The sequence below is a fragment of the Corvus cornix genome, chromosome 1 (genome assembly GCF_000738735.6).
Source record: "Corvus cornix cornix isolate S_Up_H32 chromosome 1, ASM73873v5, whole genome shotgun sequence".
In the NCBI taxonomy this organism is placed as follows: Eukaryota; Metazoa; Chordata; class Aves; order Passeriformes; family Corvidae; genus Corvus; species Corvus cornix.
The window spans coordinates 41,109,705-41,180,889 of record NC_046332.1 but is presented as its reverse complement, the minus strand read 5'-3'; the positions used below and the strand labels follow the sequence as shown (position 1 = coordinate 41,180,889).

Sequence of the window (71,185 nt, the reverse complement as noted above, 5' to 3'; positions counted from 1 at the left end):
TGATAGAGAAATGAACTAATGATCCATTTTACACAGCATCCCAGTTCAGACAAACTAAAATTTGGATACTGCAAAAACAAATTCCCTATAGGGTAGGTCTTTTGAGAATTACAGTGTTATAAAGGATAATCCTGTGTCACCTTGGACAACTCTAACTCTGTATTTTTCAGTGCAAGTCCAAAGATCAGTAACCACTTCAAGAATCAGTAAATTATAAAAAAATTTTTTGTAAACTACATTAAAAAACTCACAGCCTATTCCCCTTGGTGTTTTGTTATTTGTAATACTAATTAAACTGAATCTGCTTAGTATTTTTAAATATTGTAGGTATCTATTTGCTAAATTGCATAGGTGAAGAAAACTCTTGTTAAATAGCAAAATGTTCATGCCAGTAAAAATATTTTTTTGGGGGTGTGAAAGAGAAGCAGATGACTTCAGAATCAAATGCAACATGAGGTTATTTATTCAGAGTTTAGCTACAGTTGTATCATTTAATCCCTGTCGGAAAAGATAGTTGCCATATGTGGAGCTGAAAAACTCTGTACTAAGAGACAGGTAAGGCTAACCAAAATTTCCCTGGGAAAATAAATAATATTATAGTTATCTCTGGAAAATAAAGAGATAGACAAGTTTTGACCTGTGGACAGTAGGCAGAGTAGTGACTGGGAGGGTGCTCATGATGTGCCCTAATCGTGTGTGTGTTGATGCTGAGGGTTTTGCTATTGAGCACAGCCATGTGATTTGGTGTCCAATGCATCTGTGAAAGACATTGTGTAAGTTTCCCCTAGTTTACCCCAGATAACTGCTGAGACAGTATGGGGCACACTGAATGGAGTGCCTTCTACCACAAGAAGTTCACGTGTGATCTGGAAATTATAATGGGTTTATGATGAAGTGTTTACAGTAAGAGCACAGGAGATGCACTGACAAGCCTTGTGTGTCTTGTAAATGCATGATCTAGGGAAAAATCAGTCATTCTGAATTACACAACTGACTATTATTTCATTCTTCAAACTCCATGACAACCCACAGCACTTCCTTCTGTTCTCATACACCTGAAGGACTTCTCTTAAATCTGGGAACAGTTTAGCAGGTCTTTAGCATGTGAAGTAATATCCTAAGGCATTTTGGAGAGAAGAGACTGTGATCAAGTCTTACAAAACCGTAGTGAAGCAACATCCTGATAAACCTTGTGGTTTTTAATTAGCTGGAGGCCACTGGATAATCATTTTCAACAAAGTTGTGCGAGTCCAATTCCTTGAGACCACTGTGAGCATGAAAAAGTAATTTAATTTAATATCTGAAACCTACTCCTTGATCATGTTCATGACTGCACATACAGGCTTGGCTCTTGTGCCATCTTCAGCAGTGACAGCTGGAGAAACTGCTGCCCAGAAGCCTCTTCCTCTGCTCTGCAGAAGAACCCATCCCTCCCTGACACACTTTGCTCAGATCACCTGGATTTGATTAGCAATTAAAGTTGCAAAGGTTTCATAGTTCAATTTATTTTGGGTGAGGTAACATGAGTTCATTTGAATACCTCAGCCACATGTTCAGTAATCCCAGTGCAGGCAGATAGTGGTGAGCTGGAGGAAGCCACTGATGGAAAGTGATGTATTAAGTAGTAATTTCATCTCTGCTTTGGGCTGAGTCTGCATGCTTGAGATCACAAGTCGTTCTCTGTTAACTACAAGAATCACATGTTCATATGAGTTTTTTCAGATTGTGAATTTAATATTTGCAATATTTATTAAAATGCACCTTCTTTTTTCATCAAAAAACATTTTGGAATTATGTTCCAGGGCAGTTTAATGTGTTAACTGTGATGTTTGATTACTTGAACTGGTATTCAAAATAAGAATAATCTTTGGAATTCAAGAGTGAAAAAGATGTTTACTTACTGATTACTTACTTTTAGCTTAGCATTTCCACAAATGCACAATGACAGCACCTTCACTAGTCAGCATCTTTAAAGAAGTGGTTTGAGATATTGACTAGCCTTCTTTTTTGCAGGAGTTTAGACTAAATAAGTATTTTTTATCTTTTAAACATACAAGAAATATTCAATTATTTTGGCTTCTTACATTTGGCAATTCCCCTCTGGTTTGTGGCTTCATCTACTAGAACGTCTCTAAAACATTTAATTGTCAGTTTTATTACAAAGCTGATGAACTGCACCCTTGTCTGCTATGGTAGCATCTGAAGATTTCCCTCTTCATCACATTGTTCAAAGACATCCTTCTGCTGAGTGAAACCTTTGTGGGTGCAGGTTTGCTTGGAGCAGACAGGGCTCTAAGGTGGCTATTGCCACTTTATTTCATTCATCAAAATAAAGAAAGGATTGATTGCACAAACGATGTTGGTCACCAGAAAAAGAAGCAATGAAGGTAAAGTTCACGTTTGGTACTCATGGTCCACTGGCAGCTATTTAAGGATCAGTGTAAGGATCAACCACTACATAAAATGACTGCCAGTAGTTGATTACATAATTTTCAAATTATGACCATGACATATGACAGCAGGATGGCAGACAGTTTCCTAGAGTGCTTCCCTGCTCTCCTTGCTTGGGTCTTGTTTTGGACAGAGAACTCAGGCTTCTCAAGGCAGTGTCTTTTTTTTTCATATATCAACAGTGTGTTGGCTAAATATCTTAGGGCTTCCAAGTCAAATTATAAAAGCTGTCAGCTTTTTCCAGCCCACATCAAAAGGAATTTCAGAAAAATTAGGAGGTTCTTTACATGGCAAAGTTTCCTATTTCTTCCTAATACTTAGTTGAAAGCATTGCAGTCAAGTTCACATAACTTTAGCATATAATATATTAAAAATATGGCTAATGGACATTAAAAAATCAACTGTTTAAGCAGTTTTGAAGAGATGGGATGACCAACTACATATTGGAAATTATCTTCTGTGGACTTGTCTTCTGCTCTACAAAACCAAGAAACTACAGTAAATCTTCTTGAGTCTAAAAAACCATCACCTTAACTAACAACCCGAGATCTGGCAGCTTGTTCATATCCTTTATAAGAGAATAAGAATCGCAGAGGTTTAGGTCCTTGACCATAAAAGACTGCGCATGGGAGGAGAGAGAAGTGCAACATTTCACTGGCCATTCCCTTTCAGAAGGAAAGGCAGGATCCTGCCCAGATTTCAATTACCTCAATGGTTTGGTGTGAGATAGTGACACTGAATCTCATAGGGACCAGGATGGTAAAGAGGAAACAGTGAATTAATTGTGTCTCATGACCACAGTGCTTCCTGTCACACCCAGCACTCTGGACACATCTAAATTCAGAGTATGACCCCAATATATTGCCACATACAAAATAAGGGTGCCATAATTTCCAACTTTCATATGCCAGTTTAGTTCCTGCAAACCTCGGAATTCTTGGGCATTGGATTCTGTCACACCTCTTGTTCACTGATGGATGATATAACACCAATGGACTGCAATCACTCTGTGACCCTGCCTTCTAAGCTACCAAGTCAGACATTGCTGAGAGGAAATGACATGTAACTTACGAAACTTGTTTATACACTAAATACAAGTACGGAAGTGATTTCAGCTTTGTTATTGCTGAGAATACTGGAGGATACAGACATCAAAAATATCTAAATTCCTGTTTGATTAAAATCTGCTATTGAGTCTACCTCTACGTGCCATCTCTCAGTTTGCAATGGAACCTGGACAAAATGCTTAGATGAAGTAGAAAAGTGACTGATATTATCACTACTAGCAGCTGTATATTATAAAAGCAGGATGAAGAGGTGCCACCAATAAATGGAAGTATATGGATATACAGGCAAAATCGTGGAATTCAAGACAATACCTGTTTCAGGCTCAGTTTCAATGCTCTCAAAATACTGTCTTGCAGAAAGAGATTGAAAGTGTTTCAGTTTCAGTAAATATTCTCTGGTTTTTCTGAGTCCTCTAATAGCAGACCTACTTGTTTCCATGTCACAAATTTATTGCTTGCTTACCTCCCCCAATCAATGTGCTATGATCTAGCTGTTATTTATTAAAGACTGGCTCACATAATGATGTAAAGGGCTTGTGTTTTTTCCTGTTCAGTTATTGTTCCTCAAGTCCCAGAATCTCTTTGTATAAATTTATCTCCCAATTCCGTTCAAGTGAAAGAAACCAGCAGCTTCTTCTATGTCCGGGCATGTCCAAGACCTTCATAACACACCCTGCTTCTTTGGCACAAGTCTGTTAAAGAGGGAGAGTTGAGAAACAGTGTGAGTGAAAGGGAGGTGGGAAAGAAGACATCTACAGATCCTTCTAAAAAGTTTAGGAGGTGAAATCATAGTGTGCATGTGTGTGTGTGTTCAATTATTTCAAGCTTCCTTTGACCTAATTTGTTGTTGTTTATGCAGTTAATGACAATTGTTTACATTACTATGTTAAGTATCCTTCCACTTCTTTCCATAAGTTAAAAGTGCCAAGCAGAACTGGAATGACATTTCTGGATGGAATCTCAATAGCACAAAAATAAGAAATGGCAAAATTCCCAGGTAGAATTTTGACAAATCCGCTAAAAACCCCTGGCACTTGGACTAGACCCACAGGATAATACAAATTGCACTGTCAGAGGACAAACAGTTCTGTGGTGGAGGAATATTAGCCTTAATGTTGGCAGGCTTTCGGTGAAATGCTCTGTTCAACTTCAAGGGTCTTCCTGGGAAAGCACCCACTCTTGTCCCTGAGTGCGTGGTTAACTGCTGGTGATGTGGGACAAATGAGTCTGAGTGACGATGAGCTGAGGGAAGACATGAGCAGTATTCCTGGACCATTCTGGCTGCTCTGCTGCTGCATTAGCTGGAAAGTCATCCCTGACATCTGTATGGTTTCCAACCCAGCTGGAGGGCAACAGTGACTTCAGGGCACAGAGGGGATCAACTTCCCAGGACAGATGGGAATAGCAGCATCTCTTTACCTATGGGGCCAAGGCATGAAACAGACATCTGACCTGTTCAGCCTTGTCAAGGATTAAATGTTTCTGGGCACCCCTGAAGCAGAACTCATCAACAAATCGACCTATAGGTAAGGCAAGAATGCCATTCAAGGTCATCCGTTCAGCTCAGCTCACCCCATTTTAATTCTAGCTCTGTCTTTGCCAATAAATCTTCACTCTGTCCCCTGGCAATGTAATATTTAAACACTTTTAAGTGTTTAAACCTCTGATTAAAGCCACAACACAGTTCCCAATTTCATCCTGCAATACTTAAACCCAGGACTGAATACCCACGTTAGTTTGAACGCTAAGACTGCTGTCTTAGGGTCCAGCATAAGAAGACAACTCATCTCTTGGATCCACATGCAAGTATCACACTTGCTCACACATCTCAGAGCCATGCAGACTGCTCAGCAGTGAATTTCCATCCCTCATGCTGCCAAACACAAGGCAAGATGCAGTTCTTCCTCCCCACACTCACCAGCCACACCATAAATGTCAGCTCAAGTATGCAGGCAACAGGCTCTGGAACGGCAAACCAGCAGCTGGAGCTGCAACATGCCTATTGGCAGCCATGCAAAAGTCACTAAGAAAAGCTTCCTAAATGTCCAAAAAGGCTCGTTAGAATGTTCTCCTACTGGGTGTGCTGCATCTCATGCTCTGTCTGCTTAGCCCCTGAACACAGCAAACAGGGTGTTTACAAAACATTTAGCTGAAAGCAAATGATAAGTGGCATATGCAAGCTGCTGTTGCCAGGTGCAGAGATACAAACACAGTATTTAAAATGTCCCTGCTTTGTGTCTGGATTTCTATGTGGAAATGCAAACATAATACTCTACAAATGCAGTTTGAGATACTCTTCCAATGACCAGCAGAGAGAAACCCCGCTGCTGCCAAAAGGAGAGGTCCTAGCTTCCCCTCTTTCCTGGCTGTCTTCCTGGATCCCTGTTCCCATCTGTGATATCCCACCTCTGCTTCATGGAGGCTCTTCTCACCCCTTAGGGTGCCAGTGCATTTACTAACTTCAGTAGCAAACTATTTTTAATGGGGTTCAGGTTATTTTTCTTGGCTGTTTCCCGTAGCTTCAGCCCTCTGAATCGGTTTATTGAGGAAACACTTGGTATCAGAAGGGCACAGAAAAACAGCAAGAGTACCGGCCAGGCTGGGAGGAGCAGGAGGACCCCATCACAGCAGCAGTGAGCTATTGGCAAAGCCACCCTCATCCTGCTGCAGCCTTAGACATAAACATTTGTACCACTTCACTCAGTGGTTCAGGGACCTGGGCTCTGACCTGGGTCACACACACAATGTGACCTGACTCCAGCCAGGCTGTTCAACACCAGTTTCCTTTGGAAGGAGGCCATGCCTTTCCCCAGGCCACCTTGCAGACTGCAGAGCTCAGCTGCTGTGGTGCTATGATTGTTTTTAAGAAGTCTCCAATATGTTTGTTCTCACTGGAAAAGCAGTTCCTTTTTCTTATTTTTCTCATGTTCAAAAAGAAGTGGATTATTTTTAGCTCATATTTCTCCTTTTGAACTTGCCTGTGGTTATTAAGTCAACACAGGAGAATTGTGCTTCCAAAGATGGATGTCTCGGAAATGACAGTGCATAGACATCCAAGTGACAGTGGTTCTGCAATCCATCCATAATGTGCAGTGCACCATGTTCAGAAAAGGACATAGGAACTAAAAGTAGGGCTTCTGGCAAATTGGGAAACTTGGAATCTATGGCACAAATCCTCATCACCTTCCATCTGATGTTGGAGGAGTTTATTAAAAGCTTTTGCTGAAGACCCTGGCATCCCAAAGATGTCTGTAGTTCCATAGGGCAATTTCTGCCATTTCTTCTTTAGTTGTGAAACCACTCTTGTCTAATAGACCATGCAGACTGGGATATATGATCCTGGGTGCTCTACTGAGACTTTTACATTGTGGTGTGGGGGAACAAGAGGATGAGGCCATAGTACAATGATTACATGGGCCAGGTAGCAGCACAAATGATGGTTTTTTAACAATGCTGGGATGTCAGGTTCAAGAAAAGATAAATGAGATTTTTGTATAATTGGCTATGACACTAAAATTATCCTGGATAAGACGGGCTAAAGGAAGGCATTCTTTCCTGACCTGCTGAGGTCCTGCATGCAAGCCACATTGAGAAAACTGAAGGCAGTTTCTGGAGGTCCCTTATCAAGTATTATGAAGAATTACAGATGGTTGTCCCTCAAAAAGAGCCACGTCGCTTCAGCACCTCTGAGAAATGGGGTGGGTTTTGTTCAGCCCACTTTAGGAATGAAGAAAAAAACAACATACTGTTCGATAATATGATTGCGAAATCAGGGGGGTTTGGGCAAGGTAAACTGTCATGTGTTTGCTTGCTTCTAAACCCAAATTTGTTTTCTGTGTTTCTGTGGAAAATCAGAGGATGTTATAAGCTGAGTCATGCCATTATTGACTTTAGCAAGCACAGCACTGATATAAATAGTGAAACTCTGGTGTGTCTTAGACAGAGGAAGAAGAGATTGAGAGGTCTTCTAGCAAGGGCTGGTAGGACAGAGAGAAAAAGATGAAGAAAAAGATCCTTCTTTTCCTTGAGTTATTATATGTTATATGCTCTTCTGCTTTTCCAGTGGCTCCAGAAAAAGAGAAAGAAGATATGCAATTTGCTAAGGTAAGAACTACAGACAGAACTGAAGAAATATTTTATTGAGAAAATCAACGTAGTATTAGCGATGTGGAATCTTTTATTACCAGCTCTCTGCATTTGAAAAGAAAGTTTCATGTTCTAAACCACTGCTTTTTTCTTCCCTATCAGAAATATCTGGAAAACTTCTATGATTTTAAAGAAGAAAAAGCTTTGTTTAAAGCAAAGGACCTCAACCACATGTCTGACAAAATACGAGAGATGCAGTCATTCTTTGGGCTAGAGGTGACTGGGGAGCTGAATCATAAGACACTGGACATGATGAAGCAGCCTAGATGTGGGATACCAGACGTCCGTTCATACAGCACCTTCCCACACAGCCCCACGTGGAAGAAGGAAGATGTGACATATCGGTAACATACATTAAAGTGTGCTTTTCTCCACACCACTGGCAAGCTCTGTGAATGCTAGGCAGAAGTAATGTCAACAGGCTCTTCACTATTTATTTCTGTATTTCTGCATGTAAAAGCTCTTTTCAGGATGAAAGGGACAGGAAAGTGGGAACTATTCAGGCTTCCAAATAGTGATGAGAATACCAAAACAGGAGTTTACATTAGTTAGCTAGCAGCTTACTAAATAATATACTCAGTGGATAAAAGGAATACAACTGAGAGTATATGTTAGGGTTTCTGAAAGACATGAAAGAAAACTGTAAAAATTTCATCTGTTATATAGGCAAATATTTTGAAAATAAACCACTTGAGATGCATAAATTATAATAGCTACTGATTAAAATATTTGACCTTGATACCATTTGTCCCAGTCAACATGTGATCTGGTTGCTTTTAATTCCTTTTGTCTTTATTTCACAGGATTTTGAACTACACTCCAGACATGCTGCAAGCTGATGTAGAGGAAGCAATTGCAAGAGCCTTCCAGCTCTGGAGCAGTGTCACCCCTTTGAGGTTCAGCAGGGTCTACGGCGGTCAAGCAGATATAATGATCTCCTTTGCAGCTGGATGTAAGGGGACTCTGTTGCCTGGGAATGATAGTACTTGACACTTTTTCTTCCCAAGATAATGAAAAGCATCTCTTTTTCCCCCCCTTATTTTTAGTTCACGGTGACTTCTATTCCTTTGATGGTCCAGGAGGAACTCTGGCTCATGCCTACCCCCCTGGTGGTGGGATAGGAGGAGATGCCCATTTTGATGAAGATGAAAACTGGACCAAATTTACTACCTATAGTGGTAGGTAACCTAAAATATTGTGTTGCCTGTTTTCTATTAGACAGTGTGGTCTTGAAGATGCTGTAAAGTCATATATTCCATGGCAGTAGTTCCAGTATTTACTGAGATGTAAAATGTCAGTGTAATTTAGTAAAATAATTCTGCATATTTGGATCTGGGCTGCAGTCACAACAGTCCCTTGAAGTTAATGCAGACTGCAGTTACAGCTCCAGTGAAGGAAATTAAGTTAGCATGGAATAGCAATGTCAGGTAATCATGAAATCAAAAGACAGGGAATCTTGACCCTCAGATAATGACCTTAAAAGTTGTAATATAATCTCTCCCTTTTGTTAGTTTGTTTGTTTGTTGCTTGGCATTGGGTTTTTTCTGATTTAAAGTGATGCTCATCTTTAACTTCTGGAAAGGAAAAAAAATCTTGAATTGATTGGCAAATATAATATAACAGTGAAGTGTTCTGGTTTCAACAGTGTCCAGAGATTATGTTGCACATTACTGGTTTTGTGAAGGCAAATTCCGTGTCAGTTACTATTCCCAAAATCTGATCAGGTGACTAAAACCTTCTCACCTGCTTTTCAATTGTTATTAGCATTAAAGTAACCTTGATTCTTTGTTGGAAAATTTCTGCAACATGGGCAGAAACTGTTCCCAGAGTGGTTTTCCAGTGAGAAATCAATACCTATAATTCAAAACTCATTTCTTCTCCAGGAGGCCAAAGAGCTCTTACTTGGGCATAGTTAGATTTTGCCATTTTTAAGACCATGAATTATATATCCCACATGAGAAAATGGTGGCTGTATCCTGGTGTCAAATGAAAAATGTATTTATTTTTTGTTCTTTGTGCTGGGTCTTTTTTAGGATACAACTTATTTCTCGTTGCTGCTCATGAGTTGGGCCATTCACTAGGTCTCAGTCATTCCAACGTTTTTGGTGCTTTGATGTATCCTATATATATGCCCACAGACACAAGGGACTACCAACTTCATCAGGATGACATTGATGGCATTCAAGCCCTCTATGGTAAGCAAGAAGCATCATTTTCTAGTGAAAAACGGATAACAATTTATAATGAATTTTTCCCAACAGCTAAAATGTACTGAACTTCCTACTACAAGAAAGATACTGAGGTTTAATTTACTTTTATTGTTTTTGGGCAAATCTCTTGGGTTTTTGTGGCTAACAGTCTACACTGCAAAATGGAATCTGTGGACTGATTCCATTCCAATTAGTACAGGTTAGTCAAAAGATCCAAGAGCCTTTCTCCAATGATACCAGAGGAACAGCCTGTGTCTGTAGCATTAAACCCTCTTATCTTCCACAAAAGGGTGGTTATGTGCACATTTGGCTTCACATCATACAACCTGAAATGCTGTGGCATGAACTGCTCTGATCCACCTTCTAATTCCACACTTACCTTATTTTCCAAAGGACCCCCCAAGGAATCATCTGCACTTCCACCAAAAACTTCTCCCCCACAAGAACCAACTGAAACGATACCTGCAGAAGCCCCAACTGAAATGTCTCCCAGGGAAGAACCAACAGAAATGACACCCTCCAAGCCACCCCAAAGACCAGACGACTGCGACCCTCTGAGTTTCGATGCTATCACTACTCTCCGTGGGGAAACACTGTTCTTCAAAGACAGGTAAGCACTTTAATTTCCAGCAACATCTTTTTGTGAGTCTCACAAAGGCAAAGCATAAAATTCAGTTCAAGGAATTTATCTTCCCTTGGTTACAAAGGAAAATATTTCTTTCTGCAAGTGTTAAGGCAACTTTGAAATATTTCACTAGCCCACCTGGGTTGGGTGAGCAACATGGTTTACTGACAAGTGAGTGTAATGTTTTAATCCATCAGACATCATCATCCATGTCTACTAAAATTGTGCAAGGCTGAGTAATTCCAGTGTCACTCCTCAGCCTGCAGCTGCTTCACATGTGGCACTGTCCTCATCACACCATGCCTTGTGTGGGCCAGGGAGCAGTGGAAAATGTCCCTGGTGACTTTTAGTGTCACTCTGACCTAGGATTCTACACTAGACCACTGCCCAGTAATGTCTACAGGGAGCCCCTGCTGTTGCAGGGTGACCTCATTTTGGGCATGCTCTGACACTGCACTGTCGTGGGTTGTTGGCTGAGCACATCCAGCCTGGTGAGAGCAAACAGCATGTCAGGCCCAGGGCTTCACCCCCTTCTTGGTTTGGTAGTTGTGTTTTGATTGAACAAGCTTCCTTTGATGGTGTGAGTCTGATTTCCCTTCTAAAACACATGAAGAATTGTAGCTTAAAAATTTAATAATTTTCAAGGAGGAGGGGGAAAGAGCAGTTCTTCCTTAAACCGAGTTTAACATGTTTTCAAGAATGATTATTTAACATTTGTAACCAAACTGAAATGAGCTGTGCCTACCAACATGGGTCATGGTTAAGTGAAAGCTGCAATTGTCAGCTTTACCACAGATATTCTATGTTGTCCTGGACAAACAGCCAGGCTGCAAATGCAGAAGTCTATGGGGCCACCAATGGTAGGTGACCCTGGCTGAGCCAAGGGGTTGGACAAGATAAACTTCAGAGGTCCCTTCCAACCTGAACTATTCTGTGACCTCAGAGCAACTTACAGTAAAGGGCACCTGTCTGTGAGGGAGCAGGGCAGAGGGAAAGACTGCATTCCAAAAGGGGTGGTATCTCTGCCTCATAGGGACCACTGGTTCCAGAACCCAGACATTAGGATTTAAAGTACATTAATGGGCCCCTGATCTCCTGATGAAGTAGAGACAATGAAACTCTGCTGGTTTTGCTTCTATCAGCTACGTCTGGCGCAAAAGCCCATATTTCACAGGAACTGAGCACGACACCATCTTCTCCTTCTGGCCATCACTGATAGCTGGCTTTGATGCTGCCTATGAGGTTGACAACAAGGATCGAGTGCTGTTTTTTAAAGGTACCCCTCTTACATTTCCATCAGTTTCTTATGACTACCTGAAGTTAAAGCAATACTGCTAACGTTATTTAATCATAATGGAATGATTATGCTAATATTCATATTAACTCTAACACTAATACTAGCGCTAATAGAGAATATTCTTAATATTTAAATCCATTTAAATTTTGAAAATTATATTGCTGCCGTTAACTAATGCTGCCTCACAACAGTCCTACATGCACTTTCTTTGGTCAGTGAGAGAGAAGACTATAGCTGAGACAAAATTGATTGCTACATTACAGTATCTAAATACATTTTTAAAGATGACAAACACACCTAAAAAATATATTGACTTTTAATTATTGAGTATATAATACTCTTAATGACTATAAAATGTGGAAAATCCAAGAGCTGTGAGATATTCAAACTTCTGTGTGCCCTAAGAGGGTAATGTTTTCAGCTGGACATCTGTGCTGTTTGGCGACATTAACTACACAGAAAGCTCTGGGGCTTTGACAAAAAGGAGATCAGACTCCTCAAGAATCCTTATAACTATTTGTTTCCTTGTAGACAACCAGTACTGGGCTGTCAGTGGCTACAGCATAGAGTCAGGCTTCCCCAAGCCCATTCAGAACCTGGGCTTCCCCACCAGTGTCAGGAAAATCGATGCAGCTGTTCATGACCAAAATACCAAGAGAACTTATTTCTTTGTTGGTAACAAGTACTGGAGGTAAGGTTCTTTTCTCTCCTGTACAAGAGATAATCAAAATGGTTTTTTAAATCAAGTGATATGATTATTTGTACAGGAAGTTCATGTCCTCTTTTTGTTAGCCTTCTCAGCCACGGAAAGTTGAAACTCAATTACTCAGGTCTTTTCATAGAACAAAGTCTGTAACACCTGAGTGTTCACTTACTCTTACCAGGCTGTGATTAAGGGGCAAATGAGCTTTGATTATTCATTAAGAAGCAATGTGAACTAGTGTAAAAATATTATGTAGTATAATTAGTATAAAAATATAAATTGAGTAGACTTTGTCACCATGTCATGTATTCATTCTGTAGTTACTAAGGAGAAAAGTGCTCTGTAAAATTTATAAATGACAAATAAATCAAGAAAATTATAGAAGGAGATTAAAGCATTTACTTCTTAAGAAACAGTTCAGCTAAGCAGTAATCTTAGCCTAATAATTAATCTGTAATACTATCTTAAAAGAGTGTTATTACACCTGAACTTGCATTTCTCTTACGGGGTCACTTCATGGATTGTGTGTTGCAAAATTAAAATAATTATGTTTGAATAATTATTTTTGTTACTCAGTATAAGCCCCATCTAGCCTTATTGTCAGTCTCAGGGAATGAAAGTGAATGTTTTAGTCTGATATTCTGAAAACAGGCTTACCTAGGCTACTAAAGATGTAAATATTCACACAGCCAGGATTTATACAGCTCTCTGAGATCACAATGCTTGCAGGTACTGGATTTTCAGCTGAGAGTAGGCATATTGTGTAAAAATCCATGTGGTTTCAACATTGAATATCCGATGCTTATTTTCTGTTTCCATGCAATTTCTTTATTTAGTTTCAATGAAAATACCCAATCAATGGAAAGAGGCTATCCAAGAAAAATAGCAGCTGACTTCCATGGGATCAGCTATCCAATTGATGCTGCCCTTCAGAAAAATGGTAAAAAAATCAAAATATAATATAAAAAACCTCAAAAAACAACTAACCAAAGCCAAAAAATTTATGTTTCCATAGATATACTAAATTTTTTGTTTAATTTTTTTAAAATCACCCAAGAAAATAGTGGGTGTGTAACAATAGGTATACAAAAATGAAATATTAATTTGTCAATATTTTGTCCTTCCAATTCTAGGATATTTCTACTTTTTCCATGGATCAAGCCAGTATGAGGTTGACATCAAGAAAAAGAAACTCATCCGTACAATGAAGAGCAACAGCTGGTTTAATTGCTAGAAATATTAAGTGATGATGCAGGGGTATATTTGTACCAGAAAGAGTTTTTCATGTTTCTTGATTCTAAACAGTGTTATTTAGCTGTTCCTGTGCATCTGAGTCTGAAATGCTGACCTTTGGCAATTCTAATTTAAAATCTTAAAATGTAAAACCTAATGTACAGTTTTAATTTATTTTGTTCTCCAACTATTTATTAATCAAGTTGTTTTTGAGTAATAAATATTTTGCTTGAGTTTAGCAGTTCTTGTGTTCTGATTCAGTCCACTGGGGACAAGGCATCTGCTATAACCACACAAAAGCCTGAATGACACCAGGACCCATCAGAATTTCTAGCAGGGCTCAGTGTCTGTGGGGGGAAAGTTAAAGAGAATAAGAAGTAGAGGGGCAGTTCTGACAGTCAATTAGAAATTACCCAGGGGACAGAGGTGTAAACAAAGACACTCAGGACCAATGTCGGGGAGGCATAAAAGGTAAGAGATCCTGCACAAGCATGTGCAAAGGGAGAGTGGAGTCTGTGGCCTCACCCACCATGACCCCCAGCATGGGGACAAAGACAAGGCAGGGGCTGCGACAGCTAGATGGGAACATGGCCATGGGCTGAGAGGACCGGTGCACCAGTGCCACTGAGGGTGGCTTTGATGGACAGAGTCATTGGTACAGCAGAACATGAGCAACCAGAGAGAAGGATAAATGTCCAGTCTGGGGATGGAGGTAGCATGCAGGCAGATAGGGAAGTGATGGAGATATGATCACAGGGTCACATGGAGTCAGTGGATTAGCCCTCCTGAGCTGTGACCATGTGCCATGGAAATGGAATCAGGACTGGCAGTCCACCTCACAATGCTGGACAAGAAGCCACAAACAAGAACCACTTCCCAGCAAACAAGCCAAAATTATAAGAAAAAGCCAAGGATTTTTATGTAACTACCACAGATGAATCCTCCAGAGGAGTGGTGCAACACAGAGAAATGCACATCTGATTCCTCCATGCTCCTTGTTTGGGTGCCCCTCACAGGGCAATAATAGCTCAGTGACTTTAAACACCCCTTGAGCTGTAAGACAGCTTGTCTGGAGTCCATCCTCTATTTGAAGGGATTTGATCCCATCTCTTACAACACTCCTCTGATTGTACAAGGAAGTGGACTTGCTATTACTCTTTCTCTAGCAGACTTGGCAAAGGCAGAAAGAGAGGATGGGAATGGCTGACAAGGAGAGTATTCCAGCTACCACAGCTCAAACCCATGAGGCAGAGGTAAAATTTGCTCCTGGTCTTCTGCACAGGGAAGTTCCCTCAGATTTGATCAAAGACATATTACCCCCTGTCCCCACATCCATCAGGGCCAGAGGAAGCCACATGTCTCTCGGTGCACTCACAGAGCCACTGTCCCACTGTGCTCACAGACAAGATCAAAGAGAGGCAGGAGAGATAATGCTAGCCTGAATGGGGCTTTGAGCAACCTGGTCTAGTGGAAGGTGTCCCAGACTATCACAGGTGAGTTGGAATGAGATTATCCTTAATGTCCTTTCTAGACCAACAACTCTATAGTTTTATGATCTTGGAATATCTCTTCTCTGCCATGTCCTCCTCATGCATGTTTTGTGCCATGCTAGATATGCTCTAATTACCACTAAAGCCAAGTCTAAAGCCAACCTATGTTACAAATCAAGCCATGTCTTAACAGCCAAGTAGGGACACAACAGCTCAGCGTTGCTGCAAGGGATGCACCATGGTGAAGTCATGGACTCAAAAGTGGGTGAGCTCACCTGGCAGCAGTCCAGGCAGGGCAGAAACACGGGAAAACTGGGGTTGCCCCAGCATTTTCCAGTGTCTTTTTCAATAGCTTTTGCTCTGTACATAGCCTATCCTGAAGAAACTTCACTCCAAGGACATTAGATGCCTGCAGGCTTAGGCAGGGTGCTTGTGAGTACTGTTTGTACATAACTAATGGGATTCATTCTCTTTGCTTTTAAAAATGCCTACATACTTTGATATCCTAACTAGACACCTTCTTGTATGTGAAGTCTACCTTCAGAAACCAGGCCTTTAGGCTCTGGTTGTTGGCTGAGACTTGAAAGTGATTGAGGAGGAAGCAAAAGGGACATCTCAGCAACAGCGAAGCAGAACACTGTTGTTGTTTACAATGACTCACATTAGATTAAAGTATTTCTCCTGCATAAGGTTAGTACTATTTTTTTAGTTATGACATCCAGGAAACAGCAAAATCAAAATACTCCCTCCACCTCTGGGTTTTAATTAGCTTAAACTCAAAGTACATCAAAAATGAGTGATATTTATTTAGCTGTGAAGAAAAATCTAGCAAGTGTAGCTTGGAGTAGAAACGGATGACAACATGCCATGGATTCCACATAGAAAAGGGGACTAGTGAGATGTGTAAACCATGGAGTTTTTATGTGTATTTCTGCTTTGTTAATGTCTTAAACTTTGAAATGAAAGAACATTACTTTCGGTTTGGGAAAAGCAATGAAATTCCTGGCAAATGAAAGACGTAGCTCAGATGACGTTGGAAACATTGGAAATAGGAATATTGGAGTTGCCTGTCTATACTTAGTGAAAAAGAGAAGATTTCCTGTAACCAGGATTTTGTTATAACTCATAAATGATTTCTGGAATTAAAGGCCTCTTGGGTACCAGCAGGGGAAATTTATCCATAAACATAATTTCAAGTACTTGTCCTGTATGAATAGGAGCTTTCCTTGGAATCCAGGAGCAGGCATGCAAATTAGAAACACAAAAAAGAACCTATTACATCTAAAATTCTTGACTGCACAACAGTTGACCTAGACCCAATCCCCTGCACATGAAATCTCAGGCAAAAACCCCTTAATGAGTTCACTGACAGAGAGCAAGGGTGACCCATGTGCAAGCTGACTGGAACATTGAGTGGTGTCAGTGAATCAGCATTACCATACTGGAGACTCACAACTTTTATATAAAAGCCAGAAGTAGGTCACACACTCACTTTGTCAGCAATAAGACATTTTTGAGGATAGGTTTGTGCTGCCAGGTCTGAGGGTTTGCAGCACAGCCGGGAAGGAGGTGCCAAAGGCACTGAGTTAAGAAATGTTCATGGCAGTACAGGCTGAAGCTGCCGTTTTACAGCTCAGAAGATTCCCATGCACAGACCTTCTCTTCCAGGTGTTATCCAAGGGTCCTACACTGCTACCAGAGTTCAGCCTGGCCAGGACACTGAGGATACATAAAGCAGCAGAGAGGTGCAGTTTCAAACTGAGTAATTAAACTAATCAATTTAGCTTGATCCTATTGAGGCTCTATGAGATGTTCTTTTTCTTTTCTCTATACTACATACTCACTAGTTTTAAAATAAATAACCTGTGAACTAGCAATAACCTTGCCAAAAGAAAGGAGCAAACTTTAACACTTCTTGTCAGTTATATGTCTTTCTCGGGTACAGCTAGCTTAGGGTGGGGCTATGGGAATGCATCCAAGGCAGAAGATTAATTCCAGAAGAGGTAGAGATAAGGGTAATCCTAGGAGTTTGCTCAGACACTTTTAAAGGTTGAAAAAAGGAGAACATAGCAATTTTCACACTGACTTCTTTAATCCAAAATGAGATTGACATTATATATTGTGCTACTTCTGGATAAAGTCACCTCAAAGAACAACATCAAAGAAGATCTCTGTGATTATGGAACTTTCTTCACAAAGCATATTCTAGATGATTGATCTCTAGGTGATTGATGTCCTCAGGGAAATGGGGAATAGTAACAAGAAAAGTGAGTAAGAGGTCGACAGAGTAGCAAAAGTATGTCCTTGAGGAGGCTGATAATTAGAAAACCGTAAAAATTTCATCAATACATTCTTAGATGGTTTTGACGGCTTCCAATACCCCTCTCATTAGAGACAAAGGTGAGCAATGAAAATTTAAGTCCTACAGGTTGGAAAGTTACTTTTTCCTTCTAGTACACACAGAGACACTGAGGGAAGAGAAAAAAAAAAGAGTTGGAAGGCTATAGGGGAGCTGTAAGTACCAGAAGCTGTTTCTTCAGAGAAGTATTTAAGCTGCACAGGAGAACTCTGCAGCCAATTTTTAGATTCATCTCACCCACCCAGGTACACCTCAAATAACTGTGTGAGTGGAGCCATTATCAAAATCTCCCTCAGGGAATTGCTTCCTGTCAGCTCAGCTGGCCCATTTCTAGGTTATTCCCAGAGCCTGTCCAAATCCTTCCAGGTCTAGGGAGGGGTTCTCTCCCCAGTGGAAATGCCACAGGTAGGTGTCTGCTCTTAGGGTAGGAATTCAGTCCTCAGTGACCAGATAACCTTTGTGGAGTCCCACCAGACTTGCTGGTGACAGTCCCTGTTTCAGCTGCCCAGATCCAGCAATCGCTGTCGTCCTGCCTATGGATGGCCACTGGCATGCTGTGCTCTGGGGATCCTTCTGGTACCAACAAAATGCTCTTCAGCAGGAAATTATTTCAGCAAATATCTCAAGTGCAAAATATATTTATAACCTCTCCTTTCACATGTCTATTATCCCACCAGCTCTGTGGAAGGGAGTTTATCTCTCTGCACATTCAAAGTCCCACCTGCACTGCAGGCTTACCCAAAATCCTCTGTCAGCCCCAAGCAGAAGTGGGCATGGAGGAAAAGTGGACCCAATCTAGAGTGAACCTGCTGTTGAGTGTCAGCAGTTCTTACCACCAGTGGCAGAAATGGAGAACAGAGGAACCTCTCTGTGACAAGAACAGCCATCAAAGAGTTTGATCCAGAAAACCTCAGTGCTTTTAAAAACCTTATAGTAAGTATCAAAGAAGGAGAGTGTGAAATACAAAGTCTTTGGGCAATTCTCTGAGAACAGTGGAAAAAACTGCTGAATAAAAGTAACATGAAAATGTCTTGGCTCAATTTTTATAATTTTTATGTATGCTGGAAACAGTATTTTCATTTATTTGTGTTAATTTCACATTTTCCTGCAGAAAAAAAAAAAGAACGTTTAATCCAGGTGCAAACTCTTTTAAAAAAACTGCATAAACAAAGCATTGCTTCATCAAGCAAGGAGTTAAAACACTGACAGGACTCTATCAAAGAGAAAGATGGTGGCACTATAATAGCCTCCAAAAAAAAGGTATAAATCCACCCACCCACCCCCTCCCCAAAAAAAAAAAAAAAGAAACCTAGAAAACTAATTTCTGTTTGTAGTCTACAGTCCTGTAACCTTCTGTGAATATTTGTCACTTTAGGTACTTCAACAACCCTTTTGAAATCAATATTATCTTCGAATGGAAAGCAGTAAAGAGATATGCTTTAAGTTTTGAAGCGTTAGACTACATTTTAACAATTAAAAGGTTAATAAGCTTATTAAAAAGATCTACAGGTCTATTATCTTCTCATTAATCATATTTCCATGTTGCAAAACCTGCACAAGGGTGGAACCGGATGAAAGACAGCACTGATCTGTTTTATGGCAAAACCCTTGTTTTCATGTTCTGTTGCTAGCTAGACATTGTGAGAATCAATGAGTCAGGGATTGGAAAGCTTTATAAAGCAAACAAATACTATATAAAGGTGAAGCAGGTGTGTGGAAGACTGCAAAAAAGACCTCTCTAAAGATTAGTGCAAATGAGAATGGAAAATCGCCCATTTCTCCTATTATTATGTGCAGCACTTTCCTGTGCTTTTCCTGCAGATACAAGGCAGACAAAGGAAGAAGGCCTGAAGCTTATCCAGGTGAGGAAGGCAGATCTCTGGGGAGATGTTTAGCTACTGTTGAGCATCCACGGCAGTCTGTGTAACCAGTATAGAGCAGCCAAAGAGCAAGTAGAATAAATAACTGATTGAATATTTCTCAGAATGGAGGGGGGTACTGTGATGACAAAGGCTACTTTAGCACCAACTCATCTTATTTTACTTTTTTTTAGAGATCAATTAAATCCAATGATGCATTCATTCACTCTGTTAATTCTACAAATAATTAAACTTCTGAGTCAGTCTAGGGTTGGTTTGTAGTTCACGTAGAAATGTGGTTATTTATGTGACGTGTAATATTATGAAACATAACTCTTCATGAAATAAGTATAGCATTTTTTTCTGAATTATTACTATCTAAAATGTAGGGAAATGGGATACAACTATTGAAATTTTATATTCAGTTGTGTATTTCCAATTACTTCCTCTAAAGGACTCTAGGTAACCCTAGGGCACAGGGTAAGTGGAGGGCACATTATCAAAAAATAATTTGTTAAACAAATACTAATTTTAAAAGTATTTTTGATAGCTACAAAATATTTATAGTGATAATACAATGTAAAAAAACTACTATTAAGAGAAAAATATTCATACAGGCTTTAACAAACTATTATCCATGCTGTCATAGAACAGAAAGAAAAGTACCAGAGGCATATGACTGACTGGTGTTTGTATAATACTTTATAAGCTACAAAAGCTAACACTATTGGTTGTTCTAAGTGTTGGGTTTGGTTTTTTCCATTAGAAGTACCTGGAAAATTACTATGGCTTTAAGAAGGATGGGGAATCTTTTGTTTGGAAAAGTGACAGTGCAATGTCCCAAAAATTAAAAGAAATGCAAGAATTTTTTGGGCTGGAGGTGACAGGGAAACTGGATTCTGGCACTTTGGACTTGGTACAGAAACGCCGCTGTGGATTCCCTGACATAGCTGGGTTCTCCACCTTTGCAGGAGAGCCAAAATGGACAAAACAAGTCCTGACATACAGGTAATCACAATGGAATTCTTCATGTCAAGACAGTGTGCAATAGAGGGTGAGTGGTAAGAACACAACTGGTTCTTTTTATATTTTGAAGGATAGTAAACTACACACCAGACCTGCGTCCAGCAGATGTCAATGCAGTGATCAAGAAGGCGTTAAGTGTTTGGAGCAGTGTGACCCCACTGAGATTCATCAAGAAGGACCGAGGTGATGCAGACATAATGATCTCCTTTGCAGCCAGAGGTAAATCTTTATGCAACTGAGTAATTGCCAAGTTGCTGCAGTATAAGGAGCAGTTGAACTGGAATGATTTCTCCCATACATAGCACATGTGAAGTTCAATGTCCAGTTGAACAAGCAGACAGAAACACACAGTTCTTGCTCTAGGTGCTATGGCCATAATTCTTGACAGACTTTGGGGGAGGGCATAGAGGCAGATGAAGAGAGAGAGGAAGAAAATATAGGGAGCTGCCAGTAGCTCACTGGATCTATACCTGCTATGTGCTGCTCAATGTGTGCAGGAACCCCCAGTCAGCTTGTATGGGATTTGTTCTTCAGCTCACAACGACTTCATCCCATTTGACGGCCCAGGAGGCTCCCTTGCTCATGCCTATGCACCTGGAAAGGACTTTGGTGGAGATGCTCACTTTGATGAGGATGAAACATGGACCAAAAGCACAGAGGGTAGGTAATTAAGATCTCCAAATCATTCCTGAAGAAAGTTGCACATGGAATCAAGAGCGCAGTGTCTGTCTCCTCTCTTCTTTAAGAAGTGTTTAAATTGCTGCTGACTTGAAGGAGCACTGGACAGCTGGTTTCATAGCTATATAAAACCTCTGAGCTTCTAGTTTAAGTCCCCAACTCAGCTTCTGCCATGCACTGGAGAGAGACTTATTTTTAAGGGGGCCCTCCCTCTCTCCACTCCTCCAACTTCTTCCCTCACAGCTACCTCACTTGCACTGGCCCAGGGTCCTTCTCCCACACTGAATTCTGCAGGATCTACAGACTATTTCCTCGTACTCTGCTATAACAATTCCATTATTTTTACTTCTGACCAGAATTTCATCTCCAACTGAATTTCCAACAAGAATTTCATTTGCTTAAGCAAGCAGTTCTGAAAGCCTCTGACCTACCTTATGCCCTCCATGTTTTTCAGGACAAATAAAAAGACACCAGTCTCCTATTATGTGTTTTGTTTGATGTTTTCAGGCACAAACCTGTTTTATGTTGCTGCCCATGAGTTTGGCCATTCACTGGGACTTTACCATTCCAAAGATCCCAATTCTCTGATGTATCCAGTTTACAGGAAGTTTGACCCTTCAGTACTCCTTCTTCATCAGGATGATATTACTGGCATACAGTACCTCTATGGTAATTCAGATTTTTTCATCAACTACTGCTTATAATTTCAAAGGCTTTGGATACCTTTCAGTGACATTTTTGTGTATTGGTATACCTCAATGAGTTCACACTAAAATTTCTTCCATAAACTGCTTCTTTTAGGACCATCTCCTAACACAAACAATGATCAAAGGGAATCTACTGAGATAAAAGACCCAACTGAGTCAAAAGATCCTGTATTGCCAAACAGCTGCAGCTCCAATTTAACTTTTGATGCTGTCACCACTTTCCGTGGAGAAATAATGTTCTTTAAAGGCAAGTAAGTCAGCTTCTGGAAGTAAAATAGCTGGGTGTCACTTTTTAAATTATGCCCCACAGCAGAGAAAAATAACTTTAATCAGAATATCAGCCATTTTAGACAGGAAGACAAGACAGGGAATCAGGAGAAGAGATGGAAAACAAAAACAAAGAGGGTGGTGGAGAAATAAAGAGAGAGGTTTAAGGAGGAGGATGACTTTTGGAACAGGGACTGCTGTGAATGGAGGGTGAAAAGATGGCTCCTCTGCAAACATGGGCTGTTTTCACTTTAGGCTGTAAACAAGTCCCAAGTGTTCAGCATCTGGGAGAGCAAAACATGTTTGGCAAAACACATCACCAGCTCTGGGACACTTCATACCCTCTTCGGTGTCTTTGCTTTGAGAGAGCTGAGACAGCCCTGACAAATACCTACTTGAAGAGCCCCTGTAGTGAGGATTTAGTATAATAATAAAAAGAAAGGAAAATTGCACTTTTGTTCCCAAAGTCTTACCCCATACCAGCCACGTGAGCCAGGTCCCTCTAAGTTCAATTTCTGCATTAGGGGAAATAAACGTTTTGACAAAAGGGTTCATCTGACCTATTTTAGATGTCTGCATCAAGAAGAGAACAATCCCACCATGCAAATAACTGTCTTCACATCAACTTTACAGGGAATGTAGTATAACTAACTCAGGGTACATGGTTGAGTTTAGTCTGATATATACTGCCCCTGTTCCCATGATGTGGTTTCATGCATTAATGTGTGTGAACATCTGATTTTGTTTAAAACCTGTTATGTATTTACACGAGGCATATTTGGCGCAAACATCCAGCAGTCAGAACAGCTGATTTTGATTTGATATCGTCATTCTGGCCACGGCTGCCACCTGGTGTTGATGCTGCATATGAAATTTCTGAAAAAGATGAAATGGTCATTTTTAAAGGTAAAATGTTGTCTTTTTATTTTCACATGTTATATTCCCAACTAGCCTTGACATTTTGTGTCTGGTTTCAAAATCACTTAAACTGTTTCTGTAGGATTCCACAATCTTTAATTTAGTCCAATAAATTTCTGTGTGTTCAATCACAGAGATAACAAAAGCATTATCCAAGTTAAAGAACATGTATCTTTTTTTTTAATATCCACATAGAAAAATTTCCCCCCAGAATAAGTGTAATTACTTTTCTTTTTTTCTGGGAAATTATCTATTGAGTTTAAGAATGATACCACCTGCTTCTTCTAAGCTTGTGGGAAACGAATATAAGTATGAAGAAGGAGTGAAATTTCAGTTTTCAAAAAAAGTTATGTGGATAATTATTGCATTTTTTTGGACTCTACAACTATTTTCAGTTATTTGCAAGTACAGTGGTCATTTTAAGGTAACCATTAGATTTCATGAAAAGGATTGTGTCATTTCCAGAAGAAGATTCTCATAACATGTTGTTATCAACTTTTCTTAATAGGGAATGAATTCTGGGTTGTGAGGGGAGATACCATACTTCCTGGATACCCCCAAAAACTCAAAACCCTGGGTTTTTCAAAGGATGTTACCAAAATTGATGCAGCTTTTCATAATGGAAATGAGGGCAAAACATATTACTTCATAGCGGACAAATTTTGGAGGTAATATTTCCTGTATTACTTTATAAATAGAAACAAACATAACCACATGATCAATATCCTGTCGTGATTTAGGATGCATTAGTCAGGCACTTCTGGTGATCTCTTTCAGTGTCACAACTGGTTGTTGAAAAATATTTGAAAGGAGGTGGAAGAGTACTTGTAAGCTCTCCTTTTAGTTGATTTAACTATTTAACAGTTTGTTTGTTTTTTTGTTTTCATTTAGCTGCCTTGGTTAAAAAGCCATCATACAGCTCCCCAGGTCATCTCAGGAAATCAGGCAGAAGCTCACTATTTATATCAAATATGTTTCTGTGGAGTAAGAAGGAGAATGTCACCCATTTTCCAGTTACTAACAGATAGTTTCATAAAGTTGCTGATAAATGCTGTGTACTGCAATGAATTATCTGCTGTGAATGGTTATCATTTTTTTTTTTTTTCCAATCCAGTCCCTACTGCTCAAGTTTGTCTTACAGGACATAGATTTCTAACAAAGAAAGTGCTCATGTTGTGGAAGCAGTAAATAACCTGAAGTATTGCAGATGAACAAAACTTCTTTTTCCTTCCACCACAATGCCCAAATGATTGTACATACAGAGATCACCACAGAGTAACTATTCAGCCACTTATTTGTAGTTTAGGCAGAAGATTAGACTTCAACATTTTAGGTCGAACTCTTGTAACTTGAATGATGAAGAGTTAGATCATTAAATCTCCTGTTAAGCAAATTATAGAAGGGAAAAGCTTTCACAAGCCCTCTTATTCCAGCACTGATAGATAAACTCCACTTCACCAATAATGTAATAGCTTGCTGTAAGTAACTTAAGTAAATTGACTTAAAATAGCTTATAACTTCAGAAAAAAACCCCTAGATTTTTCCTGATAAACTTTTCTTACAGAGATATAACATGAAAGCACTCTTTTTTTTTGATCTATTATCTATCACTCCCTGAGGCATGGTCTCTCATAAAAAACATAAAGCAGATTTATGGTGATGGTTCCAATATTAGGTATTCTTAGATGTATCTTAAGGTGGAGTAAATAGAAGAAATTCACCCAGTGCAGCTAACAGAGTAATAATGAATTTATGGCAAATTGTGTCTCTCTACCTAAATAATACTGAAAATCTTCAATGAACTTGGTTATCTGTTGATAGGTAGGAGATAATGTGCTGAGAGAATTAATCAAGAGTTGTTTACGGATTTCATTGACTCCTGTTTGTTTATCTCTTTTCTCAGTTATGATAAAAGAAGTCAGTCCATGGATAGAAAGCCATTACTGATAAGAGATATATTTCCAGGAATTAATGGGAAGATTGATGCTGTTTTTCAATATGAAAGTGAGTTGCTGTTCTTACTAAAATCTATACAAAATGCTCAGTGTGATAGGGCTGAGAGTGCTTGGGCAGAGAGAGGGATTTCTACATGCTGCTCAGAATCCCCAGGATGACCAGCAAGACCCTGAAGCAGTCACATAACACTCCCATGCTTCACTTCACCCCCTTGAAACATAATGATGGTGCACCTTTGGTGACAGCTGCACATCTGGAAAGGCCAGCTCTAAGGGACATATGTATCTGTATTCATGCTGATGTGCACATCATGCCACAAAAATCAAGACAGTGGCATCTCAACAATGTAAGGTGTACCTGCTGTGAGCGAGGCTATCACAGCCTGGCCCTCTGACACAAAACAATCAGCACCAGCTTCTCCTGCATGAGGGTGAATGGTACTTAGGGAGATGCTGGACTAGACTCAAGGGTACATTCACACTGCCACATGTCACAGCTTCCCAGTTGCCTGTTTGCTCCTCATCTGCTGCTCATCCAAACCCATGCATGCTAATTGTTTCATAGCAAATCTTACTTCTTCCTTCAAAACAAGTCTCACACATTGAGCTGAGAGATCTCTCTCCCAGAGAGCAGTGTGGAAGTGACTAGCCCAGGCTGGACCTCTCCTTCCCTGCATGGTATCTGGCAGCACCCATCAAGCAAGTACCTGCTCACACCTTGCTGTGCTCTGTGCCCCACTGGGGACTGTGCAATGCCTACCGACAGGTGGCTAGGAATGCATCCTTCTGGGGGTTTCAGCACAGCTGGTGTGTAAGAGCACATACTTTACACTGAACAAATGCACAGGATACATCTTCTGTAGTGTGACCTTGTGGGGTTCATTGAATACATGATGCAGCCTGTGCAGCATGTGCATGGCTGGTTTGCTGCAGAAGGTGCCCTCATGCTGCTGTGCCATGTTTTGCATGGTTACACCTGGGAGTAGATGCTCTTGGCAGCATAAATGTTTCCAAAGGTTGCTTTGAGCTCTTTGAGGATGATGTTAAAGTGTACATATCTTTATATCTGCAATATCATAATTCATCTGGGTTGGTTTTTGTTTGTTTTTTTTCCTAGGCTTCCTTTATTTCTTCAGTGGAAGAAAGCAGTTTGAGTTTGATCTTGATAAGAAGAGAGTTGCACGCTTCCTAAAGACAAACTTTTGGTTTCCATGTTAAGAACATGAAATCTGTAAGAAAGAATGTACTGTTACTGTGCCAGAAAAGCTTTTTCTTTTATAAATATATAGAATATGCAGGTACTTCAGCACTAGTCAGCAGATGTCAGTCCCCACACACAATCGGTGTTTCTTTAAATAGCAGAACAGTATTTAACATACTGATATGCACATAAGCATGTAGTTAACATCAGGCTGGCTAGCTTACCAAACAACAATGAAGTTTTTACTTTTGATACAAAATTGTGATTGATTTTATTATTTCCACCATCTTCTTTTCACTCTTCTTGCTGTACATCACCGTACACAGAGCCCTGCCATGGAGCCAGGAGTCCATGAGGAGGAGCATTTCTCTTCCTAAAGCTAGGATTGCTTTCAACTGCTTCTAGACATTTCAAAGTTAACCAAAAAGATTTACCTAGTGCTCATAGTTACAGTGAAACATACAGGAGTTCCAGAGAGCAATCCCTCCCAGCCTGAAGTGGGTGCTGAAAGGTCGAGGTGCTTCTTTTTTTCACTGAATGGAGAGGCAGTTTTTGTTGGACACCTGATAATAGCAGGCTAAATTTAAGTGTGACGAATTCTACCCTAAAGTATTTATTGATACATGTCATTTCCTGCGCAATGTGTTCTCAGGGAGGTTGGAGCAGATGACCCTACTGAGGTCCCTCCCAACCCTACCCATTCTGTGACCAAAGGTTCATCTCCACGGACATGGGAGCAGAGGGGCACACTGGCATGTTGGGAAAACCCAGACAGTCCTGCCCTGCCTCTTCTCCTCTCCAGTTTTCTCTGGGGACAGCCCATAAGTTGAGGGACATCCGTCACCATGTGTGAATGAGAGGGTCCCCATCACCTCACCTTGGGGGGGGGATAGGGATCCTGGCTAAGAGCATTTGGGGATTTTATAAAATTTATTCTGTCATGTTTGAAAGGGACTGTGGAAATGTTCAAAATTTATTTTGAGTTGATTACTGGAAAGACCAAAGGCAGGGAAATGGAAGGAACCAATCTACCAATGGTAGACTGGGGAGGAAAGGAAAAATAGAGAAGTAAGTGGATGAGAGGGGGTGGTTCCGTGGAAACAGGCTGCAGTCAGCTGCTTCTTCGGCCCTGCCCTGCACATTTGGTCCTGTCTTCTCAGTAAATCACGCCTTATGTGTGGACGAGCTCTTCCCATGTGTGTTTGGGTGAGCTTCAAGCTGGACTGGCTGCTGAGGAGGTTAAGAGGTATGAATGCCAGCAGCTGGGGCATGACTGCAAGCTCCGGGTACGTGAATGTTCCTGGGGATACGGGCGCAGGGCCAGCTGCTGTACTGGGAGGGCTGTGTGTCTAAGGGCAGCTCCTGAGGGCCTCCATACTGTTGGTCTTTCCATGTCGGTGCTTCACCATGGGACAGAAATTCTCATCAGAGGGAGGCGAGCAATGGGGTGGGCTCACCATTCCTTCTCATATTTGTCCAAGCGCTCCATGTTTTCTGTCTGTGATGGTCTCTGTGGCCAGCCTCACAACCCTCTGGACCCAGGGGGCACATGGGAACCACCTGCTAGTCCAATACTGTTGACAATAATATACCTAATCCTGAAGCAGGACATCACTTGGGGCCCACAGTATTCAGATAGACAGCCAGCAAGATCTAAGGTCTTAGAGAAGGTATCCTTTCTTTCATGCATGTAACAAAATCTCTCCTAGCACCAATGTCTCTCCCACATAAAACAACATCCCCACCAAAAAGGGAAAAAGCTGAGAAAAAATAGCTCTTCTATTTGATTCTGCTTCTGCACGAATCACAGAATCACCAAATGGCTGAGGTTGGTTGGGTCTCTGGAGGTTATCATGTTCAACCTCCTCTGCTCAAGTAGGGCACCTAGAGTGGGCTACTGAGTCTCTAGGTGGCTTTTGCACAAAGAAGGAGACTCCATCACCTCACTGGGCAACCTGTGCCAATGTTCTGTCACTCTCACAGTAAAAAAGGTGTTTCCTGATGTTGAGAGGGAACCTCCTGTGTTTCAGTTTGTGCCCATTGCCTCCAGTCCTGTCAGGACAAGGCAATTGTATTCTATTTTTGCATAAAATAGTACTGCAAAAATGCAATGAGATGTTGCAACACATTTTATGTAACCTTTTTTCTGATGCATTTTTAAAACCCCTGGAAGCAGGGCTGCTCAAATGGGGCACTCCAGTCACTGAGGAATCTTCATCAGAATTCTCAGGGTCAAAAATGTATCATGGCATTGTCAGTCTTGCAAATACTGCTGCCACACCTGCTGTAGAGGTGGCAAACAAGGTTTTGCTGCCCAAGCAGAACTAAAGTCAAAAAGATTAAGTTTAACCACAGGACCTCAAGAAAAGGAAATGGGTAGCTGTGGTCAGTGTCTGATATTGCCAAGGTCAGAGCAGCAGGTTCAAGACTTGTAATTTAAAAGTTTCTATTGAATTTAGCAGGAAATAATTCTGTACTGTTTATTTCATTCTTATTAGTCTCCTTGCACTGTTCTTGTTTTCTAATTCTGTATTTCCTTCATGTTTCTGGTATGGCTTTTTGATTGGTCTCAGCTAAAACAATGAAAGTTAAAAAGATGCATGAACAGCTTGGCTCACACTTTTTAGATTTCTTTTTTTGCTGTTGTTCCTTAAGGAAGTTTCTAACTGTTCTGGTTTGAATACTTTTCTTCTGTTGTTCCTACTGCTGATGCTCTTCTATGGTGTCTTTGCCTTGCACCTTGCACATCACATCCATTGTGGATAACAGCATGAGACCATATTATTTTAAATGGGATAAACTCTTCTATCTCTCTTCTATCCAACCTTCTTTGGAAATATTGTCTTTCAGATGAGATTATATCTCCCAGAACAAAGTTTGCTGGTACTAGACCTTTCGTGATTGTTTTGTAGTTTTCTGGCTGTCACATACTTATTCAACCAGTTCTTCCTTGGGTTTGGGGTTTTTTTTTGTTTTTTAATGATTTTGATTAGTTGGAGTTCTTTCTTTACCTATTTCTGTGCACACAGTCATACTAATTGTGAATATGAAGCCTTAGATCTGTGGCAGAAGTAGAACTTAGCTGACTCTAGTACTGTCTGGCTTAATATAGTTTAGCTGGTTTAGTGTTGGATGTTGGTATCATTTTTTGCTTCACGATTCTTATTTTAAAAATCTCTGGTACCACTAACAAGACAACCTTACCATTTGAGTGAAAACAGGCTTCTGAACTGAAGGTGATTGACTTGTATTCAACATCTTGTACTCTCCTAAGATACAGTTTGAGACCTGGGCTCTGAGTTAAATGCATTCATTGTCTGTGGTACACTCAGTCCAAGCATTTCAGTTATAGTTTTCTCAGTCTTCTAAACACATCAGATGTTCTAGCAAATTTCTATCTTATTTGCATAGAAACTTGAGTGAAGACAACAGTCTTTTCACAAGGAACCGGCTTATTATATGACTCTAGAATTCAGATCACAAGAATTTCTTTGTTATCTTCTGTGTTTTATATATAATAGTATCATTTATTTTGGTTTGTACCATCTTGTCTTGGAGGACATTTTGCCTGCATCTGGACATATAGATTTGCCTTTTCCTTTTCAAAGATTCCATAGCACAACCATCAGACACAATACAAGGAAGTCCCAACACTATCTAACCCGGGAAAAAAACTGTTTGGTTTTCAAGTTCTTTTTCTTACTATTTATTGGTTTTCTCGGTTTCACACACTCATCCTGCCTAGAAGGGAGGAATGACCTTTGATATTGTTCTTGTCAGGATTACAAATATTTTATCAAACAAGGTAGGTCTGAGGTGCTGACCTGAACTGAATGACATTGTGTAGTGATTTAAACACTCAGACTAAGAGCAGAGATTTTATCACCTCAGTAAACCAGACAAAAGTAACTGATAAGTCCTGGCAGAACAGAAAAAGATTAAAATGAGCCCATTTAAATATTGTTTGCAGGAATTTGTTCCTAGCGAGATGCTTGGTTTTGTTAATGGAAATGCTGTGGGGAAAAAACCCTTCCTTGGTGACAGAAACAGCAGATTTTTGGGTTCAGAAGTGTTTAAGACAACTCAGAACTCCAAAGATGCATGTCTTAGTTGCCGTTGATATTACAGAGAAAATACTTTAAAACTGCCAAGGAGCACACTTTGTTTCCAGATAATTCCCTGGCAGCCACTGAACTTCCATCTGGCTGCCAGGAGGAAAACTGCCTTTGCAGGTTCACAAGCAGCAGCTGCCTCACAGGATGTTTTGGCATTTGTGGTGGGTATCCAACTGCGGGACTGTGAACCCATAAGAGTTCCAGTATGTCCCAAATGGTGCAGATCCCCCGGAAATACGCAGATTTATTTTGTAGAGCAGTGTGGAGACATTGATCCCTTCTTGCTGCGTCTTTCAGGACAAGTTTTACATCTGCGTATCTTGTGTAATAACCACCAAGTTTAGAGGCAAAGGACTTCAAGTTGGTGAGGTTGGTTCTGCAGGGCATCCCAAGGCCTTATCTGCCATCAGGGAAATCAAGACCTGGACACTACACACCAAATTCCCATCCCAGAGAACAGCCCAACTGCAAAGATGAAGAACGTAATTTGATTTTCCTGTGTTCAGGAAACAGGTGCTTGGCATGGAAAGTGGCACTCCTTCCTTTCTTCTTTTACTGAAATCATTGATGATGCCACGTCTGAGACTGTGCAAGTCACTGAGGTGTAACACAGGCGCTGCCCCAGTGTGGGACTGGTCACATTGAACTGCTTTTCTACAATAGGATAATTACAACTGATTCACCACCTGTCATCCTGAGCCCTATCACAGTGGCCTTTGGACTTCTGAGTGGTTCGGACTATAGAATTGTGCTCCTAACACTGCCCAGCACAGCACTTTGGTTTGTAAACTGAGTGACTGATCATTCCCTTGGAGCAGTGCCAACAGCAGTTCTACAAAGGAAATGTTTAACACTGGGTGACATGAAGCCATGCACTCGTGCAAACTTCTAGACAGCTGATTTGGAGGCTTGTCTTTGGTGGTTTCATCTCAATATTAGAATGTAATTGGTTCATTAAGGGCAAACTCATAATGAACCCTCTAACTTCAAGCAAATATCTGGCAATCAGTAGAATATTGCTGCACAGTGACACGACTTACATCTTTGACACATTATACTTCACATGAAAAGTGACATCTTCCAAGGAAAACAGCTTGTTTCAGGATAATATTCTAGGTTTGCAGAAAGATTTTTATTTTGTTGTTTCAAAATAGATTGCAAAGACATTAGAAGATTAGGATATACATAAGAGCACGGAATGGAAAGAAAAGTACTTCCTGTGGGAATGCTGACTACTTTTTAATGTCACCTGCCATTGAGAAAGCAGTTGCAAACATCATTGTGACAAATAGCTAACAGTAAACAATTCTTTAGAATTATGAGGTACCACTTTTCATTTTTGTAACATAAAATTACAGAACTACCAATCAAAGTTCCCTTTTCCACAGTAATTTTGTGGTGAGAGACTTGATTTAGGGAATTTAGGGAAACCCCACTACGATTCACACTGTGAATTTATTTTTTCATAGTTCAGTCGGGGGTGTGGGTAGAAGTCATTAGAACACATTATCAGAGATAGTAGGGGAAAAGGGAAATAGCTTCAAGAGTCAAATCCAAGCCCTAGGTAAGTGAGATACAAAGTAAATCGAAGTCACTGAGGCAGAAAATTGTTCAAGGCTAGGAAATTCTTCTGGGGAAATATGTCTCCTCTTAACACCTCTGCCTAAGTGTCTTTTTCAGTTAATGCTGAAAAGGGAAACACTGCTGGGTAGACCTCTGGCAGTGCTTACATTCCTGTGCAGACCAAATGAATGAGGAACAGTAGAGAACCTAGAAAAGGGACATTTTGAGTAGTCTCTTGTCTCAACACAAGGAACAAGGGTGCAGTTTTGCCAAGGAAGAAGTGTGCTGATACAGGGAGACACAAATCTGGACTGCATGGGTGTACACTGGAAAAACCCTTGAAAGCGCTGTTGTAACAACTGTGTCACCTCCTCTTCCTTAGCAGTTGTTTAGCAGATGGGTACCAGACCTAGAAGGGTGATTCAGGGTGAGTGAGGCACTGATGCTTTTGTTCCAGACAAGAGCTGCCTCTGAAGAACGCTGGAGGTAGGTAAATGTAAAGTTCACCTCTCTGCTTTGGTTACATGGAGATTTTCCATGTAAGCAGCTCTGGAACATCTCTGCTGTGAAGACAGGCTGAGGGAGCTGGGAAGAGAAGGCTTCAGGGACACATCATGGTGGGCTTCCAGTACTTAAAAGGGACTTATAAGAAAGAGGGATAGGGATTTTTTACAGGGGCAGATAGTGATAGGACAAGGGCAAATGGTTTCAACTTAAAATACAAGAGATTTAGATTAAGTCTTGGGAAGAGGTTCTTTACTTGGAGGTTAGTGAGGCACTGGAACAGTTGCCAGAAAAGCTGTGGATGTCCCATCCCTGGAAGTGTTCAAGACTAGGTTGGAGGGGGCTTTGACTAACCTGGTCTAGTGGAAGGTGTCCCTACCCATGGTAAAGAGATTGGAACGAGATCACCTTTAAGGTTTCTTCCAATTCAAGCCATTCTATGATTCTAAATTTCTATGATTTTAAGCAAACTCCAGGCAGGGACAGTGTGTTTGGAGTTGTCCAGATCTGGTACCCTGATGGATCTGAGGCTGCTGCAGCTCCCTGACCCCAGGTCCAGCAGTGAGGCTGTGCTTGTATCCCAGTAGGTACATGCACATATACATATGTACCCAATGGACTTGTGTGCACCCTGGCGTCTTTCCAGTCACAGCACCACTGACACAGGGGCCTCCAGCCCCTGGCCCCACCTCAGAGGCTCTCCCTGAGATCCCCCAGATAGGATAGAGCCACTCACACAGGAAAATAACTAGAAATGGGGTTTAGTGAGAGACAAGGACAGTGCCAGTCAGATGCACGTGCAACACAGTGGTCCTGCAAGAAAAATGAGGAACTGTGCAGACACCAGTTGGTACTCAGTAACAATTCTCATGAGACCTGCTCCTCTGAGGAGGTCTCAGTTTAATTTTGGCATATTCATGTCTCATCCTGTTGGGATCTGAGCCTTTGTGTGTAGGCAAGTGCTTGTGAAGGAGAAGGTGGTGTTTTGCTGGCAGTCACACCATGGGAAAGCAGATGACTGGAACCTGTCCTTCCCTTGAGTGTGAGTTCAAGGGACTTGTGCCAAAGGACACGCAGTAGGAAGTCAATGCAGATGGTGAAATGGGACACAGCTTTGTAGCCCAACACCATGGAAATTCCCAAGACAGGGGGAAGCCACTGCTTCTGCTTCCTCTTCCTGATGCTGCTTGAGGTTTTTCACTTGATGACTCCTCAAATGCACACAGAGTTCCCCCAGCTGATTATGGATCCAGGACCTTCTAGTCCTTCCACTGACTGCTTTGGAAAGTAATTTATTTAAAGTTTCATAGAAAACAGCTACATGTCCTCTCTTACCCTCTGCCCAACTCACTATCCTCTTGATCACATTAAAATTTGGCCATAGACCCTTCACAGAAATCTGCAAGGCAGAAGAAACTCTCTGTTAAAGCCACAGCATATGACTTCCTTATCCTCCAGTCTCAGCCACTGAACACATCTGATTAATGTGCTTCTCTTCTTTGTGTGCATGTGTTTAAACATGTCTATGATGCCTTCAGCAAATAAAAGGGAAAAAAGAAGAAATAAGAGGTTAACTACATGCTATGGAAAAAAAATAAGAAATGAAGGTAGTGAATCAGGAACTGTATAAACCATCCTAAAGAAACACAGGAAGGAGAAAAAATTGCAGGGAAATAAGACTAGTTTAGAAACAGAGTTAGAGAAGTTAAGCAGCAGTTCATGAATTCCAGAATCTTTTGAGTTGTAGCCAAGTGTTTGGAGAAGTGTCCAACATACAAAATTCTCTTTGTACATGTCTGAATCAAGATGGATTAAGAACAACCAATAATTAAGTCTCATTGGACTATGAACCATGAAGTTGAATTTCTTTCGTCAACAACAGCTGTACCCTTTGAGGAATTCTTTTCCTAGTTATTTCAAATCACAGCTTCTGCATTTGAAGTGTCCTGTATTAGCTTCAGTCAATCACTCCAGGCAGGTTATGTGACTCAGATTGGAACGTATAAGGTAATTTACTTTCCCCAGGAGTGGTGTTAGCTTTGTTGAACCTAGCTGTAGCTGGGGGTGCTACACTACAGTGAGTGTAGAATCTCACACTGAGTACATTATTTTCCATGATGCTTGGGAAAGTAAGTGAAGAATTTCCCATCAATATTAAAATAATGCTATTTATTCGTATTTCTCCCGCTCACACTAACTTTTACTGTTTCTCTTTTAAGGTTTACAAGGAGGGTCTTTACTTTCAATAAGGACAGAAGACCATCCTGAAAGATGTCCAGCCTGTACCTGACAGCCTGCATAGTTAGCAGCACACATCCCCTTCAGGCCAATTACTCTGATGCTTGCAGTTAGAAATGTTTTCCTTAGTTTAGGAGTCTACACTGTCCAGGATATTTAAACTTCTCTTAACACTGTTAGGGACCCAGCCAATAGAGTCAGTGTAGTATAGAGAGCAGTTCATCTCATCTAGAGGTCCATGTCATGTGGTCAGTTGAATCACTCTCTAGAATTCATAGTCCAAAATGAGAGCTTGGAGACCTAAAAACCTTTCAGACATCTACACAACATAACAACGCACATTCCACCTCATTATTCATTTGCCTGTACTTGAGACTCCCACCCAGGGCTGGCTGCCATGACACATGGAGACCTGCATCCTTTCAGGGTAGCTGGAGATCAGGTGCTATGGAGACCTGCATCCTTTCAGGGCAGCTGGAGATCAGGTGTATTCCCTAGAGAATTTCAAATAACACTAATGTTCAGGCAGTTGAATCCCAAACCTCATGTCTAAACTTAATCACTGCTGTTTAAGACCTCTCTAGAGTCTTGGAGACTGGACACTGCTAAATTTTTATTAAAAAATACCAGCTTTTATCATGGCTCCACTCATCTTCCTTCCACGAGACAGTGAACATAGCATAAAAAATGGTTACTTTAATCTTCCTTTTCCACACTCATGAAAATTCCTGTTGTACTTAATGAAGTCTTTTCCTCCCAGAGCTCATCTTTCTCTGCTTGATTTCAAGCACACTATGGCAGCTGAGACCTTATCCATGCTGCCAAGAGTAGAAATGTTACCTACCACACATATGGGAACCCAGATTATGCATTCCAGTAGCATGACTGAATTTGTTAATATCAGTTTAAAAATATTGAATTATTTTAGCATTCATTTCTGCTAACATCATAAGGTTGTTTTAGATAGAACTGTTAGATAACTGATAACAGTCCACCTGGAGTTATGCTGCTGGTTATTCCTAAAAAAGATCAGGTTTTTTTACTGTCATTTGTACTTTGCTATTACATATTGCAACATAATATTCTACAGTCTGTTTAAGATTAAATCATATGTATCACACATAGCATAATTTGATTAATAATCATAAAATAGATTATGTTGCTCTTGTATGTTATTTCTTATTATTTCTCCAGTTTGTCAAAATCTTGTCTAAATGGTCTAAATGGTCTAAATTCATGATTCAAAATAAACATATGAAATTTAACTCCACATTTTTCCTGAAAAACATTTCCTTATTTGTTAAACATGCTATGAAATTGCCCAAACCAGAAGGCTTGGGCAAAATAAGGACAGTGATATTAGTTAAACACCTTGCGTCACTACCTGATGAGGAAACTGCTATGCATCATTTTTACTAATCAGAGGATATTATACAGCATGAGTCAGGCTGTCACTGATTTACTATCAGCTATATAAACACAGCTGAGAAATGTGCTCGGTAGCTCGAGAGTGAAACTGAGGCAGACAACCTCAGATGAGGATGAAGACCTTTGCAGTTCTCCTCTCGCTATATGTGGCCATCTCCTCCACATTTCCTGTGGCTCCAGAAGCAGAAGATGAAAGGAAAACCCTACAGTTTGTAGAGGTAAGCATTTTTTTCAGTGTATATCTAAGGGAAACCTAAGGAAGTCTGAGAGAGAACTATAATTGCAATTCACAGAGTATGGCTGGAAACTTAAGATGTACCATTTTGCAGAGGTTTCAAGAGAAAGCTTTTCCTATCAGCCTAGAAAATGTGGGAAAATTATGTGGAACTTATTTACCCAGAAGTCATCTGAATATTGTATACTTCCCTTTTGGTGTTGTCAGTAAAATAATAAAAAAACTACTGAGGCATGAGTTCTAGCAGCAACATTAAAACTCAGCAGCAATTTACATTTCAGAATGTGCTTTGAAACTTGTGATATGACTGGTCTTAATAACATAAGGAAGGAAATTTGCTTGAAGCAGGAACATTTGTCCATGTTTTGGCTGAATAGATCTTTTATAGAATATTTTGGAAAAAGGGAACTCACATAGACACAACATAATTTGTTGTAGACAAAATTGTTGAAATTTAGTAGCAAGGCCTGAGTTTCTAGTATCATATTCTGTAGCTAAAAATAAAAGGCAGGATTCACCAAGTCTGACCCTTTAGCAGTAATCACCGGCTTCAGTGGGAGTCCTGGCTGTGTGGAGTCTCACTGCCAGCCTCAATTTCCTTAGTTATAAGTTTTCTTGCTATAAAGTTATAAGCTTTCTTGTAAGCTTTGCTCTTAGAGTAATTGAGCACAGTAAATAATGTAGAATTAATTATTAATAGTACATATTAGATTTTCAAGACATTTCTTGATCTATTTCATCAGTGAAACAACAAAGTCAGAAAACTATAGGAAAGCTGTACTGAAGAAAAGAGGTTGGTTTTGGTCCTGGTAAACACAGGGCATGTCCATATGGGAATAGTTAAAGATTACTTAGAAAATTTAAGTGTGACCAAAGATAGTACTGATAAGTCACAATGCTCTCTTTTTTTTTTTAAACTCTGATTCAGAGTTATCTACAGAATTTCTATGACCTTCAAAAGGATCACCATCCCCATTTAAGAAGCCATGGTGAAAACCCCCTTACTGCAAAGCTCAAGGAAATGCAGTCATTCTTTGGACTACAAGTGACTGGAAAACCTGATCTTGACACACTGGAGGTGATGAAAAAACCCAGATGTGGTGTACCTGATGTAGAGCAATATGTGTTCACACCAGGGAATCCCAAATGGAAAAGAAATAATCTGACATACAGGTAATCTTTCCTAATCTGGTTCAAAAAGATATAAATCTAGCACACCAACTTTGGGATGGAGGGTCTGAAGGAATTATATTACGTGATGTATGGACATATGGAGTGATTTAGTGATTTCTGGAAGAAGACAGATGCTTTAGAAGGCAGTATCTAAAACAAAGCATTTATTAATTTTCATTCATGAATGATACGTCTAAGATTTTTGACTTTTTCGCAAGTAATTATATTTCACCTAAAATGCTGAAATTTCAACTGTTTTCTAAATAATATATTATGTGCTGGGTTTTCTTTGAAGGATTTTGAATTACACCCCAAAGATGAGACGAGCTGATGTAGATGAAGCAGTCAGAAAAGCTCTCAGTGTCTGGAGCAACGTGACACCACTGACATTCCAAAGGGTTGAGGACAAAGAAGCAGATATAATGATCTCTTTTGCTTATAGAGGTAAAAATGATAACGTGGGATATTAAATACCCATCTGAAGTCATAGAAGTAATTTAAGATTTTAACTTATTTTTTACCTCTTCACTTTAGACCACGGCGACAATTCTCCTTTTGATGGTCCCAATGGACAGCTGGCTCATGCATTCCAGCCTGGTGAAAATATTGGTGGAGATGTGCATATGGATGAGGAGGAAGCTTGGACAAAAGATGGAAGAGGTAAGCATTTCGTAGCTGAATCTCTATAGTTTTAACCTCGTACAGTCTTACCTCATGTGATGCTTTCTATTTAATGAGTCTTTCTACAGGCAGAAAAGTGAGCAAAAGTGACAGAGCCTTTAATTTATAATTGCTTGCCCTTTTTTGTTGTTTTTTACTGACTCTTTTAGGCATGAACTTGCAGAAAATAGATTTTTTAGATCATAGTGACATTTATAATGGCATATAAATATTTAGGTCATAAGAGTGTATAATGATTTTAAGGTCAGAACTTCAAAATACTTTTTCATTCAGAGGAAAGCTAAAACTTGGATACAAGAAAATCAGTTGGTAGACTTCTGAAGGCAAATTCTTTCTTTTTCTTAACCTAGCAGTTCAGTTTTGTGCTAACTAGGGTGTCCTAAGTATCACTCAAACTGTAATCTCCTTGCTTATTTTGAAGTTCTTTTTCTGTTGGTTTATTGCCAACAATCCCTCAGCATGGACATAGTCCTTGATCTGAGTAGTTAAAGTGATAGCAGGGGAAACAGCTCATGTTTCAGACATAAGGACACTAGAGAAATGACAGAGTCCACAATTAAGGCCAGACATTCTTTTTATACTCTTATAGCTCTTCTGTCATAATGGTTTGGAGTTGTTATGATAATAGAATTACTTACAGTCTCTCTTGTACCTCTAGTGTATTTTAGCATGAGTGTTTCCCCTTTAGTGAACTGTGTCAAGTATTGAAACAGATTTTATCTTGTTTCATATGGTTTTTATCCTACAGGCTACAATTTGTTCATTGTTCTTGCCCATGAGCTTGGCCATTCACTGGGTCTGTCTCATTCAAATGATCCTGGAGCACTGATGTATCCAACTTATTCCTACACCGACCCAAATGAATTCCTTCTTCCTCAGGATGATATTGATGGAATTCAGGCCATCTATGGTAAGAAATAATATATTTATTTAATATATCTATTTGGGAGGCTGGTAAATGGTAAGAAAATATGTATTTATTTAATATTTCTACTTGTGAATCTGGTAAATGGTAAAATGACGGTATTTAATATTCCACCAATGACAAGTTTAACAGTTTCTGAAAAATAGATAACAAAAGAGAGATAATTCCTGGAAGCAAACTTCAGCTGAAGTCCAGTTCCACAAAAATCTCATTTTGGAAAAGATGAACAAAACTGGTCTTATCAACATTAGAATTCTGCATGTAATGACAGACTCTTACTTTAAAATGACATCCTTTTTCATTCAAAAAGTGTTTTCTTTGTCCTCAGAGACCTTCTGAACATTTTCCTTATACTTCTCCCCACTAAATCATAAATATTCATCCTACAGGACGGTCTAATGCTGCTGTGCAACCAACAGGACCCATAACTCCAGAAGCTTGCGACCCAAATTTGACATTTGATGCTATTACTACTCTACGTGGAGAAATATTCTTCTTCAAGGGCAGGTAACAACAACAAGCATACATATTATTTCTTCAAAATATTCAGTATTTTAAAAATAATCCATGACGGAAAACTGTCCTTTTGGAACGTAATAGAAAGAGAAGCACTAGAAAAGCACCATGTATTTACAGAAGTGAGTTCTCAGATCATTAACCCAAAGAGCCCTATTTGATAAAATTAGGGAGGGTGACATGGGCTTATAGGTTGTTTTCCAGCTGTTCTGCCACTGTGGCCAGCACTGTGACAGACTTTTCTCTGAAATTAATTCAAATGAACAGCAAAGTAAGAGCACTCACATACCCCTAAACAATGTGTTCCTGGGTCCCACCCTCATCCTCCGTACAGGAGCAGGGGCAGAACTGAAAGCACTGCCAGGGAGAGGATGTCTGAGCCTTACTGCCCTATAGAGAAATAGAAGGTCTCAAATTCAATTTGCCTGATTTTTAGCATGTAATTGAGGTACTAAAATTACAAATGACTTTGCTCTAAATTTCTTTTACATGCAGTGGACAGGGGTATTCACATCCAAGTACCCATCTCCCTCTGTTGTACTCCAGGAGCTATAATAATTATTTTGAAGTTTTGATAGGAGCGGAATTATTTTATGACATAAATTTTGTCTAAAACAGATACATGCTGCGCAAGCATCCTGAAAGGACAGAGACAGAGCTCAATTTCATCTCCCTGTTCTGGCCAAGGTTACCATCAGGAATTCAAGCTGCTTATGAAAACATTGAGAGGGATGAAATTTTATTTTTTAAAGGTAATTGAACCAGAAGTTCTCCACTTTTTCTGACCTGTTACTTCCTGCTTCTTAAAAAATGATGCAGTTACAGAAGTTAAAGTGTAGTTACAGAAGTTAAAGTGTTTTTAAGGAAAGAGAACAGATAATCTTACAATTCTGAAAATAATTAAACCAGAGGATCGTATTGCTGTAATGGATCTTCAGAGGTCATAATCTAGAAAACTTGCCCCTCTGTTATAGTTAATGCCTTGATAAAACAAGTAATGAAAACAGCTACCCTTCTTCAGGTCTAGTTCTCTTCAGATAACAGCACTTCACTTTGTGCAGGAGGATTTTTACTGAATTCAATTGGCAAATACAGGCATTTTATGCTACAGTTACTGATAATCATGTTAGTATTTGTTATATTTTGAAAAAAAAATGCAAAAATATGTCTGGAAAACTTTACTATGAGAGGGAAGTTGTTCAATGAACATAATCAGTCCTTCTTTTTAAAGGTGTCAAATACCCTTTAAATATCTCAAATAAATTCATTATACAAATACTATCATGCAAGACCTATTACCATAAACAAATATGTTCATTGCATCTAAAATTACCAAAACTTTTTGATTAGACATGTACTTTTCTTAATAGTTTAATTTGATGCACATTGCCTAGTTTTCAAAATATTATATGGCTCTATAATCAAATAGCACATTACAGGAATTTTATAAATTCAACATCCCAACCCAAGGTCAATGGTTTAACTCATCAGCCTCCAGCACTCCCCAAGCTGTTATCGAGACAAATACCTTATTATTTTTTTTTTTAATTCTGGGAAAAGTTCTATCCAATACATCTTATAATTCTAATGTTTTACTCTTAAAACAAAAGCCAGTTCCCCTATCTTCATGAAGTAGTCCCAGTGTAAGTATTAGAAACATTTTCTAAAGTAGTAAACTGAAAGGAATAATACTGACATCTAGACACATTGTCTTCTACACATCTGAAACACAAGTAAATGCTGTTCATAACTAGCAAAAACAAATGAAATTTGCTCATATTTTTCAGAGGATAAGTATTGGGTTGTCAGGGGATATGACGTAGTACGTGGCTATCCCCAGCCAATCTATCGCTTGGGGTTCCCGAAGACTGTTAAAAGAATTAATGCAGCTTACAACGATGAAAGCACAGGAAAAACATACTTCTTTGTAGCTGACAGATACTGGAGGTAAGATTTAATGATTGTTTACCAGGAGGCATGTTTTTATTTCCCTGGGGACTGATGTATTACTAAACAGTTTGAGTGGGATGATGTTTAAACCAGGTATATTCCAGAAATTTAAATGTGTTTATTTGGAGCTTAAAAAAAATTAAGCATTTGCTAGAAAATGTCACCTTTTCATCAGGATTTTTTTTTCCTGAACATTAGATTCCTGTAGCAGGAATATAAGTACTTTCTCCTGAATGAAACAGCTACCCAATAAAAAAGAGTGGCTTTCTAGTAGATTTCTCACTTCTTCTCCACAACAGCGCTGCTTCTTTATGGGATGTTGTGATAGCATCTACTTTTACTTCACTTTTCAAACAAAATGAGCCATCAATGCAAAGTGTTGTAATTGAATTCCTCTGTGAAGTAACTATAAATATTCTCCAATTTTAAAGTTGCTTGTATTTCTAATTGAAGCTCATGACAAATATTCAGAGAGCAATTTTGTTTGAGAAGTTTATCATTGAGACTAATTCAGCTATAGTTCAGGACTGTGCTACTGTCTTCTTCTCTGAAGTTTTATGTTTTGTTTTTATGTTGAACTGGATATTCAGTGCCTTGAAATAGAAATTCATTTTATGTGCAAGTGATGGCCAAGGCTCTGCTAGTCCAGAAATACACATGATTAATTTCTGAGCTGTGTTTCCAAGATCCCTGGGAACAAACTTTACCATAGGTAGGATCTTCAAATGTCAGAGAAATCTCTCAGAGAAACTTAATAAGAAGAATTAAAAAGCTACTTCAGTTAATCTCTGTGAGACTTCTTAGTAACAGCAGAGTTGCATGTAAGAATTTGCTTTTGAATTTCAAACTATTGTCCACTTCCTCACAAATTGTAATGACATTTCTTCTTCTAAGATATGATGAAAAGAAAAAATCCATGGATCATGGGTATCCCAGGAAAATAGTCTCCGACTTTGGAAATATTGGCAGAGTTGATGCTGCTTTCCAGAAAGATGGTGAGTGAAACATACCTTTAATCTGTGTTTATGTGAATATTTGGGCTTCTATAGATAGAATAATTTTTTTCAAAAAGCTGTTATTAACCTTAATGAAAAGGAAATTAAAAATATCAGGTATATATGGACTGTCTATAATGGGGATTGTTTTTTCCAAAACACTGAAAAAAGTCACCTATGAAATATAATTGGATTAAATTTTACTTCTAGGCTATGTGTATTTCTTCCATGGAACAACTCAGTTCCAGTTTGATCCTCGTGCCAAAAGGATTGTTCGACGAATGAAGAGCACCAGCTGGTTTAATTGTTAATTGCAATGTTTTTCTGTATGCCCACTGTATGTTTTTATGTGCTGCATTTTTCAGCATTTCATGATTCTCAGGTCAGAACGGATTTCTGTTCAAATTCTATGACAGTATAGTCTTAATAGTTATTTATTCTAAGCCAAATAAAATTATATAATTTATCACAACTTCTCATGTTACAGTCAAGTTTCCTAATAAACTATGTTTCTCATATAATTGTGTTCTTGATGTCTTTTTTGCCCTGATGCTCAAGAGCCAAGTCTATCTTTTGAACACTAAAAAATGTATTCTGGCAGGAAATGTCAGGTTTGGTCACAAAGACAGGGAAAGGAGCACACACCTGTATCTGAACCCCCCACCCCACACAAATCCTAGTGAAAATCTGACGGTTAATTAGTTGGGGCTCACTATCACCAGTGTACAGCTCTACTTCCACTTTCTATTCCTCTTTCCCAACTTCCGCTATTAGACCATTCTCCAGAGCGTACATCTTTACAACTGTGGGCAGAGCACAAGGCTCTGTGGAAGGATTGAGCCTGAAGAGTAGTGACTCAACTCACCTGCCTGAACAGTTCTCTAGCACTATTAAGGCTCCTGAAGGTTTCCGGTTGGCTTCCAACTACCAGTCTAGAAGTCACATGTCCCCTCTAGGTTCTGGGTCACAGCCACCAGTGTGAGAGATCTGTCTTATGTTTCTAAATTGACATTTTTGTTTGTTTCAAAGGTTTTAAAGCTGGAAGGAATGACAATGGTGCTACAGTCTGATTATATTCATGCATATGTCACACAAGACAAACGTTGCTCAGGGGCTTTTGCACCAAACATATTTTTCCATGGCACTAGTATACATTCTTGGAAAGCATGTTTCGGCTGATATGAATTTAATTTTACAGAAAAATCAAGAACTATGGGCAGATTCAATATGAACTAGGAGAAGCGGTTATCTTGCTTCCACTGTGGCTGGCTATCAGATCCCCACAGCCATCTGCCATGTAGCAGTGAAGGATAGAGACAATAAGAGCAGCTAGGTTAAGATCAGCTGCATCTAATTTTATGCATTTATTAGCTAAGCTTTCTTCTACAGAAAATAGAGAAATACATATCCCTGGAGAGTGATTCAACCAGCTGTCTTAGAATAGGGTTATCTGACCTCTGCAAATATCTTCATTTAATCTAGACAAGTTTAAACCACTAATTTAGACTACATTTCTAGTTTCAGCTAACATTAGTGTTTGCTCAGAAGACATTTGAGTGACAAATAAGGGAGATCTACATCACACAAAACACTACCAGGGTTTTGCAACCTGGCCACCTACACAACATAGCAGCCAGTTCCCACTGTCCATGGGAGAGAGACCTGAAAAAGTGTTCTCACAAGTGATGTTTCGCAAACATGTCTATAGCTGGCCTTGGGGCCTGGGAAAAGAAGAAGCTGTATAAGGAGCTTCTGGTTACGGTTTCCTAATGCTTATCTTTGACATTTATTAAAGTTGGTCGATGTTGAACTGCCTCATGATTTCTTTCCTCCGCTTAGAAGACAGCAGTAATGTGACCTCTGTTTTAACCCAGAAAGTTCACTGCCTATCCTCATCACATCAGCAGTACCAAGTCATGTTACTCAGAGCATCCCAGGAAACAGAAATAGTGCTGAAACATGGTCATGATGTCAACACAATACCAGCAGGGACTCAACATTCCTAATTGTTCACAACATGGGTGTCTGTTAGTTAGCTGTCTAAGTGTGCATTATATCAACAGGAATCTAATCAGTATGGTCAAATACATAGAGAACAACCCGTACAATGCAATGATAACAAAAATGAATCAAGGGAAGGGTCCAAAATTTTTTAATAATAGCTCAGAAATGCCATTAACAAGTTTAACAAGGAGGCTATTGGGATGAAAAAATTCATCATTAATGCCTCCAGCTGGAGAAGAGTTGGCTGCAAGTGACAGCAAAAACGCCAAAAACACGGAAGCAAGTATTTCCCAAGAAAAGCAACAGTCCAACATGAAGGCACTTCTTTCAACAGTTTTGTAAAATTTGAGTACGTGCTGTCAGGGCTCCTCTGACGTGCCAAACACCTTCAGCTCCCTTTGCTGCCAGTGGAAGAGGAAGATGCTTGGCTGGAACAGGGTGAAGTCCCATAATTCGTCACAGCCTGGGTGACTCTTGAAACTTCCCTTATTCCGAATTACTTAAGACAGGAAATAATCATATCCCCTGTGGTTAATGTGGTTAAACTGAAAAAAACTTCTAGTGATGAAATTGTAGCTAGAAGAGAGATAGATAGATAGATAGCTAGATAGAGACAGAGAGATAGGTGCAGACAGAGATATAAGATTATTCACATTTCTTAAGCTCAATTTATAAGGCAAAATCATTCTCATTTATGCATATTTTGGATTCCACCAGAATAATTTAAAAGAAACACACAGTTTCAAAGAGTTGCCAGGAGTAGGTGGGTAGGGAATTGGCATTTTCATCCATTTTCCAAAACATTCAGTCTCACTTTATGAATCAATTTGAAAAGAAAATATTCTGTTTACAGTAATTTCTCCCAAAGTTTGTTTTGTTTTGTTTTTTATGATATTCATATCTCATGCACAGATCACATTTTCTAGGCTGAGAATGGTTGAGTATTTCTACATTTGGTGGTCCCATTTCACACAGCTATGTTGGGACAACTTACAAGGTTTTGCATTTGTCCACCATTTAATCAGGCATGAAATTGCCCAGGTTTGTCAAATTCAGGGTAAAATAACTAAAATTGAGTGCCAGTTTTGAAATGGTAGCCAAGCGGCTTAGGCGTATTCAAATCCCAACTGACTTCAGATGACTGTGAAATCGGATGGGTTCAATTAAGTTTTATTGTGTCAGTCTGCACAGTGTTATAGCTCATGTGGAGGGAATCAGAGCACGATGAACTCTGAGTCAGTCTACAGCTGACTCTCCAAAGCACCCCATAACCATACTAGCTGGGAGGCGAGAAAGGAGGCACATGGAGCAGAAAGCAGACTGCTCTCCCACCAGGACAGGGATGACAGTAAAAATGAAGGCTCTTTCACTTTGGCTCTTAACATGCACAGCTGTTTCTGGCACTCTTCCCACCCACCCAGAGAAAGACAACAAAGAAGATGCAAAGCTTGTACAGGTAACTGCATTTTCCATATCTGAGATCTATCGAGCCCTCTGTTTTAGACCTAATCTGTGTGTTCCAGCTGCGCAGCAGCTTGCTGCTTTTCTGAGAAAATGCTATTGCATAGAACTCTGTTACCCAAGATTTACTAAAGTAGGATATATCTGTACAAACTGGAAATGTCAAGTAAATAAGAGTCAGGGCAATGTTGTCCGTTTCTGTTTAGCTATGGTCCTCGGGAAAACATCTGTGTGCTCCAAAATCACAGGCAGAAGGTTTTGTCAGCAACCTACACAAACAACATCAGTCCTAAGGTATTTGTTTAAGAAACATATCAAAATGTGAAATGTGTTTGCCTTTTTCCCACTAGAATTATTTGAATAAATTCTATGCTGCTGAGACAGATCCAAATCAGCTTGGATGGAAAATAAATGCTGAATCCACAGCTGAAAAACTTCAGAAAATGCAACAATTTTTTGGTTTGAAAGTGACTGGAAAACCAGATAATGAGACATTGGAAATGATGAAGAAACCCAGGTGTGGAGTTCCTGATGTGGGTCTCTATGGCTTCACTCTGCCTGGATGGAAAAAAACCAAACTGACATACAGGTAGTATTTCAGAAATTGCTTTTTGAGTTTAAATTTTAGGTTTGTGGGTATCCATATTTGCTATATTTAAATATAATTCTATAGCAATTGTTTCCTGTTGGGAATACAAAAATGTTTCACTCTCCACAGCTATTAGCTGTGCATGCTCCTGAGAGGAATTTCTGAGAACCAAGCTGAGTATTTTACATTTACTGGTTTAACCGTATTATTGTGCCTGTCATGTATCACTCCTGACAAAAATTCTGTAAGCCAAACAGAAACATCAATTGCCGCCTGTAGAGGCTTCATTATCTTTAAAATTTGCTGAGACAACAGTGTAGTAGTCACAGAAACCTGAGGAGATAACTTTCCTTATGCTCAAGTGACAACCTCCTGGCTAAGGGCCATTTTAAGAAAAAACTGGTAACGTGTACACAAATAACGTGTCTTATTATGGAAAAGACATATTGGACAGTTGTCACATACCTTGAACTCACTCAGCCCAAGATGAATCTTGGAAACTATTTGTTTACAGGTTAAATTGCTTCTTGTTTTTTCTGTTCATCATTTTAACCATATTAGGAATTTTTTTTTCTGCAAATACTAAGTATTATACTTGCATTCTCATAACTGTAGAATTGTGAACTACACACCAGATATGAGCAAGGAGGATGTGGATAAAGCAATGGAGAAGGCGTTGAAAGTGTGGAGTGCTGTCACTCCACTGATTTTCACTCGCATTCAGAAGGGAATAGCAGATATCATGATTGCTTTTGGGACCAAAGGTAATATGATGACTGCATTCAATGGTCAAATTAATTAATAGATTTTTCAATAGTCATAACCTAAGCTCAGTGTTGTTTCAACTCCATATTATTTAGCTCATGGACAGTGCCCTCGCTATTTTGATGGCCCCCTTGGAGTCCTTGCTCATGCCTTTCCACCTGGGAATGGTTTAGGTGGTGATGTACACTTTGATGAGGATGAAGACTGGACCACAGGCTCAGCTGGTAGGTTCAAAAAAGGTTTCTAAAGTGTTATACAGATGAATAAACTCCTTTCTGATTTTATTTAAGTGAAGGAAGAGACTGAGATGCAACATTGCATTAACCATAAGAGCTGTTTGAGGATATTGCAGGTCATCATCCAATGGGGATACTTACAATGGCATAGACATAAACTCACCCTGATCTACTCTAGTTCTTATTTAACACTGATAAAAATACCAACAGGACAATCCTTTTCAGGTAGGAATGCCACAGACAAAGCCACTCTTACCTGTGGGCTGGTGGTGGCCCATGTCCACCAGAGCTCCACAACCCCTGATAAAAGCTTTCCCCTCCTGGTGCACACCAGGCCTGGCACTACCATGGCCTGTGCTTTCAGCAGGCCTCAGAGAACATCCCCACCACCTAAAAATCAATACAACCAGCAAGGTTAATGAAGAGTCTTCCTGGGTAGGTTCAACAATACGCCCACAGAGAGGGGAACACCAAGTGCCCAACAAACCATGTGGTCCTCTCAGCCTCCAGGCTGGCCATACAGCACATGCTGCCTCTGACAGGTCCATCAGTATACAGACACATTACCCTCTTGTACGTTTTTTTTCTCATCCAGTTTTTGAGATGGAAACTGCAACAGAAAAATCATGGTCAGGAAGACCAAGGAGAAAAAGAATAGGAAGGTGCTGTAAAACCACTGCACAAGGAGAGTACGGGTTTATTGTGGTGGGAAAAAAAGAGGGATGAGGGATGGACATGTCATGTGATTAAATGTAATGTTTTCCCCATCCTGGGACTGAATGGGTCAGGCCCAGTTTTGCTGCTGTTCCTCAGCAGCACAGCTCTAGCAGCCAGACATTGTAGAACTCAGAGCGCTTGGAGGACTCGTGAGAGGGGAGGACAGACTGGAAATATGTGTGGAAAAAATGAGGCTTTATTTTGTTTGGTTTTTTGAGAAATGAATGTCTTGGCTTCAGCCAGCCTTTCTTAAGCAATCGATGACCAGTCCTCTCCTCTGCCACAGACTTGTGATCTTCACTAAATCTGTTGACATTTCTGGCTCTTGGTCTGCAGAGCAGATGACCATTCTTCCCTAATTCAGAAATGCGTGTTACTTGCATGTTGAAGGAAATTCTGGTTTTAGTTATTTGTTGTTAATATATTTCACTGAGAATAAGCATGCATAAGAATAACATTTTAAAAATTTATTTTGTTTGACAAATCTATAAAGAAACCATATGCTTTAAAGTCCCAATGGTAGGAAGGTAAAGTGTTCTGCTAACATTTTATTTTTTCCTTGTCTATTCATGATCTCACCTTTCTTTCTCAGGTTTGTAGGAGGGAGAGTGACACACAGAGTGACACTTTGATACCTGCAGTGAGCACAGTGTGTTGTCCTGCCTTGCCCTGGAGAGCTGTTAGTTTGATCTGACTCACTATCTAATCTGTTCTACCTCAGCCAGGAAACCCTGCCAGGACATTCCAAAGAGCTGCACCCACACTCACCCCCAGATATCTACTCATGCCACACACATATTTTCAGTAGCTAACAGAAAGCAGGAGGGTCAAAAATCTCTCCCTTCTCATAGGGGAAGACCACAGTCTTGTCCAATACAAAAATGTGTTCACGTATATGCATTCCCTAGTGAATGTCAATATAGTGTATGAAAACTGTCACTGAGCAATAGCCCTGCTGTGGTCATTATCAGCCATTTGATGAGAAAAATTTGACTGATCTCTTCTCTTTATCAATTTCTTAAGGTTTCAATTTGTTCCTTGTTGCTGCTCATGAGTTTGGCCATGCCCTGGGTCTCTCCCATTCCAGTGATCAGAGGGCTCTCATGTTCCCCAATTATGCCTATGTCAACCCCAGTGAATTTCCCCTCTCTGCAGATGATATAAGTGGCATTCAGTCCATTTATGGTGAGTAAAATCCATGGCTTTAAAAGAAACAGTAAGCAGAGGGGAAATAATCTCTTTCACAAAGTTTCACCATAAACTTAATCATGTTGTCATAATATTAAAAAAAAGCAAGGTATGGAAACCTTAATATTTCTTTCCAAATCTCCTTTCCAAAATGTCTCCCTTAGGATCTCCACCAAATGCCCCAGACAGAAGGCCAACCACCCCCACCTCACCTAAAACCTGTGGCTCTCAGACGTCTTTCGATGCTATAACTACACTCCGACAAGAAGTCATTTTCCTAAAGGGCAGGTAAATACTGATATGACATTTGTCTGCATGGGGTTTAGTTTTTCTTGATTTATACAAAGACTGAATACTTCCGTGGTTCACATGTTTACAGGATTTACAACAAGACAAGTGGATTTCAATTAATGGAAATAAAAGTTTTAGCAGATATTAGTTATACTAGTATTTTTAGAGGACCCCCTGAAAAAACATGCTTCATTTTTTCCCAGAAAACACCTCAATCCCAATGAGACCTTATTCCCATATGTATAGATGGTTACACTGAGTAGTGACTTGACTAAATGATGCAAATATTTCCTGAGAATCACATAAAGGTTTGGTTTGGAAGGTACCTCGAAGATCACCTAGTTCCAACCAGGAACACTTCCCACTAGACCAGGTTGCTCAGAGCCTCATCCAACTTGGCCTTGAACATTTAATTAAGTATTTAATTGATTTTACTAATTTAAGTAATTAACTAACTAAGAAATAAATATGTTTGACAATACAGTTGAGCCAATCACCTTTGCAAGCCCAAAATCATCCAGGGAACTAATCTGCCGAAGAGGTTACAGCAAGTCCCACCTGGGCTCCTATAACCCTCTTACTATATGGTACAGCAACAACCTGAAATATTCAGTTGCTTATAATTGATCCCACTTATCAATCAGTACCAATGACATGCCAGAAAGGAGCTAGAATAAAAAAAAACACTTCCCAGTACGGGGAGTTATTTCTGACACATCAATCCAGGTAACTCCACTGACAAGAAAGAGCTTGTAAGTCCCAATGTTGTTCACAGTCTTTTGCACATATAGAAGTTTCTGTGGTTTATTATGTACTACAAAACCTGTTTCATATTTAAATCAGGCACTTATGGCGGGTCTATCCTGATAACTCAGAAGCTGAACGTGAATTAATTTCTGCCCTCTGGCCAAATCTACCTCCTGGCATTGAAGCTGCATATGAGAACACAAAAGATCAGATCTTACTTTTCAAAGGTGACGTATGAGATTTTCTTTAATTTTTTTCTTAATTTGATTATGTGGGAAGAAAGGATGTGTGCATAAAATTCACTTTTCAAATAAATAAAATAAAAACTCAGAACATTTCATCTAGTTTTCCTACAACCTACAATAAAGGAGTGCATTTTACCATTTACTGTCTGAAAATGACTGGTGAAATGAAATATTTTAATTTCTTTTAACAGGCAACAATTTCTGGGTTATCAGCGGCTATCGGGTGTTGTTTGGTTATCCAAAGAATATCAACACACTGGGCTTCCCTAAAGGTGTCAAGAAAGTTGATGCAGCTGTTTGTAATAAAAATACAGGAAAGACAGACTTTTTCATAGGTGACAAGTACTGGAGGTAAGAAGAATTGAAAAATGTTTTCCTACAAATGATTCCAATATAATCTGAATAAAAATTAAACCTTTTAGATAACTGTATGCAACTAGATAATTCTAGTAATTCTACTTTTCATAGAAGTGTTTCTTTGACTTCTGCATGGGGAGAAGAGTACAGCTTTGTGTTTGGAGAGCTTGAGTGTGTTCTGAAGTGGGAATTCAAAATATGGATGCGCTTTGATACATTATGACTGGAAGCTGAAAAAAAAATCCAGCATCTAGAGAACTTTTACAAATACACAAGTGTCTCTAAAAATTAAGGATAATCTACTTCAGCAGAAGGCTGTCTGTGATGGCTTGTGCAGGATTTCTCTGGTTTCTGAAAAGTCCTGGATTATTTTATCCCTTTTAGAAAAAGAAAAGTGAGAGCTCCTTTCCTGTCTTTGACTGGTAAACACTGGTTTTCAACATGTTCCCTCTAAATCCTATTCTCACACTGGCATGAGTGAGTCCTGATAACCAAAGTGCAGGCAGGTGGAAGAAAGAAGTCAGCTTTGGGAAGCTGAAAGATTCCTTCTGTGTGCAAGGACAATGACTGCAAAGGTCTTCCTCAGGCAGCCGGGGCAAGCGTGGGTCACACAGACTTTATCGTGACTAATTGTGGGGTTCCTCAGTGAGACATAAAGTGTCAGCTGGATGCTGAGATTCCTGTGGTTTCCTGTTTTTTAGTTTTGATTAATTTGGGTAGAGTATTTACAATATCTTGCATTGTTATATTACTGCCTTGGTCACAAGACAATAGCATGCAAAAAAACCACAACACGCATTTCTTACCTAGTAACTCATTCTCTCAGCTTCATGTGCCTGTGAAAAAATATTTCTTGTATCCAAGGAGAAGTAAAACAAAGGCTTTGTTTGCTTGTTTGTTTTTTTTTTTTCCTGAGAGAGTTCCTCAAATCTGGAAGAACCTTTTAGGTTCTCCTTTCAGCTGCCTTAATTTAGCCCCATCTCATAAAAATTGTCCTGGCTCAGTTAGGAACAACTTGATTGTACTAGAAATAAGCCAGCTTCCTTGCCTCCATCTAAATCTGTCAGCTAATACAGACTATGTACAATATCCTATTGAAGTCTAAGAGGAGGAGTCAAAATTCATTCTGTAAATATGTGCAGTCACTACAGCAGGAATCAATCTGTCCTGTTTCCGTGCACTGTTATCAATAGAGGAGGTAAATCCCATCTCTGGAGTCAAAAATGTGGGTCTTCCTTCAATTTTTCTCACCTAAGGTACTTCTTTGGAGCTGTACCTGTCTTTATCAGCAAACAAGTAGCAGCCTCATGGAAAACACAATGGCCAACACTCTGCAGCCATTTGTGCAAGTAAATAATACAACTTTCTGTTGCAATCCCAGTGAAACCAACTAAATTGCAGGTGCTGGCCACCTTTAAACAGCTGCTTAACTCTGTGCAGAACTGATGTCTAAATTGTGTAAAATTGCATGTCTCCCTTCATATGACTTAGGTTTGACGAAAACAGCCAGACCATGGAGAAGGGTTATCCTAGACTGACAGTCAGTGAATTTCCAGGAATTAGCCAGAGGGTTGATGCTGTTTTTCAACAGAAAGGTAAATGAAATAAGCTTTTCAGTAAAATTGGTTTAGTTCTAAAGATCATAAATTCTGAATTATGATGGATGTCATTATTTCTGCATCCTGCAAAAGACAGAAATGAAGAGACGCTCTCCTGTGTGCACAAAAGGGATGATCCCTGATTTGTCAGAATAAAGCTATTTCTTGTGGTCATAACATAATACATTATTTTTTCATTTCCAGGATTATTCTACTTCTTCCATGGATCAAAACAGTGGGAGTTTGACCCTATTGCTAAAAAAGTTATCCGGGAAATAAAGAGTAACAGCTGGTTTAACTGCTAGTATCATTAAACTTTCTTACATTCAGCAAAAGACAATAAATACCATTCCAGTGATCTCAGAAATTGCTTGTATGTACACTGCTCTACAGAACAGGCAACAGGACTAGTTTTCATAAATGCTTTTCATGTACTTTAATAAATAAACATGTCAGCTCAAATTTTATCTTCAAAGACTAAAACAAAATTGCACTTTTCCTGTAAGTGGAAAATGTACAAAATAATTTATTACTTTATACTCCAGATGATTTGGGCTGTTTTTAATATTATGGCAATAAACAGTTTTAGGTTGATGGCACCTGTTTTCTGCTTCATCTGTTGAAGGCATTCTACACTTCCAAGGTGTGAAAGGCTGCAGGTTAATATGCTAATATCCCTCCAGCATACAATGCTTGAACTTTGCCTCTATTCTCTCCAAAGAGCAAGTTTCTTTTCTCTCCATCTGTAAGATACAGGCTTTTCATTAGTCACTCGCTTTTCTGCATTCTGCAGAAGATGCATTTTCCTGCATCTTGTCCTGCTCTTCCTTGGCTGTTGCAGCCTTGTCCCTTTCACATCACAATAGTATTTTGCCACCAAAATCGCCCTAAAGTCCCAATGTCTAAATATATTATCTCACCCAATAATCACCCTGATCTGTCTTTATAGCATAACAATTAACGTTTCATCAGTGGCCACTTTTTTTGAAGCTATGAATGGCATCCTTCACAAATCAGCCCTGCCCTATTCAAGAATAGATTCAACTACCATATCATGGAGCACAGTCATGTGCTAGCACTAACCATGTGCTTTAAGTGCACATACATCTGACATTTATCACCACCATTATTGCCACCACCATGGAAACTCCTCATAAAATCAGACAAAACCTATAGAGTCACAGTCATATCCTCTCCAGGTATTTCTTTTACATTTAGTTCTGGAAGCAGGCCCAGAGCACACTGCCAAATGGCTGGCCATACTGCCTGCATGGCTGGGGATATCTGAGAACCTGGTCTCAGTACCGGTTTGCCCTCCTGTTCCCTGGTTCTCACATATTCGTCTGTTTTACACACCTCTTGCATGCTTTAGTAAAATGTTTCTTTTTGCTGTGTATTTTTATAGCAATGCAATGACCTCAGCCTGAACCTTGCCCACCTGATTTGCTGTGAACAGCCACAGTACCACTGTGTTGCTGCTATTGCTATGAGAAACCCACTGGCTTTGTTCCCACCAGGAAATCAAAGTAAAGGCTCAAATGTGCTGTTTCACTTACCTACAGATCTAATCATTGTGAACACCATCACAATCTAGATGCCTAACAAAATTTAAGCTTAAAGTGTGGTGGCATGGTAGATATTTGAGGGAGATTTGTCTGACTACTTTGGCTTTCTGTCTAGCTAGGTGAGTTAGGGAAGATCCCTGTACTGAGAGGAAGAAGTTTTCTACAACATTACTCATCTGGTCTCGTCTCGTCTCATCTCATCTCGTCTCGTCTCGTCTCGTCTCATCTCATCTCATCTCATCTCATCTCATCTCATCTCATCTCACTCAAACACTATGCTGGGGCAAACCAGTGTCTTCAGGCTCCAGAAAAAAAATCTCTTTGCAGGGGAAGGCTATCCAACTAGCTTTCAGACAGATAAGGCTGTGGAATTTAGAGTGTCCTTGATGGGTATCTTTCAGGTTTTCGTTCAGAATAGGACATCCTACTTTTCTCCTCTATGAAGCTTTTTGACAAGTTACAACAGCAGCTTTTTATTATCACCACAAGCCAGTGACAGAGTTGTCTGAAGGCACCTGCTTGCACTCCCACTGTGGAGTGATTGTGATATCCAACACAAAAACAGCAGAATATGCTGGAGGCAGGTGGAATGGAGACCTATTTCTGTATTTTCAGGCTGCTTAAACTCTTCTCCAGCGTGCAATTAAACTGATGGCTGTGTCGTAGAAAGCAGAGTTTAACAGCACAGTTGCAGAAGCTGCCAAGTTACACCCAAGTGTTTATACTCAGAGGCAAGATTACTCTTTCACACACAGTCTGCTCAGTGTGTAATATGATTGTAATTTTAACTTCAAGAAACGTTTAGTCATTGAGTCATAGAGGAGATTATTCAGTTCTTTGCAACACAGGCAAGTTCCTCTGTCTTCAGATATATAAACAAATATCATAGTGACCCTGTGCTCCCTCTTTTCCCAGGTGAAAAATTTTTCAGAATTTATATAAATCTCTTGTCTTAAGGCAAGTTAATCTTTAACAGCGAAATGTAGTTAATGAAGTTTCCTGGCTGGCAGCTCTGGCATTCTGTTAAACCAGTGTGCAGTTCATGTCCACAGGTCACCTGTGAAAATAAATAAAGCAACTAGTATTGCTTTTCCTTTATTAGCAAAGAAGGCCTAAAAAGTCATTCCCAACACAGAAAGACTTGACTTCTGATTAGTGATAACAGCTTGGTCACTCAGTTTTCCCTCTTTGACTGTCATTTCATTGGAGGAATAGGAACCAGAATAGGAGTGTCAGAACAGAAATCCAGTAAGTGAAGAGCGCTTACTGATGGTCCTATCCTTCTGTCTCTGCCAGGAGCCTGGACAACATGGGATTATATTTTGCTCCTCACCATATCCTCCCACAGCCCTAAAGAGCCCCCAATACCACTTCCCTCATCTCATACCTCCTATAGCTCTCATAATGCATATCCTCCTACAGTATTTAGGTATCTAGCTGAGTAATCCTGTGTACTTACCCATGGGGTGGCCAGCACTGGTCACACAGCCTAGCCCAGGGATGAATTATCTGTCTTCCCACTAACAGGGGTTTTTCTCCTCTAGCCAGCTGCTATTTTCCACAAAACCTGTAGGAACTGTGAAATTTCAGTTTGGCTTGGAAAAATTGGCCTCCAGTTGCTGTGGGACCAGATGGACACACAGACACACAGAAAACAGGATCCCATGTGGTCAAGCTAAAATAATTTTCTCAGTGTTTTTACTAAGCATTCTTCTTGCTTTCCACTGCACATTTCCATTCACTTTTATAATATCGTATTCCCCCTAATGTTGACAAGAGGAGTTTGGGAGAGCAGACAAGGCAAGGCAGACTTGACACATAAAACCAAGGAGACAGCTAATCCACAATTTCATTCCAGTTGTTTCATATCACTAAGAAAAATGGTCATTTGTTTCTCATCCAATTAATGTTTTTTAACAGCTGTTTTTCAAATTAATCGTAAGATCATAAGATGATGAGACTGAACTGAAACGAGGAAATTATGCATCCTAATGTAATGTGTTACTGAGGCACACAAACTACAGCATTCCTGGTAGATTTTCCTGAAAAGTCCTGCTCACTTCTTTGCCTACAGGAACCTGATCTCCTGACACTGGCATGGGAACATTTCAGCTAACAGAGTGGGCCAGGAGCTGTGGATAATCAAATACTTGCTAGAGCAGAGCTTAAAAGCAGCATCGTACCCTTTCAAGTGAGCAGTTCTCCCCTGTGCTCTCAGGTGACAGACAGATACCTCAAAAGCCTTGAGAAAACTAATATTGAATTTTTTAAGGGTTTGGTACCTTAAAGGAAGACAGAAGACAAGCATGAGAGCTAACCTATAAGGAAAGAACTTGCTATTGCCTGGATGTACATAACCACTCTTCCCTGCACTTGCTCATAACTTCATGCCCCTTGTTGCAAATTGCCCAAGTCCCAGTAACAGAAAAGTTGTGTTTAAGCACTGATAGCCAACATGCTCTTTACACAGCTTATGAAGTTTGAACCTTTTTGGACACTGGTCCTTCAGACGTGCCAGAGCCAAACCCAAGGCAGAGAACTGAAACCCAGTACAGACATTGCAGGTGCCGAGACAGGACGTCAACACGAACTGAGGATGAGGGGCACAGTGGAGATGAGAGGCCTGGCCAAAATAGGGAGAGCATTTTTCTGAGGTCGACACACACAGGCAGAGAGCCTTGAAGGGTGAACATTTTTAATGACAGCCATCTCAGTGACCTTACTGAGTCACCTGCACATGTACTTTGTAGACAGGATCTAGAGGTTTGAGATGTGGGTTCTCTGGTTCTGGTTGTGAATCAGACTTTTTCATGGTCTGCCTGCACTCATTAATTAAATCAGCTTGGGATAAGGGGTGTCTCTTGGATTTTTTCCTCATGCATCCCCGGGCTTCATGTGTTTTTATGATCTGTAAGCACTGTACCTTGCTAACTTTGGGTGAGTGAATGGACATAGATCCATGTGTGTGTGTGCTCCTTGAAGTGCCTTTCCCACAGGCGTGTGTGGGTCTGCGCAGGCTCTGCAGCGCTCTGCAGCCTGCAGGGTCTACGGGAGCAGGGAATGCTTGGAAATATCTTCTCTGTATGATAGGAACAAATGCTGCTGGTGGAACAAAGGGCCATACAGCCTCCACTTAAATGAGGAGCACAAGGTTTCAAACTATCAGGTAAAAATCCAACATAGGCTCCTAAAGTCTAGGTCTGGGTCTGGGGTGGGTAACTCAGCCTTTGGGTATTGTGATGTGGATACTGTGACTGTGGATACTGTGACTGTGGATAATGTGACTGTGGATATTGTGACTGTTTGCCTTGGACTATTGAGGGTGGTGATTACTTTTGGAGCAGTTGCTGCGGATATGGGAGGTTAGCACAGGCCCCCCGAGAAAATGCTGCTTCTTGCAACAGATTGGAGTTGTGAGCTTCACTTTGCCAAGCACAGCCTGACAATTCCCATGGACACAGCCCACGGGGACCTGCCAGCGCTGCCCGCTGCCCCTGTGTCGGACCCCCCGAGCTGGGAGTAGGGGTTCACAGCTGCAGCCCCAAGGCCACGGCTGTCAGCCAGGGCTCACAGCTGCAACCCCGCGGACACAGCTGGCACCCGACGGCCACAGAAGCCACCCAGCGGTGACAGCTGGCACGCGAATGTCACAACCAGCACCACGCAGGAGATGTCGCCCAGGGGTTCCAGCAGCCACCCTGCGGTCACCGCTGCCACCTAGCGCTCACAGCTGGCACCTCGCGCCCACATCTGGCACTCCGCGCCCACATCTGGCACCCCGCGCTCACAGCCGCCCCAGCCTCTGCTCCAGGTCGGCTTCCGACAGCTCCGCTCCTCAGACGCTTAGTTTCAGTTGTGAAGCTCCGCGGCTCACGACTTTCTAAATAAGAGTTTGCATAAAGGTATTTTATGGAGAGAAAAGTATGCGAGGAGAAGCACTTAGATCTGAAAACGAAAAATGCTTTGTTAAATCTACTGTTAGCGTAATTTAAATTGAATAAACTGAGCTGTGTGTCTGCTACGTTGGTGGTAATTCAAAATCACCAAAGAGAAAGCATACAGAAAAGCACTGAGAGAGTACTGGAAACTGTGTTCTGAAAGACTGAGTCCCCTTAATTATCAGCAACTATTACAGGAATTGGTAAAAGCTGTTTTTCTCTAGACTGAAAGGTTTGCACTGGTTTGGATGAAGAATTGATACATAAAAATGCAGGTATTTTCAAAAAAGGAATACTTACAGACATATGGGAAGTGTCATTATTGGACAGAACAATTTTGTAATAAAAATGAAAAATATATAGTTTACAAAAAGCAATGAAAAGCATTTTTCAAATGTGTGAGTAGGCATATAATGCAAATATGTATGCATATATTTACCTCTAGCTATGTTTCAGGCTATCACCATTATTTTTATAACAACTGCTTTTGATTTTCACTCAAGATTATAGAGGAAATTATTTACTCAGTAAATACATGAACTCTTTAAATCATGATGTAATTTCTAGTTTGGTTATAATTTTCCAAGTAGCTGAACAGTGCATTTATCACTTCATACTACTGCAACCAGGATTACTATGAACAAACCATGATTTTAGCGCAAGATAAATATATTTAGTGTAAGGAAGTAAGGAAAGTTTACACTGATCTCAGGAGGAGACCAAAGGTATGTTCTGGAGCAAAATTCTGCAAGTCAACAAGTGCTTGTTTATGGAGATGTACAGAGTATGGAAGGAGAATGACTATTAGTAAAGACATCTGTTTGATTTCTAAGTGCAATCAACTCTTCCCTCATTTCTAGGAACACAGTGCAGCCTGTGTACATCATAAACCAGAGGACAGAATTTAATTAGAGAAGAAGGCACTGATTCAGCAAAGCCTTCAAGCTCATGCCAAAATTCCAACATGTGTTTAAATAACACTCCTGTGGAAATCTTTTGTGCAGTCATAGCCTTAATGGGACATCTGTGCTCATTAAGACCATAGAAATGTACTGCCCCAAGAAAGTTCACACAAAGCTAGGCCATTCCTCAAGCACTTGGCTGAAGAGATGCACATACACACCAGTACATTCAAAGTGATCTGTGTGCAAATGAGAAGGAACCCCACCATGTTCCTTCCCCTTGCAGTGGCCTTGACCCTCCTTCCCAGAGCTTCACCTCCCAATACCGCCTCACAAACCTTTCTGCCTCTGCCTCTGGTTTTGCAAACGTTATTTTCTGGTACAGATTATTGGAGGCCATAATTTTGGGAATTAGTGCTATCAAAAGGCAGAGGTCTACATAAAATGCAAATTGTACAAAGGGAAATATAGAGGTCTTTCTTTAATTTCTGAATAGGCTGTGAGATATTTTTGCACATATAGCATTTCTGTAAGAATTTGGTTACACTGTGAAGGCCAAGTTCTAGGTATCTAAGTATCTGATTTCCACCACATCTTTGTGTCTGGTGTCCTGCTGGCTGGATCTGAGCCTTTAAAGATGCTTAACCTTCAGGAAAACTCTCTGTGATTGGGATGAATTTGACCATTATTATGCCATCCTTAAAGTTTTAAATGAGGGTAAAATGAAACACTCATGGAAAAAAAAAATTATTCTGAGCTTAAAAAACATACTGCCAACAGGCAGGATAAAGATTTTATCTCTTAGGACATCTATCTGGAGAAAGGATAAAGGAACTATGTACTTTAACATGAGGATGGTTTTGAAGACAGCCTCTTCATTATATTCACTTGCTTTGCATGCTTTTAGTTTGTGGAGCACTTTGTGGCCACAGAAACCAAAATCCTGGTGAGAGCTGCTCACATGCCTAATGGAGAGATCTAAATTCAGACCAATGAATGGTCCTTTGGACACCTTCAAACAATGTGGCCAAAGGTTTGGACTGACTTCTGCTTTTAGCACCAGAAGTCAGTCCAAGTCAGCTACCGAGTGCTTTCCCTGTGTGTGGCTGAGAGCAGAGACTGAGAGAATAGATGGATATAAATCTCAAGTAAAGTTTTTCTCCAGCATCAAGCCAAAAAAGGTACATGATGATCTCCTGCAGACAACTCTTCTGGGAGCCTTTTCCTCCTTCAGCACGGGGCCAGGAGCCATTCTCAGTGAGGCACGGACTGCTTAAAAATCTGGTCTCTGCACCTAATGTTGGTTACCAGGCTAACAGGCCAGGCTGACATTGTAAGAGAAATATGGGGCTACTGGGGCTTTTTTTGCACACTGAAGAAAACAGTCAAAATGTGAATACTCTGTAAGATGGCATAGCTATGAGCCACTGGTGAACAAGGCAGAGGGGTTCCTATCCTTTTTCTTAGACTAAATACAATTGTCTTCCTCCAGCGGTGGTGCCATCCTCCTTGGCTGGCAGCTGGAATTACCAGCAGCGTGCGGTACCTGACAAAGGGACAGAGGTCTTGTTTCATTACAACATAAAATTAGTAAGTTTATCTCCATGCACAGTAGTAAGTTTATCTCACTCTTTTGACAAAAAATCACAGCTGAAATAATAGTATTTTTCTTGTGCTACTGCTAGACAAGAGCCTGTACAAGTCACAGCTTATGTTACAGCACAATCTGTTTATTCAAAATAGAAAAGCTGAGCACTAACCATCTACAAAATAATAATCACTCTACATACTAGAATAAAGTTGTTCTTTAGACTTCTTTGCCAAATTTCTATTTGCCTTAGAGAAAGCTGATGTAAATAACCTAAAATCATCAAAACCTGAATGTTCAATATCATAGAAAATTCCAGAATTATAATTTCCTTTCATTCTGAATCAAACCTCAATTCAGCATAAGATCTAAGATTTAGTATAAATAAACTATACTGTCTTCATACTAATAAACTAATTACTCAGTTTGCATTGCCAGACTTTTCTAATAATTATATGTTCATCACATGATTATTTTTAATCAGCATTTCATACATTACAAATTGTAAAATTTGTATTGGAAGATACCTACTTTTTGCCAATCAAAACATTGACATGCCAATGAGCAAAATTTGCTTGAGTTTTTCGGGTTTTCTAGGTGTTCTTTCACATGTATTATATCACAAAGGCAATGCATCAGTCTGTGGAGATAGATGCAGCAGCATGACAAGAAATCTTGAGGACATGCAGGCATTCCTAGCTTTTCAGGTGATCAGAAATGTAGGCTGCAGCACAATGAGCATGAAGGACTCAGAGACCGTGGTGTGGTGTTCCTAACATAGCAAACTACCAGCTCTTTTCAGAAGAGCCCAAATGGGAAAAGAGTACATGACTGCAAGGTGATGAGTTGTGGATTTTCTGGGTTTGGAAATGAGTAGGCATTGTTTGGATTATTTAAAAGGATCTTTAACATTTTAATTTTTACTAATGTTGTCTTCATTTTGTATTTCAAACATTTTACCTCTGTTATAAGCTCAGCAAGGACTTTGTAATAAGCCTCTAAGATTTTTTTCCAGAAATTCCTAGTACTTAGAATTAAAGGAAGACTGTACTCTAAAAGGGCACAATGCAATTTTGAATGCAAAATGCTTCATCTCTTTTAGTGAGAAACACACTCTTGTTACTGCACCACTAAGTGAATTGCACTACATTAAGAAGACTACAAATTTAAAAACGTAAGTTGGCTATCAGAAAATGAAATCACCCCACGATATGAGATCATGAAGGGCTAGAATTTTCCACGGTGTGACATCTCCAGCTTTGTTTTTGACCTCATCCCTATTGCACAGCACTGCCACTAGATGTCAGATGATGAAAGGGCCCCACCAGTCCCCACAAGCCAGTCTGGTCAACAGATGAATTGGAAAAAAGTATTGCACAGGATAAGAGGAGTGGCCAGGTAAAAATAGGCAGCTACTGATCTTTACCTGTTGGTCATATTAAATTATGAGTTTTCTAGAACGAATTGCACTGCTGTGACACACAAGAACACAGGAAAATTCCTGAAGTCGCCTTCCTTCTCTGGGCTGTCACAGTTTTTAGAGCATCTTTCAAAATGAACCCTGATTCATTACAGGAACTCTTCAGCATTACCACAATGATAACAATAAATAGAAATGGCAAAATGAGACTCAGATCTTACTCGATGTAAATTAAAGTCAGATAAAGAAAAATAAATTATCAGGTATAGACTTACCTGTATTTACATCTCAGCTGGCTCCATGGCCTTGCCCTTCAGCCCCACACTCACAGATAATTACAATAACTATGGGGTTTGGTGGTGAAATATCATGACGTATTTACATCCAAGGAAGTTTTCAAACTGGATACTGTAAAGGAAAGGAGACTTGGTACATCTTCTGTGTCATGTCATGGAGTTGATGAATAGTCTCCATACAGGTTAAGGGAATTTTTGCAAAGATCAGAGCGAGGAAGACAGCCTTGGACCATATCCTGGTACCGAGCAGAAGCACTAGACTCAGACCATGAATGCCATCATGATTAAAACTTCCCAGGACAAGAGCTAGAAAGGGGAGGGACAGGGAAAAGGCAGTGTTCTGTGCAGAACAGGAGAAAAAAGCTTCCCATTTCATCAGCATACAGGTAACATCAGCTCTGTATTCTGTGATTACAGCAGTTTAATCCGGTTTCTCTAGCCAGGTTTATAGGAAAAAATGTCCTTCAGTGTACTTCATTCTCTTCTAGGACCTTGTGTAAAGTGGAATGATGCAAAGGGATCTTGGTCACGGAGAATGATACTAAAACCAAAGCTGATGTCAGATTTATCCCTTCCCAGCTAGAGGGACATAATGCATATAGTGTTGAATTTAATTACTGGGGATGAGTTTAAATCACATCAGAATGGTGTTGTAGCACTATTTCATAGCACTGCACAACCTGAACCCTTCACTTGAATGCTCTGAGTACGAGGCGTTCAATTTGCACAAGTGGACACATAACATTTTTTCTAGATCTGATTTCCTTCCCTGGAGTGGTTGAATGATCGCCTTCCATGCAGTCTTTCCATCACTGTTCATGGTCACAGCTGTGAAAAGGCACCTGGTCTTGTTATCTGCTTCCGAGGCTGATGCTGGGTTATCTTTCCTTCCAAGAAAGAAGTGCCTCAGTTATTCATTAAAGATAGAGTTCCTGGAATGCTATGTGTGGGGGTGTTCTTCCTCTTTCCTCTGCTCTTATTTGCTACATCATCATGACTCTTATCCCTTTGACAGCCCATGTGGGACCCTGGCACATGCTTTTGCCCCAGCAAAGGGTTAGAAGGGGACAACAATTTTGACAGTACAGAGGAGTGGACTGTGGGAAAAAATGGTACATGGAAATAGATGATAAACTTTGCAAATTCAAGGATTACCTGAGAACCAACCATTGAAATTTACTTCCAGAAATCAGTCTATTCCTGAGCTACCTGAGCATAACAAAATGGAACATAATAACAGTTTAAAATGTGGAAGTGTGAAATACAAAATCCTACATTAGGGGATAAATTTGAGGTCAGTTTAGAAAGTGAGTACTAAATGAACAGACTGATAAGACTTAACCCCAAACAAACTCATTGAAACAATTATAAGGCAATGGATCTAATGTTACTCTATCAAAACCAGACTGACCCAATAAATTCTGAGTAAGTTATTTCTGACCTATCATTGTGAAACAGAAGATGGAAGAACAAAATTTTATCCATTATTATCTGCAAATAATATTTTAACAAAACCCACAAGCCACAGCTTTTACTGCTGGTCAGTAAGAATCAACATAAATATTCATATAAACTTATTATGTTCCTTTTTGTTGTGGTTTTCCAAGAAGCCACGAGGTAAGTTTCCCTGTTGTGTGAGAGGAGTCTCTAGGACCCTAATATGAGGGATTGCTGCTTTAATGCTAAGCATATCCTGAAGACCTATGCAAGTTCAGCACTGGAATATTTGTCAGCTTGTAATATTGAGGAGAAAAATCCTGAAATGTCTGTGGGACATACTGGTTCCTTGTCTCCAGTGAAGTAAATTGACCAGCAGCATAGAACTAATGCTCTATACTGTTAAACTAATAACTTGGTCCCTGACACAACTTTGTCCTGGACAAACTTGCATTTGGACATGGTTCAGGAGTCAGTAGCATTCAGAGACCTTCCTCAAGAAATCAAGGAATCTGCATGTATCTGCCCTGTTTTGAAAGATAATTTTAGATAAGAAGAGAGTGGTTTCAGTCCTATTTATTTTAGTAGTACAGCAAGAGTCAGTGTTTGCTCTTTGTCTTTTGATGGTTTGCCACACTCGCGACATACTCAACACCGTTTTCTTGTCTATACCACCACATTTTCTTCCCATCTGATAGGTCATCTGTCATGCAGCTGGGTCTTAACCAGTCCTTTTCCCTTCAGGATGCTCTGATAGCACATCCAAGTTTTAGTAGCCTTTATTTTGGGAACTGGTAAGGAAAACAAACCTGAATGTTAGATAAAAGTCATAGGTCCAGCCTTAAATCCTGTAAAAATTGCAAAAGCCTTTTTTTTTTCCCCTGGATATTCCACTGTTTCATAACGCATTTTTGTGGCTTCGTTTTGGGCGTTTTTTAAGAGCATATCCTCTCAATATTTTCAGTCTGTTTGGGTGGCTTTACTTAATGGTGCCACTGAAATCTAATGCCGTGGGGGCTCCTGTTCAATGTCTGCTGTTTGTCCAGCTACAGTCTATAATACCCTTCCTTACAAGGTAGACTTAAGACTAATGTGCCACTGTGCCACTTGGTCTCTAGTCAAAGCAACAACCAACTTGAAGCATGTCCAAGGCATCTGACAAGCCACTGACTGCAGATCTCTCTGCCAAACCCCAGGCTCTTCAAAGATCTGGACTATCTTTTTTCTAATCTGCCCCAGAGCTCAGCTTTCATCTGTTTCATTTCAGCATCTGTATAGACTGTCTTGCTTGAATAATTTAGGAGCCAAATCCAGCATTATTTCTCCAGTCCTTTGATTCACCAGAGAGGTCCAACTCTGGCCATAGGTTGCTGATCCAGGTGATTAGTTGCCCCCTAAGCAGATGCTTCAGCAGCTGGAGAGGGTGAAGATGGACACACACCATTTCTGTGAGAGCATCAATCAAATTATCACTTAGAAGAGGGCAGACAGTGTTTGTTTGGAACCAGTTCAGCCCAAGTTTACAGCAGAAATCCCAAACCCTAACTCTTCCCCTGAGCTTTGCAGGCCTGCCACTTCAGCTACTGTGAAGTCAGGGACCAAGGGGACCACAATCTCTTCTGTGAAAAATGCAAAGTTCTTTCAGATAAGAATCAATCAGCATTGTGCTAAAAGCCATGACAATCACTGTTCCCACTGTGCTTTCCAGATTTAGAGCAGTCAGCCTGTTTATACCTGTTAATTTTGGAGCAACAGTCCAGTGAAATCCCATATACTGCAGCCACCCTTCACCACAGCCTCCCACAAGCTGAAAGACAGTCACACAAGACTTCACTGGATTTGTGCCTTAATGGCACTTTTCCAAAAATAATTGATGTCAGAGAAATCCTTTGGAAAATAAAGAAAAGTTCCTGAAAAAATAGGCAATTTATGTGATTTTTATTTTTCATCAGGAACTGAAAAATGCCCCAGATTTCATAAACTCGTTGCCTTATTCTTTGTGGCCTGTGAGTCATCTCCTAGATCTGTGACAAGACTAATTTTATTACCACTCAGTCTGTCATTCTGAGGCTCATAGAGGATATACCACCTGCAAAAATGCCTGACAGACCAGAGGCAACATGATTGTAGCTCAGTTAATGCTTTAATCTGTGCTGGGGACTGGTCTCCAGCTGTAGATATAATTAATATGACCAGATCAAAGAGAAATCATAGCACTGAGGCTACTAGAGTGAAGCATGTAAGATAGCATTTCAGGTGGATCCTAAAGCCTAAGGCTATGTCTCTAGCAGGAGATGGAATACAGTTGGGACCATTCACTGGCATGGTGCCCAAGAGATGTGAAACAGCTCACACTCAGGCTACGAAACTTTCTTAATTGCTCAGGTAGTTTGTCTACTTCCAAACAGGTTATTTGGGAATTGCCCCTGACACATGACGTGTCCTGAACAGTGCCTGGGAACCATCCAGAACATTGGTCTGAAATGAAGACACGCAAGAGCAATTTCAGCAATTTAGCAGGACAGAGGATTGAGATCTAGTTCCTGGGAATGTTTTTCAGTACAGCAAAATCTACTACCACCAGCCATAGCCTGAGCTATCCATCTCTCTCAAAGTCCATCAAACATCAGGTTCACAAATGCTTGTGCTGCAATTTTCAGTGAGGCTCACTGACAAAATATTTTGTGGACTAATTCATTTGAATTTTATGCAAATTTAGTTTGTTTCCATTTAATTTTAGGCCTGACAAGACAATTTATGTCTGACAAGAGAATTCAGATGACTTTCACAAGAACTTGAATCAGACTTGCTGCTGCTGCAACCATTTCACAAGAGGCAACATAGGAATGACTTGTAGGCAGCCACCACACCACAATTAAAAAACTGGAAGAAATTATAAAGTAGGATATTCTTTGGAGACTGCTATTGCTCATTTAAAACATATGTGAAACACATTGGTCTAGTGGTAGGATGAGCAGAGAGAAGACTATGCAGGAGAGCTAGCCCAGTAAAATAGCACAGAATCTTTTTAGATGCACACACAAAAACATGTATGTATATACATGGGTGTGTGCATTTGTATAACTTCGAGGACAATTCAGGCAACATACTGCAGAGATTCTCTGTGAGTGGTAGCTGCATGTGGGCAAGCTGAACTTGGCAGATCTGTAGCCCTTTGACTCTCTTCTGCTCCTCCTTCCTCCCCACACAACCTCCATCAAGGTAACTCTGTGCTCACTATGACCAAGGCAGCAGTTGCTGCAGAAAATTCAGCGCAGCTTTCTGTGACCTCTTTTTGACAGATTCTTTATACATGACCTGCATTAGTGTTCCTTGTGTTGCTAGCCCAGTGGTACAGTTCTGACAGGTGTTTTTAATGTCCTTGTCTAAAGGGAACACAAAGTTGAAGCTTTGTCAAGGAAGTCACTGCCATGTGCCATTCATCAAAGTATCATTATACTCTGAACCTATGATTTACTCCAATCTCTGGACAGTAATTTATAGGATGCCTCCATTAAACAGAGCTAAAGGCAGAAAAAGATTGCTCTGCCATCTCTCCAGCCTCCCCAAGGCTGCCAATTTCATAGGCATAGGGTGAGATATACACTCAAGACAAGGTTAAACATAAAGCACAGGCGTGGTTCATCAAATCATGGTTCCTGCTGCTTTAGAGGTAACAGTGTCTAGAAGATCCACAAAGTATTTATCTCATATTCTTTCACATAGTACAAGGCACAAAACAGTACTGAAATAAACTGTTCAGATAAAGATCTTCTGTGAACACAGAAGAAGAGAGAAAAAGACAACACCGAGCTATCCCCCAAACCACACCAGAAGAAAATAACAGCTGTCACAGAGGACCTAAATCAGCAGACAATGTATTAAATACATGTAGCAGACCCCTTCTTACCTCAAGCACATTTTCCACCGTTACTACTGCTCATTCCCTCTCCAGGAAGATGCTGGGGGAAAATATGCCCAGAAGCCAGTCTAATCAAACCTGTGTTTAAAACAGAATTAATCATCCTTAAAATGCTCTAGCTTCATCTACATAGAAGTGAAAATTGAAATATTTACATAAGGTAATAAATAAAAATACCTTAAAATTGGTAAAATTATAAAAGAAACAGTGGAAAAGCAGTGAGTTGTTTTCACATATTTTCCCTCCTAATCCATTTTGATTATTTACCTCTCTTATCTATAATACTGGTTTTTTCCTGACTCATCTAAATAAATTTAATTTGATGTCTTTTTTTTCTTCTAATGAAATGGGAAAAATAAATGTTAACTGAAAATTGAAGAAAGAGGCAGTTACTTAAAAAAAAAATCTCCATGACTTTTACAAGAAAACTTTTCTGGAAAATTCTGACCCACCTATCTTAAAATCAGCTCACATTTACTAAGCCAATGAAATAAGGTTGCACAGTGAACACAGTATTATTACAGCTGCTCCAACCACTGAGCAAACACATTGATTCATTCTAAAGAAGCCTCGCTCAAAAAAGCTGTAAAATCTTCACAGGAGGTATTGAATTCATTTGATTTGATTTGATGAATAGAGAGCTTGTGTATTTTCTGGCATAGGTGTGGGTAATAAAATAAACATGTACAGAGCTAAACCAAAGGTCTGTGCTACTGCAGTTAGTACGCAGCAAAGTTGCCTTGGAGAACATCTGATTTTCCTTGAAGACTAACATTAAAAGTATCATCAAAGCTTTAAATCAGATTTTCCAGAGCTTGTTGGTGGATATTAACCTTAGAGAAAACCAGACATGGTTTGGTGCTCATGAGCCTTTTCTACCTAGAAATTTCCATCATTTCCTAATGATGTTTCTCACTTGCAGTTTCTGTAGCTTTCTTTTTAGACCAAACAGTTTCCTATGGCTCCCTATAAATTTTCTTCTTAGCACATTACACGAAAATCTTGAAATATTTTGTTTTCTGGCTTATTCATTACATTTTTTTAAGGCATGAGAAAGTCTAGCTGCATCCATGCAGACTATATTATATAAATTGTATCAGCAAGGTGAAATTATCTGAACCCAATTGTGTAGGTGAGGACGCAAGGTTAGGCAGCCATAGCAGGGCTGCTGGGAGTGTGCAAGCATAAGGGTTGCATGCTTTCCTGAGGGAGAAACAGCAGGAAGAGGAAGAAGGGGATTGTTTACTGCCCTATTGCTCCTCATACACCACCAGTAGGCTGAATAGAACAGCCTCTGCCCACTTCCTGATATCACATATTCAAAGTTCTCTGTCAAAGGCACTATTTAGATCTCACTTGTCCCAGCCCATGGCAGGCAGATTGCAACTAGATGGCCTTAAGGTCCTTTCCAACCCAAACCATTCTATGACTCCATGATCCTACGACTGTGGTGAAAAAATCTTGCCATTTCAAATACATTTTCAAAAGTATGAAAAATACAGCATTAGCTGGTTTTTATCCTTGTGTTTTTTCTTCCAAATCTATGATAAAAAACAAAAAAGGTAAAGAAATATGGGAAAGGACCATCTAAAAAGCATTCATAAAGAGTTCAGAGAAATCAGTGGCAAAGTAGATGCAGCACTGAAAATGAAGGGTGAGTATTTATCCTTGCAGCAAACAGGCCTGATCCTGTCAGTCTCTGTGGAGGTAAGGAAGTTGATATAAGCATGTTGTCTGTTTCCAAAAACAGTACATTTATTGATTTATTTCTGTGATTAAGCTGAATGAGATTTCTCTACCAGCTGCTATAACAAAGACTCTGAAATATATCATTTTCATATCGAAGCCATGTAATCATCAGATGATTTCAAATCCCAAGATATAATTCTGTTCTTCTCTCTGAGATTTGCTGACAGGACACAGGGGAACAGTTCAAAGCTGCACCAGAAGATGTTCAGACTGGACATTAGGAAGCATTTCTTTATGAGAGTGTGGTCAGACACTAGAACAGGCTTTCTAGAGAGGTGGTTGATGTCCCAAGACTGTCAGTGTTTCCAAGGCAGTTGGACAATGCCATTAGTAACATGTTTTAACTATTGGTCAGCCATGAAGTGGTCAGGCACTTAGGCTGGATGATCCCTATAAGTCCCTTCCAACTAAACTATTCTATTCTATTCTATTCTATTCTATTCTATTCTATTCTATTCTATTCCATGTTTATTTTGACATAAGACCTACCACAACAAAGAGGCGAGTGGTTCATGCTGACCCCATGAATGTCAAGAGCAAGTAGTGATGTTAGTTTTGTACTGACATCAGTAGTTTAGAATTGACTTGGCAGTTAATTTGGGTTGTTTGAAAATGAATGTATGGATGTGCTACAGGTAGTGCAGCCTAGATAGCCAAGCCTGTGCTGCCTTTGGGCACTCTGTGTCAATAGCTCAGATGTTGCTGAGCTGGAGCTGGGGTAACACAGATTTCAGTGTTGGCTCATGGTGTACGCTTAGTCTCTGAGGCACTCTGGCGAGGGAATAATAATGAAAAAAGGAGGTCTTAGTGAGGTGAGGCTTGGTCTCTTTTCCCAAGTGACAAGTGATAGGACACGAGGAAATAGCCCCAGGTTATGCCAGGGGAGGCTTTTATTCGATAATAGGAAAAATTTGTTCATGGAAAAGGTAACTAAGCACTGGAGCAGGCTGTCCAGGGAAGTGATGCAATCACCATCCCTGAAGGTGTTTAAAAAGATGTTTAGGTGAGAAGTGTAAGGACACGGTTTAGTGGTGAACAAAGCAGTGCTGGGTTAACAGTTGGACTTCATGATCTTAAAGGTGTTTTCCAACTCTAATGCTTCCAAATAGGTAAAAACCCCCTATAAAATACAGAAAACTCTTTTTTTTTAACAAATAATTTGGTGATTAAATAGTTAATTATCTAACAGTTAATCATCTTTTATTCAAAATATAAATAACTTCTCTAGAGGATGAGAAAGCTGAAAAGAGACCAGTAACAGTCAGGCAAACGGTTTTTCCTGTGACAGGCAGCAACAGCTACTGACATGGATTCAGCAGAATACAAGTTCTGCAGATGTTCAGAGGTGTCAGTCTGATGGTGCTCACTGGGACTCACACCTCACACCCTTCAACAGCAGAACTGCTTCTCGGAGCTCTGTCTAGAGGTGATTATGAAATTCTTCTCAGTGACTCAACAATAATCTACAGAGAGCAGTGGGGGCATTTCATGAATGCAGACAGGATGTGGCAAGTATGAGGTTCAGTTCCAGAAATTCTTCACCAAGATTTTCCTTTGTGACAGTAAGTTGAAGATGCATGGGAGTGAATTTGTCTATTCTGTTTGAAACATATCATTGACATACAGGCTAAGATTAGATAAAGGTCCCCAAGAAG

General features: G+C 40.0%; 4 protein-coding genes across 4 annotated transcripts; all 4 read left to right on the top strand.

Moving 5' to 3' along the window:
- Positions 1-7,517: 7,517 nt before the first annotated feature.
- On the top strand, positions 7,518-13,855 carry LOC104690061 (stromelysin-1-like). The gene is made up of 10 exons (XM_010400592.4): positions 7,518-7,622; positions 7,767-8,008; positions 8,468-8,616; positions 8,711-8,842; positions 9,698-9,859; positions 10,268-10,484; positions 11,642-11,775; positions 12,328-12,487; positions 13,336-13,439; positions 13,633-13,855. Exons 1-10 carry the CDS (start codon positions 7,518-7,520, stop codon positions 13,731-13,733), a joined length of 1,506 nt encoding a protein of 501 aa, XP_010398894.3. The 3' UTR covers positions 13,734-13,855.
- Positions 13,856-19,235: 5,380 nt separating this feature from the next.
- Positions 19,236-26,818, top strand: LOC104690062 (stromelysin-1-like). The gene is made up of 10 exons (XM_010400594.2): positions 19,236-19,443; positions 20,207-20,448; positions 20,537-20,685; positions 21,001-21,126; positions 21,652-21,813; positions 21,946-22,102; positions 22,891-23,024; positions 23,545-23,704; positions 24,940-25,040; positions 26,109-26,818. Exons 1-10 carry the CDS (start codon positions 19,336-19,338, stop codon positions 26,207-26,209), a joined length of 1,440 nt encoding a protein of 479 aa, XP_010398896.1. The 5' UTR covers positions 19,236-19,335; the 3' UTR covers positions 26,210-26,818.
- Positions 26,819-27,280: 462 nt separating this feature from the next.
- Positions 27,281-43,006, top strand: LOC104690063 (interstitial collagenase-like). Its single transcript, XM_010400595.4, has 11 exons — positions 27,281-27,478; positions 34,594-36,258; positions 37,204-37,448; positions 37,744-37,892; positions 37,983-38,108; positions 38,878-39,039; positions 39,444-39,561; positions 40,189-40,322; positions 41,358-41,517; positions 42,415-42,515; positions 42,726-43,006. Exons 2-11 carry the CDS (start codon positions 36,148-36,150, stop codon positions 42,824-42,826), a joined length of 1,407 nt encoding a protein of 468 aa, XP_010398897.2. The 5' UTR covers positions 27,281-27,478; positions 34,594-36,147; the 3' UTR covers positions 42,827-43,006.
- Positions 43,007-45,752: 2,746 nt separating this feature from the next.
- LOC104690064 (matrix metalloproteinase-27-like) lies at positions 45,753-53,312 on the top strand. Its single transcript, XM_010400596.3, has 10 exons — positions 45,753-45,975; positions 46,331-46,569; positions 47,185-47,333; positions 47,430-47,558; positions 49,311-49,472; positions 49,640-49,763; positions 50,610-50,740; positions 50,950-51,109; positions 52,607-52,710; positions 52,918-53,312. Exons 1-10 carry the CDS (start codon positions 45,823-45,825, stop codon positions 53,016-53,018), a joined length of 1,452 nt encoding a protein of 483 aa, XP_010398898.3. The 5' UTR covers positions 45,753-45,822; the 3' UTR covers positions 53,019-53,312.
- Positions 53,313-71,185: the final 17,873 nt, after the last annotated feature.

What these genes read in the sequence shown, in the direction of transcription:
- LOC104690063 (XM_010400595.4), top strand. Translation starts at nt 36,148, where the DNA reads ATGAGGATGAAGACCTTTGCAGTTCTCCTCTCGCTATATGTGGCCATC. An exon ending in AAACCCTACAGTTTGTAGAG is followed by an intron (nt 36,259 to 37,203) that starts GTAAGCATTTTT and finishes ACTCTGATTCAG; the next exon opens with AGTTATCTACAGAATTTCTA. An exon ending in TTGGACAAAAGATGGAAGAG is followed by an intron (nt 38,109 to 38,877) that starts GTAAGCATTTCG and finishes TTTATCCTACAG; the next exon opens with GCTACAATTTGTTCATTGTT.
- LOC104690064 (XM_010400596.3), top strand. Translation starts at nt 45,823, where the DNA reads ATGGAGCAGAAAGCAGACTGCTCTCCCACCAGGACAGGGATGACAGTA. An exon ending in GTCATTTTCCTAAAGGGCAG is followed by an intron (nt 49,764 to 50,609) that starts GTAAATACTGAT and finishes TATTTAAATCAG; the next exon opens with GCACTTATGGCGGGTCTATC. An exon ending in ATAGGTGACAAGTACTGGAG is followed by an intron (nt 51,110 to 52,606) that starts GTAAGAAGAATT and finishes CATATGACTTAG; the next exon opens with GTTTGACGAAAACAGCCAGA.
- LOC104690062 (XM_010400594.2), top strand. Translation starts at nt 19,336, where the DNA reads ATGAGAATGGAAAATCGCCCATTTCTCCTATTATTATGTGCAGCACTT. An exon ending in TGGCATACAGTACCTCTATG is followed by an intron (nt 21,814 to 21,945) that starts GTAATTCAGATT and finishes TGCTTCTTTTAG; the next exon opens with GACCATCTCCTAACACAAAC. An exon ending in ATAATGTTCTTTAAAGGCAA is followed by an intron (nt 22,103 to 22,890) that starts GTAAGTCAGCTT and finishes TATTTACACGAG; the next exon opens with GCATATTTGGCGCAAACATC.
- LOC104690061 (XM_010400592.4), top strand. Translation starts at nt 7,518, where the DNA reads ATGAAGAAAAAGATCCTTCTTTTCCTTGAGTTATTATATGTTATATGC. An exon ending in AAGATATGCAATTTGCTAAG is followed by an intron (nt 7,623 to 7,766) that starts GTAAGAACTACA and finishes CTTCCCTATCAG; the next exon opens with AAATATCTGGAAAACTTCTA. An exon ending in TGGCATTCAAGCCCTCTATG is followed by an intron (nt 9,860 to 10,267) that starts GTAAGCAAGAAG and finishes TATTTTCCAAAG; the next exon opens with GACCCCCCAAGGAATCATCT.